The following is a 72,089-nucleotide window of genomic DNA, read 5'->3' as shown; positions in this document are numbered from 1 at the left end:
GATGAAAGGTGAGTCATTTCTCACCTGATGTGCTGGTTCCTGAAGAAGCTGGATAGCCAGAACTCTGGCTGTGAATAGACTGAGACTCAGGGTCTATATGTCTGGTGTGCACATCTCCATTTTCTTGATCCAGATCAGGGTGTTCCTCTACGGCTACTTCCAACCTGTCAGATATAGGCAGGTACTGTAGCACCTGTGGGCAAAACTGAATGTCAAGGGGGAGAATATCCAAAAGTTTCAGAGTGAAGCTTAGAGAACTGACTTTGTTTATAATACACATATACACACATATATGCACCTGACTTTGTTTATAAAAATATATATGCAGATCTGTGTGTATACCTATCTATCTATCTATCTATCCATCCATCCATCCATCCATCCATCCATCCATCCATCCATCTATCTCTCTCTCTCTCTCTCTCTCTCTCTATATATATATATATATATATGAATATATATATATATAATTTCAGTAATCAGACCAAATATAAAGAATTCTTTAGCCTGCTTTTCCTCTCATCATCCAGGCACATTTGAGTGTATATAACATTAAGCTAAATTTATGCCTTATAGCTTTATAAATTCTAAAAAGTCATTATGAGATCGTAGATTTGTAGCTGGAAGGAACCTTAGAGGTAACTTGCTTCAACTTCTGAATTTTGCAGATGAGGAAACTGAGGCCCAGATGAGAAAATAGATCTTTATTGTTTTTGTTTCTGTAAAGGTTTTTACATAAAATTTACATAATTTTTAACATAACATTTGATCATGACTCAGATAGTGATAGCTGATCTAATATATAAAAGAACCTTACTTTTTTGATGCAATTTTTTGCCTTCTTTAAAAAAAATTTGTCTTAAAAAATTTATTGATAACTTTTACTTTTTGTACTAGACCTTTCTGAAATTATCCATTCTTTCTTTCCCCTCTCCAGACTGAATCCTCTACTGGAATAAAATGTAAAAAAAAAAAAAAATCGAACAAAATTTCCAAACAAAATGATCGCGTCCTTTGGTGCACATACAACATTTTATCCTTGTATTACTCCCTTGCCTCAGCCTCAACAATAGGGAGGTACATTTTATCATACTGTGGGTTTTCATTTACTCAGAGTTCTGTTTCCTTCTCCTGATAATTTAATTTATGTTATTGTAGTCATTGTATAGATTACTCTCTTGGTTCTGCTTATTTCATTTTGCATTCATGAATAAAGATCTTCCAATGTTTCTCTGAAATTACTTATGTATTCATCATTTTTTACCTTAAGATAACACTTCATTACCTTCAAATAACACTTTTTTGCTTTTTTTAAGTCATTCCCTGTTTTTTAAAAAACCATAGGGGGCAGCTGGGTAGTTCAGTGGATTGAGTCAGGCCTAGAAACAGGAGGTCCTAGGTTCAAATCTGGCCTCAGACACTTCTTAGCTATGTGACCCTGGGTAAGTCATTTGACCTCCATTGCCCACCCTTACCACTCTTCCACCTAGGAACCAATACACAGAAGTTAAGAGTTTAAAAATAAATAAACAAACAAACAAACAAAGAAACAAATAAATAAATAAATGGCCTTTTTTTTTTTCTCTATCTTAGAATCAATACTGCATGTTGGTTCCAAGGCTGAAAAATAGTAAGGGCTAAGCAATGGAGGTTAACTGACTTGCACAGGGTCACACAGCTAGGAAGTATCTGAAGCCAGATTTTAACCCAGGACCTCCCATCTCTAGGCCTGGCTCTCAATTACCTGAACCATCTAACTACTTTTCAGTCATTCCCTATTAATGGGCACCCACTTTGTTTCTAGTTCTTTGTTACCACAAAAAGTACAGAGATTACTATTTTAGTAGATCTTTGCTTCTGTCTTTTATCTTCTTGGGACCTATGTTCAGTACTGGGATTGGTGGGCCTCAGAGTATAAAAAAACCTAGTCACTTTTGCTGCTTAATTCTATGATGATTAAAAATTCTGAGACTGGGTTCAGAGTAAATATATAAATTGATTTAGTTGTATTGTTAATTTTCTTATATTTGCATGACTCAACCATAAGCACTGATCATACTTCCAATTACTTAAATTTTCCTTTATTTTTGTAAAGAGGATTTGTAGGTGTTTTTATAGGAACATTTGTTGGTTAACTTCCAAATAATTTATACATTTTAATGAAATTTCATTTATTATTTCCCCCTGGTTTTTGTTGGTTCTGATGCCAATAGTTTTTGTGGATTTATTTTGTATCCTGCCACTTTAGTTTCTTAATTAATTCTATGGGAGTGTTTAAGTATACCATCATGTCATGGGCAAATAAGGATAATTTTTATTTCTTTTTTGCTGATATTTATACCTCATATTCTCTAATCTTAATATTGAGTCTTACATCAAATAACAGAGAGGAGAGAGAGCATTCTTGTTTCATCCCCTGCTTATAAAGGCAAAGATTCTAGTGTTTTCTCCATGGCTAATAATGCTAACTCTTAGTTTTTTAGATAAATGTTTTTAATCACAGTAAACAAAAGCTCTATTATGCCTATGCCTTCTAGGCATTTATGTTAAAAATGAGTGTAGTTTTTTTTTTGTCGAAAGCTTTTTATGCATCTAATAATGCCTGTAGGCATCTCAAACTCAGCAGATCCAAAACAGAACTCATCTTCCACCTCCTCCTCCAACCTTCCCTCTTCCTAACTTCCCTATTAGTGTTAATCTTCCCAGTCTGCCACACTTGAAACTTCAAGGTCATCCTCAGCTCCTCTCACATTCATCCCACATCTCAATCCATTTCCAGCTTGTTCTATCTTCATAGCATCTCTCATGAACATCCTCTTCTCTCCACTCACACAACTATCTACCATCTTCATGAAGTCACTCATTTTCTTATACCTGGATTATTCCCATAATCTGCTGGTTAGTCTCTTTGTTTCATTCTGGTCCATCTCAATTGCCAAAGTGATTTTCCTAATGTCCAGGTCTGATAATGTCAAGCCCCTCACTCAATAAACTCCAGGGATTCCCAATTATCTTCAGGATCAACTATTAAACCCTTTGTTTACTTTTTGAAGCCCTTCCTATCATTCTAGTCTTTTTTTTTCTTCTTTTGAAATTTTGCCTCCTGTTTTAGAATTGATACTGAGAATCAGTGCCAAGGCAGAAGAGTGGTAAAGGCTAGGCAATTGGAGTTAAATGACTCGCCCAGGGTCACACAGCTCAAAAGTCTCTGAGGCCAGATTTGAGTCAGTCTTTTTTTTTCTATGTGTTTTTGTTGAGTTGTTTTTTCTGTCATATTCAACTCTTTATGACACTATTTGGAGTTTCTTAGCAAAGATATTGGAATGGATTGCCATTTCCTTCTCCAGTTCATTTTACTGATGAGGAAATTGATATAAATAAGGGGAAATTATTTGCCCAGCATCAAATAATGTCAGAGGACAGATCTGGGGCTCTGCCAATTGTGTTCTTCTCCATTTACTCTATGATCCTGAGACTCTGGCCCACTTGAAATTACTCACACAAGACCTTCACTTCCTCAGCTTCCAACTCACTATCTTTCACCATATCTGGAATGGGTTCCCTCCTACCCTCCATCTCCTAGCTTTCCTAGCTTCCTTCAAGCCTCAATCCAAATCCTATTTTCTGTTGAAGGCTTTTCCTGGTGCCCCTTAGTGCCAGTTTCTTCCTTTGAGATTATCCGTCATTTACACTGTATATACTTTACATATACATACTTATTTGCATGTTGTCTCTCCTATTAGAATGTGAGTCTCTTGAGGGCACAGATCATGTTTTTTACTTTTGTCCTATCCCCAACACTAGGCACAATGCCAAACACTTGTCAGTTGGATTGATGTGAGTTTTGCTTTCTGTTTTGTTCATGTGATTAATTATATTAATTGTTTTCATAGTGTTGAACTCCTTGGTAGGAATCCAGCTTGAGCAAAATAATTTATTTCTGTATATTCTGCTGTAATTTCCTTGCAACAATTTTAATTAAAATTTTTTTCATTAGTAAGTATTAAAGCAAAGTGAAATTAGTTTGTAGTTTTTTCCTCTCGTTAGTCTCAATGGGGTTTTGGTATCAGGACCATATTTGACTCATAAAAGAGTTTTGGCAGATTGCCTTCTTTCTCTATTCCAGAGAAGATATGTACCATAGATATTAATTTTTTTAAATGTAATAAAGAATTCACTTTCTAAAACCACTTGGCCTAGGGGGTTTTTGTTTTTGCCAGTTCATTTATGGCTGACTTGAATTCTTCTTTTGAGTTTGGGTTGTTCAGTATCTCTAATTTTCATTTTATTAAGTTGAGTATTTTATATTTTTTATAGATAAACAAAAACTTTCTCTAAATTTTCAGTTTTGATGTCATATAATTCTTTAACATAGTTTCTTATAATTCTTCCTTCCTTCCCTAGTGAAGAAATAAAAAAGTTAAGTACATAGTAAATTAACTATCACTTTCAGAGAGCTAAAAACATCTGGCTTTTAATGTTGGTCTCATAACACGCCCGCAGTGTCTATGTATCTTCTAATGAATGCAGGGCTACTGCTGTCACAAATAAAAATTAAAGTTTACATAAAATTCTTTCTTTGTATGTTTCAATTAATAGATGCCTAAAGTTCCACTTAGCTGTACTGGAGACAGAAGTTCTATATTTTTAGAACTATAGAATTTTAGAGCACAACATTGTCTGGATACTTTTTATAAATGAGAAAAATGGAGTCCAGAAAGATGAGTGATTTACCTAAGATCACGTGGGAATACTGAAGAAACTAAAACTCAGAGGTTAAGTCCTTTGCTAAGGGTCACAGCTATTTAGGAGTAGACTGGGGTGGAACTTATCCCTCTCAGATCTAAGTCTAGGGACAGCTAGGGGCCTTAGTAGATAGAAATCCAGGCCTGGAGTTGGGAGATCCTGGGTTCAAATTTGGCTTTGGACATTTCCTAGCTGTGTAACCCTGGGAAAGTCACTTAATCCCAATTGCTTAGGCCTTACAGATTTTCTGTTTCAGAATCAATTGATTCTAAGGCAAAAGGTAAGGGTTAAAAAAAAATCTTGGTCTGGTGCTCTGAGATCCCTGCTTCATCTATCAGTCTACTCCTCTACACTTCCCAAGGTTCTAGGATATATGCCATAATCAATTAATTATAAATTAGGGTATTTTGATATTAAAGTAACTCAAGACAGCTTCACAGGACCATAGATTTAGAAACAGAAGGGACCTTAGAGATCATAGAGCTGAAATGTCCCAATTTACAGATGAGAAATCAAGCCCAGGGAAGATAAAGGGTTTGCCCAAAGTCACAGAGGTCAATAAAAAGCAGAACCAAGATTTAAACTTAGATTCCTAAGTCCAGAGCTTTTCCCATTGACTAGAGAAACTTAATTCAAATATTCATGAAGCCCCTTCTACCTCAAAAGTATTATGTGATAGGTCAGTGAGTTTTTGTCTAGTTTAGGGTAGCTAAAAAAGATGATGCAGAAGAGTTGTGCATTGTGGAATAGGGAAGAAGATGAAGCTCAGGGCAGATAGCCTCAATTTTCTCAATAAAGTAAGTAAGGGCCTTTGATAAGAGAAAATTGAAAGAAGTTTGAGTACGGAACTTGATGGGGGAAAAAGGGTTGTAATAGCTTCTCTAGAGTCTGACAGAGGCATTCAATGAAGAAACGAAAGTTTTCTGTGTAGCAAGGAAAGTCCAAGTGAGAATGGATATTGTTCATTTGAAGTGGACTCAAATCAAAATGGTTGGGTTGCATAACTTTCTTCTGTAATATTCAGTATCATGAACTGAAGTAAATAGTGGAGAAAGCAAATAGTAAGAGTAAGCCAAGGATAGAGTTTGAGAAAGCAAAAGGAATTAAAGGACAAAGTAACAAGGGTAATGGGCATAATAATTTGAATCAGTCAACTCATCACTTAGTCAACTAGCATTTAAGTGCCTACTATGTAGAAGTGGAAAGTAGGTGGCATAGTGTATAGAGCCTCAGGCCAGAAGTCAGGGAGACTCATTTTCCTGGATTCAAATCTGACCTTGGATACTAGCTATATGACCCTGGTCAAGTCACTTAACCCTGTTTGTCTCAGTTTCCTCATCTGTCAAATGGGCTAGAGAAAAAAATGGAAAATCACTCTACTATCTTTGCCAAGAAAACCCCAAATGGGATCATGAAGAGTCAGACACAACTGAAATAACTGAACAACAAATATAGAGGTATTATACTTAGCTCTGGAGATACAAAGAAAGACCAAAACAAAAAAACCAACTCCTGATCTCTAGGAGCTCTTAGCTTAAGTGACCACTTAATCAAAACTGAAAGGTGGAAAGTGAGACAGACTGCAGGAAAAGGGAGTAGTGGAGAGATGGATCAGATGTCCCAGTAAGCACTCAGAATAAGTTTAATAGGAATGTAGCAGAAGTTTAGATCCAAGAGAGGAATTGTAACATTTAGCATCATGGAAGTAGGAGGGTTATAGGTGATGGTGATCGGCCAATATGACATAGTATCTCTCATAGTGTAAGTTGAGTTTCAAATCTGAGGTGTTTTGAATTTCTGCTTAGGTATGATTCTCCTAATTGGTGGAGGGAAGGATAGCAATGCTGAGTGCCTGCATGAGGAGCTTTGGAGAGGAAAGACATCTTTCATTCTTGCTTTGAGAGAAAGGCATACTTGCACAAATGATTCCAGACTCTCTTTAAGGAGACTTATGGTGAGAGAGGAAAAAAGACTTTCAGAAGGTGCAGCCATGTAGAGGAGCTAGCACCTCAACATTTCCCTGATTTCTAGTTTGATTCCCTAGAGATTTGAGGGAGATGAGGGCCTCTCTGTTGGTTGAACTGGGATATTTCACTCCTACCTAAAGAGTTAATTCAGGGGACAGCTGGGTAGCTCAGTGGATTGAGAGCCAGGCCTAGAGATGGGAGGTCCTAGGTTCAAATCTGACCTCAGACACTTCCCAGCTGTATGACCCTGGGCAAGTCACTTGACCCCCATTGCCTACCCTTACCACTCTTCTGCCTTGGAGCCAACACACAGTAATGACTCTACGATGGAAGGTAAGGGTTAAAAAAAATAAAGAGTTCAATCATTCTTGTGTGTTTTTCTACTCTTCTTTAAATTGGGTTAGATATACACATGTTTGGAGAGCCCAGAAGAGAAGAAAAAGTGGTTGGAATTGCTAGTGACAAAAGACAGTGAGAATTAGTCCAGAAAGGCTTCCTTGAGGAGGTGAGAGATATAGTCTACATTATCACCTTCCTGGAAAAGAATAAATGGATCAGAGATATATTGTAGAACCAAATCCAAGGGGGCCAGAAGTATAATAATTTCATAACTGTATTAGTCACAATCTGCCTTCGATCTGTATTTCTAGAGGTTGATTTCACATTATCCTCCCTTGCATACTCTGTTTTAGACAAATTTACCTACTTGTTCTTTGTATACAACCTATCAGTTCCCATCTCCATCTTTTTGTACAGCCTCTCCCTTTTGAAATCCCTCATTTCTCTTGGGACTCAGCTCAAGGACCACTTCCTAGAAAAGGTGACTCTCCCAGCCCTGTCTCTGAGATTATTTTATCTTCTTTTACTCATTTATTTATTCATATGCAACTTATTTCCAACAAATGGAATATAAACCCCTTGAGGGCAAGGACCATTTCTTTTCTCTTTGTGTCCCTACTGCCTAGCACAAAGAAGGAGTTTAATAAATGCTTGTTGATTTGCATAAATGGGTATATCAGTCATTTCTCTTACCCTCAGGTAGCTGTGAATGTCTCTAACTGAATGAAGGTGACACACTAGCCATTTGGTATAGATAGCTAGGTCTTCCTGTGTTACCAACTGTCCAGGATTGATCTTTCCCATGAGTAAATTTTCTCGGGCAACTGCCAGCCTCTCAGCTCTCTGAACAGCATCATTGTACTCCTTCATAATGTGCCCAACTTGCTCCTGTTTAAAAGAGAGATAAAGATAAATCTGGAATCTTCATGCTTTGTCTCTAACTTTCTCTTCAATTCCATTTAGCTAATATTTTTTAAATATACAAAAAGAGAACTCTCCTTTATACCGCACTTTAAGATTTATAGGATCTCCTCCCAAATGTCCTGTAAGTCAGGTATAACATGTTTTTATAGGTGAGGAAATTGGCTCAGAAAACCCAACTTGCCCAAAGTCACACTGATAATATCAGCACTGAGATCTGAACTTCAGGCTTCCTTAAGTTCAGCACTCTCCCTACAATAGCATTACTGTGTGTCAGTGGTCAATAAGGGCCTCTTTTCCCCAAGGGTTCTTCCACATTCTAGAAGAGCCTGAGAAAGGGTAAAGGTCACATTCTTAACATCTTGAGGAGAGGGGGCAGTTTCAGGATAGAGTTAATTATTTGGTCTTCCTTCTTCCACTATTGGCTTTGGTACCAGGAATCTGCTGCTGGGCTTACTTTGGTACTGAATGAATTGTGCTCAGCTGAACAGACAGTTTCTTGAGAGGAAAAGCATTTCTCAGCATGCTTCGTGAGTGGCAAATTCCATTCCAAGATGCATTTTTAAAAAGCAAATAGGCAGTCTTGGGACTCCAAGATTTGCTGCCCCAACAACCAACAACAGGCTCACCTAGAAATTTCTAGCCCTGACTTTAAAATAAACAGGACAACCTTCTTTTGAATTTGCCATTTGGATTTTAAAGAGAACTTCATGTCCCAGGGAATGCCCATCTTAGCTTAAGATTTCCTACCTGGTAAAGAGGATAAAGTTGTTCCATGACACTGCTTTGCTGGCAGAACGTCTTCCACCTAAGCATGTGTAAGTATTTGCTCTGGACCAACTGGACCATTCTCTCTGTGTAAAACTTTAAACAACCACATTAACAAAGACCAGCAGCCTATGCTCTTGTTAGGAGTATTGATAAGAATCTTGAGAGCAATGAAAGTGGGAGGAACCACCTTTGTATCTCCAGTGTCTAGCACAATGTCTGACACATTAATAAATATTTATTGAATGCATGGTTGATTGGTAAGTCCCCAGAACAATAATAGCAATGATAGTTAACATTTACATAGCACTTAGCTATGTGCCAGGCACTGTGTTAAGCACTTTACAATTGTTATCTCATTTGATCTTCACAACAACCCTGGGAGTTAGTTGCCATTATTATCCCCATTTTACAGATGAGAGAACTGAGGCACACAGCAGTTAAAGAACTATGCTCAAAGGGCTGTAAAACAGCATACTCTTTGATCCTATAAAACAGCACTCCTGAGTCTGTGTTCCAAAGAGAAAATAAAAAAGGGGAACTTTTTTGTACTTGTACAAAAATATTTATAGCAGCTCTTTTTGTAGTGGCAAAGAATTGGAAATTGAAGGTATGCCCATCATTTGGGGAATGGTGGAACAAATTGTGGTACATGTTGATAATGGAATACTAATGTGCTATAAGCAATGATAAGCAGGATGATTTTAGGAAAAGCAAGAAAGATCTGCAGGAACTGATGCAGAGTGAAATAAGCAGAACCAGGAGAATGTTGTACACAGCAACAGCATTATTGTACAATCATCACCTATGAAAACAAGGCTACTCTCAGCAATGCAATAATCTCTGAGAGAATTATGACGGAAAATGCCATCCACCTCCAACGAAAGAACTGTTGGAATTGGATGGATGCAGATCAAAGCATACTATCTTTCACATCTGTGTATTTAAAACTTTATTTTTGTGTTTTGGTTCCATATGAGTTTGCTCTTACAACAATGGCCAATATGAAAGTGTGTTTTGCATGATTTAAAAAAAAAAAAAGGATTTGTTCAGTCACCCAGCTAAGTAAGTATCTAGGGTTGAACTTGAACTAAGGTGTTTTTGGTTCCCAGGTATAGTGCTCTGTCATGTAAATTTTATACAAATGTGGAGATTATAGTATCATAGATTTTTAAGCTGGAAAGGATCTTAGAGACCATTTAGTCCAATTCCCTCAATTTGTAGACAAGGAAACTGAATCCTGGGGAGGTTAAGTGATTTGCCCAAGGTCGTACAAGAGGCACAGGTAGGATTTGAACTCAGGTCTTCTACCTTCAAATCCAGTGTTTTCCTCTGTACTCTTTTTCTCTTGTAAAACTAAATTCCAGCTCACGCTCACTAAAAAAAAGTTGTTTTTTGCCATCTCAAAGAACTCATGATAAAAAATGACATCTACTTCTAGAAAAAAAGAACTGAGTCTGTATCCAGACCAAAGCAAACTTTTTTCACTTTCTTAATTTTTTTCTATTTGAATTTCCTTCCATAAAAAGATTAACATGGAAAAAAATGTTTCATGTGATTATACATGTAAAATCTAAATAAGATTGATTGCCTTCTCAAGGGGGTGGGGAGTTTGTGGGGAGGGAGGGGTGGAGAGAATTTGAGTCTCAATATTCTTTTTTTTTTATCCTAAATGAGTTCCTCCCTTTATTTTTTTTTAACATTTAATAATATTTATTTTTTAGAAAAGTTAACATGGTTACATGATTCATGCTCCTACTTTCCCCTTCACCCCCCGCATTCCCCCCCCCATAGCTGATGCACATTTCCACTGGTTTTAACATGTGTCATTGATCAAGACCAATTTCCAAATTGTTGATAATTGCATTGGTGTGGTAGTTTTGAGTCTACATCCCCAATCATGTCCACCTCGGCCCATGTGTTCAAGCAGTTATTTTTCTTCTGTTTCCACTCCTGCAGTTCTTCCTCTGAATGTGGGTAGCGTTCTTTTCCATAAATCCTTCAGAATTGTCCAGGGTCATTGCATTGCTGCTAGTACAGAAATCCACCACATTCAATTTTACCACAGTTCTTCTGGCTCTGCTCCTTTCACTCTGCATTAATTCCTGGAGGTCTTTCCAGTTCATATGGAATTCCTCCAGTTTATTATTCCTTTTAGCACAATAGTATTCCATCACCAGCATATACCACAACTTGTTCAGCCATTCCCCAAATGAAGGGTGTACCCTCATTTTCCAGTTTTTTGCCACCACAAAAAGCGTGGTTATATTTTCGTACAAGTCTGTTTATCTATGATCTCTTTGGGGTACAAACCCAACAATGGTATGGCTGGATCAAAGGGCAGGCATTCTTTTACAGCCCTTTGAGCATTGTTCCAAATTGCCATTAGGAATGGTTGGATCAGTTCACAACTCCACCAGCAATGCATTAATGTCCCAATTTTGCCACATCCCCTCCAACATTCATTACTCTCCCCTTCTATCATTTTAGCCAATCTGCTAGGTGTGAGGGGATAGCTCAGAGTTGTTTTGATTTGCATTTCTCTAATTATTAGAGATTTAGAACACTTTCTCATGTGCTTATTGATAGTTTTGATTACTTTATCTGAAAATTGCATATTCATGTCCCTTGCCCATTTACCAATTGGGGAATGGCTTGATTTTTTATACAATTCATTTAACTTCTTATGTATTTGAGTAATTAGACCCCTGTCAGAGTTTTTTGTTATAGATTTTTTTCTCAATTTGTTGTTTCCCTTCTGATTTTGGCTGCATTGTTTTTGTTTGTACAAAAGCTTTTTAGTTTGATATAATCAAAATCATTTATTTTACATTTTGTGATTTTCTCTAACTCCTGCTTGGTTTTAAAATCTTTCCTTTCCCAGAGATCTGACAAATATACTATTCTGTGTTCACTTAACTTATTTATAGTTTCCCTCTTTATATTCAAGTCATTCACCATTCTGAATTTATCTTGGTGTAGGGTGTGAGATGTTGATCTAACCTAATCTCTCCCATATTGTTTTTCAAATTTCCCAGCAGTTTTTGTCAAACAGTGGATTCTTGTCCCAAAAGTTTTACTTTTTAGAAAAGTTAACATGGTGACATGATTTATGCTCTTACTTTCCCCTTCACTCTCCGACCTCCCCCCATCCCATGGCCAATATGCATTTCCACTGGTTTTAATATGTGTCATTGATCAAGGCCTATTTCCAAATTGTTGATAGTTGCATTGGTGTGGTAGTTTCGAGTCTACATCCCCAATCATGTCCACCTCAACCCATATGTTCAAGCAGTTGTTTTTCTTCTGTTTCCACTCCTGTAGTTCTTCCTCTGAATGTGGGTAGCATTCTTTTCCATAAGTGCCTCAGAATCTTTTGCATTTGTTTGCAATGTTTCTATGCCCTATTACATGGTCAATCTTTGTGAATATACCATGTGCAGCTGAAAAGAAGGTGTATTCCTTTTTGTCCCTATTTATTTTTCTCCACATCTATTAAATCTAATTTTTCTAGGACTTCATTCACCTCTCTTACCTCTTTCTTATTTATTTTTTGGTTTGATTTATCTAGATCTAAAAGAGGAATATTTAGATCTCCCACTAGTATGGTTTTACTTTCTATTTCCTTCTTGAGCTCTGCCAGTTTCTCCTTTAAGAATCTGGATGCTATGTCATTTGGTGCATACATATTGAGCACTGTTATTTCCTCATTGTCTATACTGCCTTTTATCAGGATGTAATTACCTTCCCTGTCTTTTTTAATCATATCTATTTTTACTTTGGCTTTGTCAGAAATCATGATCGCCACTCCTGCCTTCTTTTTCTCATTTGAAGCCCAAAAGATTTTGCTCAAGCCCTTTACCTTAAATCTGTGTATGTCCACCCGCCTCATATGTGTTTCTTGTAGACAACATATGGTAGGATTTTGGTTTCTAAACCACTCTGCTATTTGTTTCCATTTTATGGGCGAGTTCATCTCATTCACATTCAGAGTTATAATTATCAGTTGTGTATTCACCAACATTTTGGTATCCTCTCCTAGTTCTACTCCTTCTTCTTACATTATTTCCTTTTATTTTATTTATTTATTTATTTTTTGAACCTTTACCTTCCGTGTATTGGCTCCAAGGCAGAAGACTGGTAAGGGCAGGCAATGGGGGTCAAGTGACTTGCCCAGGGTCACACAGCTAGGAAGTGTCTGAGGCCAGATTTGAACCTAGGGCCTCCCATCTCTAGGCCTGGCTCTCAATCCACTGGGCTACCCAGCTGCCCCCACACTATTTTCTTTTAAACCAGTGGTTTGCTTTAAGCCAGTAACCCTTGTCCCCTCCCTTGATTTACTTCCCTTTCTACCCCCCTCCCTTATTATTCCCCTCTTTTTATTTTTAAGGCCTAATGAATTCCCTCTCCCTTCTTCTCCCCTCCCTTTTTTGACCTCCCCACTCCCCTCCTCCCCTTGGTTTATCCCTTCTGACTTTCTCAATAGGGTTAGATAGAGTTTTATGTTCCAATGGATATAGCTACTCTTTCCTCTCAGGGTTAATTACACTGAGAGTAAGGTTTAAATATTACCTCTTAATGCTCTCTTCCTCTCCTTCTTATAATAGTATTCATCCCTTCCCCTTCCCATTCCCATGCCCTCTTTGTGTGTAATAGAATATCCTATTTTTCTTATTCCTTCAAGTTTCTCTTGGTGTCCTCTACTATTCACTCTCCCCCTCTTTCCCACCCCCCATATTGTCTTAGACCATTTAGTATTCCAAACTCTCCCTATGAATAATTCTTCTAATTACTATAATAGTGAATACTATAATAGTGAATAGAGTTCACTACAGAGAATTATACATAACATTTCTCCACATAGGAATAGAAATAATTCGATCTTATTGAAGCCTTTAAAGAGGCAAATTTAAAAAATATGAGTTTTCTTACTTTCCCTTGTTTCTTATTTACCTTTTCATGTTTCTCTTGATTTTTGTGGTTGGATATCAAACTTTTCATTTAGTCCTGGTCTTTTCTGTGCAAATACTTGGAAATCTTCTATCTTGTTGAATGCCCATACTTTCCCCTGGAAGTATATAGTCAGTTTTGATGGGTAGGTGATCCTTGGTTGTAGACCCAGTTCTCTTGCCTTTCTGAATATCATATTCCCAGCCTTGCAGTCTTTTAGTGTGGAGACTGCCAGATCCTGTGTGATCCTGATTGGTGCTCCTTGATATCTGAATTGTCTCTTTCTGGCTTCTTGTAAAATTTTTTTCTTTTACTTCGAAGCTCTTGAATTTGGCTATTATATTCCTTAGGGTTGTCTTTTCTGGATCTAGTGTAGAGGGTGATCTATGGATCCTTTCAATGTTTATATTGTCCTCTTGTTGTAGAACTTCAGGGCAGTTTTTCTGAATAATTTATTTTAGTATGGAGTCCAAATTTCTATTAATTTCTGCTTTTTCAGGAAGACCAATGATTCTCAAATTGTCTCTTCTAGACCTGTTTTCTTGGTCTTTCACTTTCTCATTGAGATATTTCATGTTTCCTTCTATTTTTTTCAGTCTTTTGCCTTTGTTTTATTTGTTCTTGCTGTCTTGAAAGATACATTGGCTTCTACTTGCCCAATTCTTATCTTTAGAGACTGGTTTTCTGCTATAAACTTTTGATTTTCCTTTTTGATTTGGTCTATCCTATTTTCCAGCTGTTTGATTTTGGCCTCTAATTTGCTTATCAATTCTTTTGATTTGAGGGCATCTTTTTCAAATTGCCCAATTCTAGCCTTTAGAGACTGGTTTTCCTTTTCAATCTGGTCATTTCTGGTCTTTGATTTACTTGCCTCATTTTCCAATTGTGAAATTCTGCCTTTTAAACTGTTATTTTCTTGCCAGATCTCTTCCATCTTTCTCATAATCTCAGATTTGAACTCTTCAAGACCATGTGACCCATTTTCATTTTTTTGGGAAGGTTTGAATATCATTACTTGTTTTTTCTCCTCTGCTGTTTGCTCTGTTGTCTGGATTTTTTTCTGTGTAAAAGTTGTCAAGTGTTAAAGGTTTCTTCTTGATCTTTCTCTTCTGGGGTTCCTGAGTCTGGCTTGCCATTTTTAGCTCAGTGCCCTCTCAGCTTTATCCTCACGCTCAGGGTTTGTCTGTGCTCTTTACACTCCTGAGGTCTCAGGTCTAGTTGTTCTCAGGGTCAAGCCTCCTGATGGTCCCTTGCTTGTTCCTCTGCCCAAGGGTCCTTTAACAGTCTCAGGGCACTGCTTCCACAGTCATGCACCCCTCTGCACTGGGTCCCCACTCAGGATCTGTGCCTGCACTCAGGGTCTGTGTTCAGAGTCTGTGCTTTCTTCAGCCTCTTGGGATCTTAAGTCTTGTTGCTCTCAGGAACAGGCCCTGGTGACCCCAGGTAGCTGCCAATGACTTAATGGGTGCCCCAAACTTGCTCTAACTCTTTTGCGCTGGCTTTGGCACTATAGGTGGTGTGTGTGTGGGAGGAGTTGTTCAGTTCGAGTTTTAGTGAGAGCTGTTTCACCTCCTTATAGCATGGAAATGCCCCAATTCCACATACCTTCAATGCTGCGCCCTATTGTGGGGTCCCTTCATTCATCTGGATTTGTTTTTATGTCTTCTTGAGGAGTCCTATATGTGTGGGTTAGGAGAGGTCAAGCAGCTGCTTTTTACTCTGCTGCCATCTTTGAGACTCAATATTCTTTGAAGAATGTTGGAAACTTTTTATATGTAATGGGGGGAATAAAATTTTAAAAGGATAAAAAATGTTGCTTTTTGAAAAGCTAATTGGCACATCTTGTCTCCACAACTTGCTAAATACGCAACAAAGCCATAACTAAGGCAGGGCAAATAGGGCTTTGGCCCAGGGTATTGAATTTAGAAGATACTGAAAACACTTGTGTTGCTTTAGCAGAAGGAAGATTATCTAGTAAATTTTGTTACCATTGTTCTAGATCTATGATTTTATCAGTTTCTGGAACTACCAGTGTTGAAGCTATTTCTTTTTTTTTTTTTTAACCCTTAACTTCTGTGTATTGGCTCATAGGTGGAAGAGTGGTAAGGGTGGGCAATGAGGGTCAAGTGACTTGCTCAGGGTCACACAGCTGGGAAGTGTCTGAGGCCGGATTTGAACCTAGGACCTCCTGTCTCTAGGCCTGGCTCTCAATCCACTGAGATACCCAGCTGCCCCTGCAGCTATTTCTGATAGAGATATGTGAGAATTATTAGTCTGAACTACTCTTTTCTTTTGAGGTTGCAACAACCCCACTTTTTGATTGGATTAAGAACAAGGACAGAGGCTTATCTGTGCAAGAGGAATGTTATCTGCACTCTGGGAGGACACCAGAAGCCTCAAGGCTCCCTGATACTTGAAAGACTTTTGCCTATTGTCCCAGATGACTGCTTGAATCTGGAAGACCAGCCTCTGACCTGAACTGAAGTCAAATCTGGCCAATCAAAGAGACTGAGAAAAGTGATATCATGGAGGATATAAGTTTGAGGTGTAGGGAAAGCCTCAGACTCTTTGATGTGGGAATTACAGTGAGAATAGAGCTCCAGTTAGCTAGGGAAGGAGACATGCAAAGAGAAAAGCTGACCACATGTGGCTGATGCCTTTTCTTTCTTGGACCTGCTTGTTATTATTTAATAAATCATTATAAATTAAGATATAGTCTCCAGAGAATTTTGATCTTAACAGAAACCACTCTATAACTTGGAATTTTTAAAAGTTGCCTAAGGTAGTGAGAGGTTAAATTTTTTGAACGTAGTCATATAACTGGCATGTATTAGTTATAGGACTTGAACCCAGATATCTCTGACTCCAAGGCTGGTCCTGTATGCACTAGCCACACATCAACCTAGTAAGTTGGCAAGAAAACTTAAAGGAAGAAGCTAGTAGATGGCTTCTTGCTTCATTTGGACAGCTTGGTGGCTCAGTGGATAGAAAGCTGGACCTAGAGTCAGGAAGATGTGAATTCAAATGTGACCTCAAACTAGCTATGAGGCAAGTCAGTTAACTTATTTGCCTCAATTTCCTCAAAGGCAAAAATGGAAATCATAACTCCCTTCCAAGGTGGCTGTGAAGATCAAATAACATTTTTAAAGCACTTAGCACAGTGCCTGGCACATAGTTGTGCTATATTAATGCTTATTCCCTCACTCCCTTCCTCTTACCATCCCAAGTAAGCAATCACTGCCCTGGTTTGGCCTACCTGCCTCATTTGCCCTCACCCTTCTCATCTCCCTTTTTTCAGTATTCTACCCCCTCCACCTCCCCACTTCCAAGATTGTTTCTTCTTATTGCTAGGGATTCTGTTTTGAAGGGGCATTTTATGCTCCTTGTCCCAGGGACAGCTTTGGCTGTTCTAAGTGTCAAAGACCCTGTTGTGGCAAAGAATTTTCTGTTTTCAAAGTTTATCAGTGACTAAAAGTTTGACACACTCTTTAATTAGCTTCTGACCCAAAACTTTCCTTAGAAAATGAAGTTATTGTGGGCATTTCAAAGGTAAGATTAGAGCTATTAACCTGAGATCTGACATTTTCCTTAGACTTAGAAAGTCATAGTAGTCAACTGTGACAGTAAAGGTCACTAAAAGAAAAGGCATATACAAAACGGGTTCTGAAATGAGAAAACTGATCATCGAGGGAAGTTCTTCTCTGGCTTGGAGAGAAGCCAGATGTCTGGCTTTGAGCAGACTAAAAGCAAAAACCAGGATGAGCCCTGCAGTAGTAAGTATACACTTACCTGGTACAGAAGTAAAGGTAAGTTTTCAACTGTGTGCTCTTTTCTCAAACAGCTTTCTAGCTCCCTCTGCAGGACATCTGCTTGAATAACAAGGGGCTTTGATTCAGCCACCTGAGCATCAGAGACAGACAAAAGTAACCCACCTCAAACAGTAACAGAAGGGTAAAAAGCAGAGGAAATAAAATGATCAAGATGTCATAACAGGAAAATGTTCCCAGTTTATTACTTTCCCTCTTTCCTTCCTTCCTTCCTTCCTTCCTTCCTTCCTTCCTTCCTTCCTTCAATAATGTTGGTTTTTCTTGCACCCACAGGCAATAAGAAATGCAATTTCATGGAATATTTTTATCATCTCTTTTTTTAAGGGTTCATGGTGAGAAAAGGAAAAATATAACATTGCAGTTTATAAAAAACTGAACAGAATCCTATAAACCAAGAAAACATATCCTTTGACACTCAGGGACATCAATGCACAGGTAAGCAGATGGGAAGGAAGATGGTGAAAAGGGTTTAGGAAAATAAGATTGATTACTGAAAAATAAATAGGTCGAGGCAGCTAGTTAACACTAGACCTGGACTTGAGAGGACCTGGGTTCAAATGTAGTCTCAGATACTTCCTAGCTATGTGACCCTGGACAAATCACTTAACCCCAATTGCCTAGCCCTTAATGCTCTTCTGTATTAGAACTAATACAAGATAAAAGGTAGTTAAGTGGCAGCTGGGTGGCTCAGTTGTTTGAGAGTCAAGCCTAGAGATGGGAGGTCCTGGATCCAACTTTGGCCTCAGAAACTTCCTTAGCTGTGTGACCCTGGGCAAGCCACTTAATCCCCAATACCTAGCCCTTACAGCTCTTCTGTCTTAGAACCAATATTCATTCTAAGACAACAAGTAAGGGCTTTAAATAAACAAACAAACAAACAAACAAATAAATAAATAAGCTAACCAGCAAATGAATAAATAAATAAATGAATAAGATAAAGGTTAAAAAAAGAAAAAAGAAATAGGTTGAGAACNAACATTTTACTATTCTCCCTCCCTCCCTACTTCCTTTGTTCCTTCATTCCTTCCTTCTTTCCTTGCTCCCTTCGTCTCTTCTTTCCTTCCTTCTACATTTTACTCTCCCTCCTTCCTTCTTCTCCTTCCTTCATTCAACAACACATTTTACTATTCTTCCTTCCTCCCTACTTCCCTTGTTCCTTTGTTCCTTCCTTCTTCCCTTGCTCCACATTTTACTCTACCTCCCTCCTTCCTTCTTTCTTCCTTCCCTCTTTCCTTCTTTTCCTCCCTCCTCCCTTCCTCCCTTCTCTACTCCTTCCCTCCCTCCCTCCTTCCTTCTTTCCTTTCCCAACATATTTTAGTACTATGTAAAAGTTTTCAAATGGCTAACTATAATAAATGAAATCAAGAAACTGCACAAATCTCCCACAAATGTCTTTCCAGGAAAACAACTCAGCAGGAATGGATTAATTGCTTTAGTTTTCCTTCTACTTATTTAAAAATGAAACCAAATCATTTCATTTTCAAGCATTATCTTCTTTCTTTACTTTTGAAATTTTTATTTTAATAAAATTTTGTATAAAAAATAAAAATAATTACAACAAATGACAGAGGACTAAAGCATTATTAGACTAATGAATGAATTGCATTACTTTGGAAAAGATACTCTGAATAATATTCATTTTATATGATATGCAAATATCTTGCATTGCTATTTGTCCCTTTAAATGTCATATCCTGGGTATGATTATGCCTTATCTGGGAAAGGTAGATAATACCTTTTTTTCCATTAGAAACAGGTTAAAAATTTTGCTTCTGTGATCAGCATGGTTGGCTGGAGTGGGGTGTAGATTTAGTGGATAGTGATCTCTTTCTGATCTGAGATACTAATGGATTCAAGTTTGGGAGGGGATGGATGATCTGTGAAGAACTCTCTGGTGAAAGTTTTGGTAGTTCCCTCTTTAGCTCACAATCACTGTCCCTGTTATTGTAACAATCACTGATAAAAAGAACTAAGATATAGTTTTATATACGCATATATCAGTGATTCCCAAAGTGGACACCACCACCCTCTGGTGGGTGCTGCAGCGATCCAGAGAGGCAGTGATGGCCATAGGAGCATTTATCTTTCCTATTAATTACTATTAAAAAAATTTTAAAATTAATTTCCAGGGCACTAAGTAATATTTTTTCTGGAAAGGGGGCGGTAGGCCAAAAAGTTTGGGAACCACTGGCATATATCTTCTTTCAAATGATACCTTCTCTAATGTGAGAGAGGGAGGAAGTTAGTTAACTGGGTATTTTAATATAAAACAGATAAATAACTTTGAAATAAAAGATAAATAAACAAAAACAATCACTGCCCCCTACTGTTCTCTGTATCCCTGCAACCCCAGGCAACAGGGAGATTCTGTCAACGATTTTTAATAAGCAGTTTTCAATAGCAATGTTCTTTACCTGCTCACTTACCTGTAAGCTTTTCCTTAATGCCAGTTCCCTTTCTTTTCTAAAGTAAGAAACATCCTTTGGTAATCGGACAGAACTGTAGAAAGATTTATGTAAAAACCAAAAGTGTTACACATACCGTCATAGGTAGCAAGTAGTCCTGGAATGTGGCCCTTATGTAACAGTATATCCAGACTACAGCAGATAAGCTCTTTGGGAGGATAAATTGTAACTCCTACCATACCAGAGTGGTTATGAGGATCAAATGAGATTATTTCTGTAAAATGCTTGTAAACCTTAAAGTACATTAAATGGTAACTATTACTATTCTGTTTCTTTTTCATAGAAGTTAGAAACAAACTGCCTTGTTGGAATGTATCACTAAAAATTCTTTTATTGTTAACACTTTTCAAACTTATGGAGAATCAAGATCAAATTCATTTGGGGCAGTTGGGTGGCTCAATGGATAGAGAGTCAGGCCTGGAGATGAGAGACCGTGGATTCAAATGTGGTCTCAGACACTTCCTAGTGGTGTGACCCTGGACAAGTCACTTAACTCCAATTATGTAGCCCTTACCACTCTTATGTCTTAGAACTGATACTCAGTATTGATTCTAAGACAGAAGGTAAGGGTTTAAAAAAAAGATCAAATCCAATTTAAATATTTTAGGAGAAAAGAATAACTTTCTTCAATAAGTACAGTCATAGCAGCTCACATTTAGATAACAACCAATAGTTGCAAATCATTATCTCATTTGATCCTCCTAGCAACCCTGTGAGGCACATTAGTAGAAGTATTAATATGCCCATTTTACAAATAAAGACATGGAAGTTCTGAGATGTCACATGACTTCTAGTAGATCATAGACTTAGAACTGGAAAGGATCAGTTGCTGTCTTCATTTGATATATGATGCAACTGAGGACTATTGCAGAGAAATGACTTGCTCAAGATCACACAGGTAGTTAGTAGCAGGGGATCCAGTACTCTTTCTACTATACCACACATACCTAGAATGGGTAGAGCTCCATTTTGGATTTAACCCAAAGCCTGCCATGCTTCATTCCCCTCCCAATTTGGCTTCTGAGTCTCATGACTTTGCCACCATGACATTCTCATCTTAGAATTTCCTTCAACTCCTGGGACCTTCTCACTGTCGACCTTCCTTTGATGTCTCCAGCCCCTTTCCCCCTTGGTGAATTCTTTCTGAGGCCTCCATTTTGGAGACAATGTCCAGGCCAGCCACCCTTTATTCCTGACTTGGCTCTGCCTCTGACTCACAGGATTTTGCTATGGCAGAGGTACCTTGCACTCTGTCTCACCTCCCTTTTCAGCTCCCTTTTGGATATTGTCTTTCCTTTTCAAAATATAAACTCCTTAAAGGGTTGGGAGGTATTCCCAGATCTTAGCAGAGTACAGACACTTAAGGAATGCCTTGATAAATACTCATTGCCTTGTCTCATTTTGCTTTGCTTTGAGCTGGAACTTGAACCTCATGTCTCTTGGCTTCAAATGAAGGGCTCTTGTCCCTATGGCAAGCCACAGACCTCTAATCCTAACGATGGCACAATGATTACACTTAGGAGTCATTTTTCAATGTGTTTCAGTAAGATATTGCCTTTACCTGAACACCCTATGAGGCGATCTCCTAAGAGCTCCATGTTCTTGTATTTCTGTCTTAAGCTCAGCCAGCTGAACCTCCATTTCTTTTTCCAGCTGCTGGATCCTCTCTGTGGAGGCGATCTTATAAATTTCATCCATGTTCTGTGCTTTATCTGTTGTCTCTGTTGGGAATCAGTACAAAGCTGACAGCTAACTCTCTCCCTCATCATTGACTCCTAGCTCACAAGTAGGAGTTTTTGTCCAATATACCCTTTCAAGAAAAGCCTCCAGATAAATGGAAAATGTACATAGTCATTTAATTTTTTAATAATATTTTATTTTTCTAAATGCATATTAAGACAACTTTTAACATTTGTTTTTTAAAATTTGAATTCCAAATTCTCTCCCTCCCCTCCCACCTCTGAAATAAGCAATTTGATATGGATTATACATGTGCAATCAGTGCATGGCAATTTAAGAAAAGAATCAGGTGACAATTATGATTTTTTTTTGGTAGCTTTGTGATTTCATTAAGGCCAGGAGCTCTGGGTGAAGAACTCCCTCTACTAGTGGAGATCACTACTTTCTCTGCAACTTGTAGTCTGATAAGAGTGAGTGATTTGGTTCAATGAGCAGGTAAGGAACTCTGGGCCCTATAGCCTGGATATTGGAGGTGGCACTTGAATCCACGTGTTGCTGATTTCAAAGCCAACTTAAACCGTACCACCAGGCTACTTCTGTGTAATTGAACTAATGCATGTAAAATATTTATAAATGTCAGCTATTATAATACGAGTTAAATATATATGGGGATATATCTGTATATATACATATAATATATATGTAATGTATACATATACATCATAAATGATTATATATGTATAGTCTATATGTAGTACATATATAATAAACTAATATATATGTAAGTATATATATAATATACATATGTATATTAGTAATATATAAGTGTATGTATATTACTAATATACATATGTATATAATATACTTATATATTACTAATATACATATGTATATAACATACATATATATTAGTTTATTATATACTACATATTTGTACAAATACTATATATACATATGTACACATATATATTCGTTGTTGCACACTGAAGAAGAGGTGGGAAAATGTAGTGCTAGGGAACTTTGGGGAAACTAATATTTCTCAACCAATAAACTTTCTTTATAATCAGAAGACATGTACTCCACCATCATTGTTTGCCCATCTCTTTTATCTATATACTCTTGCATGTCACATGACTACTAGAGTTGGGAAAACTCCATGTGGGTCATTTTTGTGAAATCTTCTAAATAAAACCTCAACAGAAAATGCAGACAATACAGTCCTCTCTAATCTTTAAAGATAAGCTAGGGCACTAAGAAGGAATTTCTTGTAAGGTCATAGATTATATAAGACTAAAAGGACTCCAGAGATCATTTGATGTAATTCTCTCTTTTTCGAGATGTATCATGATTCTAAGCTCCAGAATGATTCTCTATGCTTCTCCCTCACAGATATGGGTAGATAATAGTAGTTTGAGAATTGCCTGACATTCCGAGATTTGCAGCACAGAAAGATTAGTGTTCCCATATCTTTCTCAGGGCTAAGGTGGGAATGCTTGTTCCTTTAAATGATAATCTCAAGGTGCCAGGTAGTTTTTTTTTTAATTATTAGACATTTATTAATATTTATTAATATTCATTTTTAACCTGTTTACATACTTTACATACTTTATGCCCTTACTTTCCCCTTCACCCACCCATGGCCAACGCGTATTTCCACTGGTTGTAATGCCAGGTAGTTTTTGAACACTTGTTATGTTTTATTATTGTTGTTATTGAAGGGTTTTGGTTTTAATGAATCATGAAGGTATTAAAGATGTATTCAAAAGCTGACTCTGAGCAAAGTGTTCATGGACAAGACTTATGGATATATTTCTAATATTTCACATGATTGATTTATGAATCCTTAAATTGGATGAGTTTTAAATTTTGTGGAACTTAAAAATCAAGCCTCTCTTATTATCTGCGGTCTGAAAGCTAGCTAACTATTTGTAAAGGCCCTTTGAAATGTCAAAGACATACTCTTAGATCTGAATAAACTTGGGCCAGTGTTTTAGTCAGGAAGGGCTTTCAAATGAGCTTTTTCCTTGGGTGCCCAGCTATACTATTATCTTGCTCTCCATTCCTTTATCTTACAATTGGTTGTCAATAATTTGTTAATACTTCTGTTGTTTCAGTTCTTTTATTGACATCCTGCAAGTCCCACATCCTTGAAGCCTATAATAAACAGTGTAGCTTGCTGAGCCCACTCTCTTGGACACTGACTCCCGAGTGCTGACCTGCTGCCACCACGCAAAATTTCTGTGTTGTTTCTTTGTTTCATCTATGACTCACTTTCTCTAGTTCTTAATCTTATTCCATTAGTTTCCAGCTTTCAGCTTTCCTCCTCAGGTGATTAAACCCACATGAGAATTATACGTAGGGGTTGGATGGCTAGAGTTATGTATGCTCACATATGGGAAAGAAGATGTGATTTTACTAGCATGGAAAACTCCCTATGGGGAAATTTATTTCACTCAAAATATTTACTTTAGTAGATTAAATCTTAGGGAACTTTTGCCTGAGGCACAAAATAGTGAGTGTCCCTTAGCCAGGAAATGTCTGAAATAGATTTAATAGATTTGAACCCAAGTCTTTCCTGACTCCAGACCCAGCCCTATATCAACTATACTACTGCTATTACTGTTATCATAATTGATAAATGTAATTTATAACATGCATGACCTGCCATCATAACAAGGCTGATATGATCACCATTAAGCACACTCTGTGCCATTCATCTTCTGAAATGACAATTTGTTGCAATTTTGTGTTTTAGGGTTTAAATAGAGAAGCTTGATTTTTTTTCCTTCCAATACTTCATTGAAGACTGAGTTGCTCGAGGAGAATGCTCTTTACTTCAGCTGAGTTGACTCACAAGCAAGACCAGTTTGCAACTTCCTCCTCTCCAACTAAACTGCATGCTATAGGGCAGTGATGGCAAACCTTTTAGAGACCTTAGAGACCAAGTGCCCAAACTGCAACCCTTGCATCACATGTGAGTCCCACACCTTACCCTGGACAGGGAGGGAGGAAGCACTCCCATTGGGCTGCTGGGCAGAGGGGCCAGTGATGTGAGAAGTGTCCTCAGGTACATGTGGAGAGGGGTAAGGCAGCAACCCACTCTGGCATGTGTGCGATAGGTTCACCAACATGGTCATAGGGTCTGCCATGACACATATGGGGGATTTCCTTCTAAACTGTTTCCTCTTAGAGAGGTGCTGAAGTGTGGCCAGTCTGGGTATGCCCAATAGGCATAAGCAAAGCTAGAACATAAGCTGGAAGAAAATCATACAGATTCATTTTGATTTGCCTTCTCTAATTCTAAGCTCTTGGATTTGTTACTCATTAAAAACAAAAATGCTTGTGTCATCATATTTGGTTCCTGCCACACTGAGCTTTGTTTCTGGGTAAGCATTTTGAGGGTTAATCTGTAATTTCACTGGTATAGGAAAGTCTCAGTGAGGAAACCCTCTCTCCAACCTAGATTAACAGCTATTACATAATTTAGTTTTATTGAGTATGCTTAGGACATAGAAAGGCTAAGTAAAGTTGACCAAAGTCATACATAACTAGTATGTGTCAGAGGCTGGATTCGAACCTAAGTCTTCTTGATTCTCATGCCAGTGCTCTACCCACTTATACCATACCACTTCCCAACTAATATGCATTTACTAAACATAATGCCAAATTCTTTCCTATGCTCATGTTCTTCAATTTTTTAGAACAAATTTCCTCTAATGATAATCAATGAACTTCAATTGCTTTATACGATTCTCCATGAGCTATAAGCAGACTGTGATCTCCACTGTTAGAGATAATTTCCATAGCAAGGAAATTACATATCCTTGTTGTAGTGATGTTCTGATGTATGAAAAAAGAAGTGAAAATGCCTTTGAATGACTAGAGAAATCTTGTCCCCTCTCCAAGGCCTGGCTCCTGTTATATGATAGCACTGAAGGCTTAACTCTGCTGGTTCTAGTTAGAACTGGCAAAAACTCTCCTACAAGCTTGCTAATTTGGCAGTTAGAAATCTACCTTTCTCATCATAAGTAGGCCATTTTGATTTGATGCTATTGCCTCATGGGGAAATAGAGACTTGACAGCTGCATGTCCAGACCTTAATCTGAAAATCTCATAAAAATCTGCCCCTTCCTTCTTGCTGTCCATTTTTCCCATATCCTGGGTATGTTTGCCCTAAAAAGGATAAGATTAAGAGTGGACATAATAGCTGGCTTCAAATAGTTGAGGGTCTGCCATATGGAAGAGGCAAATTTAGACTATCAGGGAAAAAACAAAAATAAACTCCTTAGCAACTAGAACTTTCCAAAATTGGAATGGTCTGCCTCAAAAGGTGATGGGTCTGGGCAGCTGGGTAGCTCAGTGGAGTGAGAGTCAGGCCTAGAGACAGGAGGTCCTAGGTTCAAACCCGGCCTCAGCCACTTCCCAGCTGTGTGACCCTGGGCAAGTCACTTGACCCCCATTGCCCACCCTTACCAATCTTCCACCTATGAGACAATACACCGAAGTACAAGGGTTAAAAAAAAAATGTAAAAAAAAAAAAAAAAAGGTGATGGGTCCTCCCTTATTGTTGTTTACAAGCAGAGGCTGGAAGACAAATTGTCAAGAATGTTACAGTAGAGGTTCCTATAGATTTCCTTTAGGGCATTGGGTTAGTAGAGATGATTGTTCAGGTTCAAGCTGGCTCTAAAATGAGTAATTATAATATCTCACATTTATGTACATAAAGGTTTACAAAGTGTTATTTATGTGTGTGTGTATATATATATATATACACATTTTATAATATATGCATATTATAAAGTCTCATTTGTTTTTTTCCCCAACAACCCTGTGAGGTGGGTGCTATTATCTCCATTTTTACAAATAAGGAAACAGGCTGAGAGAGATTAAGTGACTTGCCCAGTGTAGATACATAACCAGTAGGTGTCTAAAGTCTTCTTGAGTTCAACTACAGTATTCAAAAAATTCTGTGATGCTATGATGTATGACTCATAAAAGCATATGCCTATCCATGATTCCCCCCAAACTATCAGGAGGTAGAGTCCTTTTTGCCCTCCCCAAAATTAAAAAACCCAAAACCTTACCTTCCAACTTAGAATCAATACTACATAATAATTATGTAATATTATTTGTGGGTAGCATTATAGAAATCCTCAATAAATGTTACATACCAAATCTAAATTCTTTCTTGTTATTCCCCTTTCCAAATAAAGTTAATTTGTCTAGATTCATTTCAAGGAATGTGATTCTCAGATGCTTAAAATGAAAATTAATGTACATAGGCAGCTTATATTAATTCCTGAGTAGACATATGTGCCCAAAAGATGCTTAGGGTACTTCTGGGGCTTAATAAATGCTGATTGTTATTGCTACTATAAGTAAGATACTGTTAAGACCAACAGTTTCCCATTTGTTGCTGCATTCTAAGAGTCAGCCAAAAGGAACTTTGGCAAGATACACTTGGTTAATTCTCTTCCTAGAGAAGAAACTGTCCATCTTGGCTTTTTTGATCAAACTCTCTCCACATGGATTTCTGAACCCAGAGGTGAGAAAATCCAAGCCTAAAGGTTGTTTGCTGTTATTTTGTTTGGAGGATTAACACTTTTAGTTAGATACAGATTTCAGAATACCTAAGGGATTAGACCATGATACCTGTCTTCAGAATGGAATCCATAGAAGGATCAATGCTTGTCTAACCTTGCTTAGAAAGTTAACACATCACCATTCAGAGCATATTCTCAGAAACTGCTCAGGAAGTACTTTCAAATTAGACAAGAATGACACAATCATTTTCTGTTTAAGTGAATGCCAGAACTTCCAATGACCAGTGGAAAGGCTTAACCATTGGAGCTTGATTTTTCTATTCCTGAGGCTCTGCAGGGATGGAGACCCCAAAGCTTCCTCATTAGCCCATCTGATTGTTTTGTAATGCTGACCTATGAGGTCTGCTTTCTGTCCAAAGGAAATCTCTTTACTTTAAACCCATGTCCTTTAGCTTGATCCTCCAAGGATATGGGAAACAACTGGTTGGCATCCCCATCACAGAAACCTTTCACATACTTGGAGACAGTTAATCTTAGCTTTTTCTTTTCTAGACTAAACAAACTCTATTGCTTTGACCTCTCTCCATAGGATTTATTTTTCCATTCTTTTAATCACTGGATGCTTTTCTCAGAACCCTTTGCTGTTTTCTCAAAAATACTTTTTAAAGTACCCCATCCAGATTTCTACCATGCCCCAGAATCCTCTACATACCGAATGTTAACTGCAGCCCTGGAATTCATTGGAAGTAACTCTCCAGCTCTTTAACTTTTCCTTCTTATTGGACGGCTTCTCCCAGAACTTCTATTTAAGTCTCTATACTACTTTAAGCTGCATTCTGAACACTCTCCACCATGTCCCACAAGGCTGGTCCCCTTCCTCCTTTTTTGGTTTCCTTTTGTATTGTTTTCCTCCATTAGAATAAAAGTTCCTTGGGGCAGGGGTTGTCTTTCTTTCTGCTTGTATTTCTAGCCTTTAACACAGAGACTGACTACACAGTAGGCACTTAATAAATTCATGTTGACTGGTTCAAAGGCTTGCTGGATAGTTGGTTTTCCTTTGAGAAACTCACCAACCATTAGGTTTACTCTTTTAGTTCTCCTAAAGAACACTGTTAAATCTTACCTAAGAACTAAAAGCTCAGTAACTGTTTTAAGTAAAAACATCTGTTTTTACCTATAGTAGCTATAACATGTAAGAACATGTAAGAAACAGAATATAGGATTATTAAGTTTTGACAGTAAAAAAAAAAAGAATGTTTCCTCATTGTGCTGTCAGTTCACCATCACTAGAAGAGCTTAAAGCAAATAACAATCTGTTAGAGATCTTAGAAAAGGGATTGCTGAAAATTTTGATTAAATGGTCCTAAATTCCATGGTTAATCTAAGGTCTCCTAATTAGTTTTGGAGAAAGGATAGAAACATCTACAATGCAGGGTGCTCTGGAAGAGAATGTCTGATTGAAACATAAATGAATTGGTTTGGTTAGTTAGTATATGAAGTCTCAAATTCTGGGTGAGAAGCAATAAAGAGACTAAAAATAATGGAGATCAAACAAACTGTTTTGCCATTTTTACTCTATTGTGGGACCCAATAAATGCTGAGCTCCTGGATAAGGAAACCTTGTATAACAATGCTAGTTGGCATCTGCTCTGCCACTTAAGAGCCTTAAAAGACCTGCCATTTTGAGGGTAGATAACTTGGCCAGGTTGTATCTTAGACTCCTTTGTTCCTGGATCTATACAAAGGCCACATTGCCTTTCAGAGTAAGGATCACAGTTTCTTAGGATTTAGTACTGTAAGAGACTGGAGAGATCATCTGGTTCAATCTCTTCTGAAATGAACTAATGTTGGATATAGTATCAGAATTGTACCTACATATATATTTCCATCTAGGGACAGCAGCATTTGGTCAAAGTCCAGGGCAGTTACAGGAATTCTCTCTAATTAGTTGGTGGGAAGAGACAAAGACTCAAGGATACTATTGGCTGGGAAGCTATCTCAGGAGAGGAAATGAGCTGTGAGTTTCTTTGTTCTTTTTTCCTCCTTTTTTCATTGTTTTCTACTTTATTCTTGACAACTAGGTTCTAAGGTTGCTAGTTTCTTCCTTCTTAGGCTTGAAAGTTTGAGGCTGGGATTCCTTCCCCATCTCTAGGTAGAAGCTTAAATCCAAAGGTCTATGAATTTAGAGTTAAAATGGACCTTTGAGGTCATCTATTCCAAACTCTTTATTTTACTTAATAAGTACAATGAGGCCAATAAGAGTTTGAGTGACATGCTCCGCTGCACCAATTATAACACCTGTCCCCTCTCTACCTCTTCCTCAGGAAATTCTACAAGATACAGCTGAAACTAGGGAAAGGTCATAGTCTTTTTACTAGAGCAGAAACTTTGCCCCCAAGTGAAAAAATGAAGAGGCTGTATTGCTTTTATTAATAAGATCAGGTCAGAGTCCATAGATTAAGTGGGAGCTATGGCAAGAAGAGACAAGATGACAGGATGATATGAGCAGGAGCTAAAGCCTCTTATAGAGGAAAAGAAGCTTGACTGACACTCTGTATCTTGTAGAATTGTTTCTTCACCATTCTTCCTGTCTTGCTTGTACAACACCAAAGTCTTGCTTTAAAAAATAAAGAAACACTTAATGGAATACCTTATTTATGGAAGGTCCTTACTTGATGAGAAAAGATATTTTGCTCATCACTCAGACAAACTGTGTAATTCATCTTTTATTCCCGATTTCCTTGGATGTGGAAATTCTTAAATATCCTTTAGTTGAATCTGAGTCAAATCAGCAAGTACTTATTAAGCTTCTACTATGTGTCAGATGCTGTGATAAGTGCTGAGGTCAGGCAAAAGACAGGTCATTTCCCTTCCCTCAAAGAGCTCACAAATGAATGGGGGAGACAACATGCAAACAATTATGTACGAGCAAGATAAATTGGAGATAATTTCAGATGGAAGGCACTGACATTAAAAGGATCAGGAATGGCTTCTTGAAGGTGAGATTTTAACTGAAACTTAAAAAAAGCCAGGAAAGCCAAGGCCAAGATGAGAAGGGAGAGCATTCTAGGCATGAGGGCAGCCAACGAAAATGCCCAGAGTCAAGCAACAGAATGTCTTAGAGGAACCAAGGAGACCAGTGTCACTGGACACTACACATGATGTAGCAGGGAGTAAGGTATAAGAGGATGGAAAGGTAAGAGGGAATCAGGTTATGCAGGTCTTTAAAAGCCAAATATTTTGTATTTGTTGCTGGAGATGAAAGGAGTCACTGGAATTTACTGAATAGGGGGATGCCAAATTCAAATATACACTTTAAAAAGATCATTTAAGTTTCTTTTTTTTTTGTCATGTTATCTGCTGTGTACATATAGAAATAACACTGTAAATTAGACAAATTATAAGCACAAATATTATCCCAAATGAAATGTGAGGGGCCCTCTGTGCCAGAGATCTATTTTTTAAATGGCCAAGAGTCCCTTCTAAAATTGGTTTGGAGATCTAGAATTTAAATTATGCCACTGGAAAGAATTAAAGCCGACCACAACAAATCGTGGTGCTGATTAATCCTAAGCATACAAAGCACAAGACCTACAGACACTTGCAAATTATTACATAGCATATTTTTATAAAGAACAATTTTTTTCCCTGCATAAAGTCAGTAAGCTTTAAACCAAAAAACTTTTAACACTTTTATCAGTTCAGACATTGAATACAAGGTGTAACTTTTGTGATTAAATTTCTTTATGGGAAAAATAGGAATAATAATGTTTCTCTGCAAAACATTCTATTCAAGACATCATACCATAGTACAGCATTCTTTCATATACAGCATGTAGTATATATCTGATTGCCATCTTTGGAAAAGTGGATCTATTTTTTAAAAAGGATATTAGTGACTATTTTGCAATCCTTGTTCCTTTGGCTCCTGAAGTGTCTTTATATTTAATTTTGCATGAATTTCCTCTGTACCAGTGCCTTACATTCACAAACACCATACTTACAAACTGTTAAATACTGGCAGTGAAAAAAACTAAAGTTCTCCACAATTAGGCCAGAAGACTCTGGACAACTGCCTTACAAACATCAATCCTGCCCCTGCCTTGAAGACAAGAAATAATTCACATTCTGTCCTTGTTCAGTAATAGGCTTTTCCTAGAAACAGATTACAAATCAATGCTGGAAGAAGATCACTAAAAATACCTTTGAAGCTTAATAGTCTACTGAAACATCTTCAATCAGGTCAGCTGGAGGAAGATCACAAATGTACACACCACCTCCAGTAATTCAGGGAAGAGTTGGCTATCTTTACAATCCTTCTTTTCATTAAGCCTGACATCTTTTTCTTTATTCGATTTTAGAGTTTAGAGTGACACAGTGGTTTCACAGACCCTTGCCTAGCAACTAGGATAAGAGAACATGAGTAACCCTTTACTACTTTGGGTAAAAGAAATGTAATGAACACCATTATAGCTCTCTAAAACAAGCCTATTTCCATGTTTGGGCCACATCCTGTACTCTTGTTATTATGATGATGTAGATGGAAAGAATGTTATGGAACATGAGAACTTATATGACAGATGGATTCACATATCTCTGTTCATTACATAGTTAATCTCTTTAGTCAAATTTAATTGAATGAGATAGTCATTTCTAAAGGGAAATATGTTCCAGTGCCTAGAATATAGTAGGTGATTAATAAATTCTTGTTCCTTGCCTCTTTAATGAAGATGCCTTTTTTGGGAAGGTATTTATGGATGGCATTTCACATACTAATGTATATTCCCAAAAAGCTCAGACAGAAAAAAAAAAGTCCTCTATATAACCAGAATAGAAACAAAATAACGTTCAATGAAAGGAGAATGAATGAATCAATTATGGTATATGGATATAGTGGAATATTTCACCTTGATAAACAACAGGTATTTGATGAGGTATAGTAGTATGGTGGAAAGACTACTGGATTTGGAGTGAGAACCTAGTTTTAAATCCTGGCTTTGCTACTTACTTCAGGAAATCACTTAGCCTATTTGGGTCCCTTTCTTTACTTTGAAGAATTAGAGGGTTGGATTAAATGACTTTAAAATTTCTTGGGTCTCAGTTCAGAGACAAGGAAATTGTATAAATGGATGCAGAGTGGGTAAAAAAAAACAGAATCAGAAGAAAAAAATACTTGGCTACAAAAAAGGCAAAGGAAAATAACACTAAGATCTAGTCAAACTCATATTGTGATAACCCATCTTGATCCTAGGAAACAGGTTGATGTGCTTTTTGGGAGGGAGGTAGAGATCTTTGGGTAGGTAATGTTGTATGCAAAATTATTCTATAGTGGGGAAGGAATACTGATTAAGTACCTACTATGTATCATATGCTGTGTTTAGTGCTTTACACATATTATCGCATTTGATACAACCACCCTAGGAAATAGGTGCTTTGATTATCCCTTCTTTGCAGTTGAGGAAACTGAGGCAGGGGTAAAATGATTTGCCTAGGGTCACAAAGATCATTATTTTGGTGGGAGGAATGGGGTATGGGAAATTTCTTCATTCTTTAGAACTGTTAAACTATAGTAAAGATAGTTATGGGCAATTATAGGCTGTTTTGGGGCTTGAACTAGTTTGAGTTGTGTCTGATGGGAATTTGGTAATGGGGCAAAGGCCTGGGGTTGGGAAAGGCAAAGTATTGAGGCTCTTCTGGGTGGCAGCAGGTGGTGCTAGTCAATCTTCAGGGTGGTGGAGGGGAAGGTCTTCATTGAACTTCCTGGGTGCTCCATTAGTATACTTTTTAGGTAGATAATCTCTAAATATCCTTCCCATTTGAAATTTCATTATAATCCTTTCAAAAGGGGACAGCTGGGTGGTTCAGCGGATTGAAAGCCAGACATAAAGATGGGAGGTCCTGGATTCAAATCTGGCCTCAGATACTTCCTAGCTGTGTGACCCTGAGCAAGTTACTTAACCCCCATTGCCTAGCCCTTACCGCTCTTCTGCCTTAGAACTAATATACAGCAGTGATTCTAAGACAGAAGGGCAGGGTTTAAAAAAACAAACAAAAAAAAACAAAAACAAAAGGATACAGAAAAGTACCAACTTGTATTCACCTTAAATATCAAGGGGTGTATCTAATATATATATATATATATATATATATATATAGATATATATATAACCAAAACCCAACTAATATTTGGGAGGAATTACATTCCATTTTGATCTTTACATAACAAAAAGAAACTAGAAGAGGAGAATTAAGTGAAAAGTGAGCTAAAAGAGTAGGTGAAGAAAGTAAGTTTCATGTAAGAGGTTCAGAGAAGTAAAATTGCTTTTCTCTCTTTTCTGGTACTTTTGAATGGTAAGAAAGTTAATTTTAATTTTCATTATAGACTAATTACATGCTAAAGGTGTAATGGTACCCTTAAAAGCTTTTTTTATCTCATAGAAACTATTATGTTCCAAAGAAGACATGACACTCATCTGGTATATTATTGTGGATTTGCTACTCAGCTTACCTACTTTTAACTGCCCTTAGATGGTACTTCTTTAGTTACAGCTGAATTGTGTTCCAGGAAGATCCATTAGCAGACTATTTACACTGTATTAACAATGGCAGCTGGTACATATTGGGCCAAGGTGTACACTCCCTAATGTGTCATAGCCACCATGCCTTCTTTCTCCCCTATCCCCACTTTGGATTCTTCCAGTGTATTAAAAAAACAAAAAGCTAACCAAAAAAAAAACATAATAAACATAGCACAGGTACATCTGTTATTTAGCATTTTTAATTTCCCAAGGTTTACTACCAACCACTTCCAGAGAAAACTTCTCCAATTCAAATTATATTCTCAAAGTAGTAAAACAGAACTAAAAGATATCAAAAATAATGTTCAAGTAAACCATCCAAATTCAATGAATTTATAAAATGCTCAACCCCTTCCCCATGATGAATGGAAAGCCAATAGTTGCCTAAGACCCTCCAACTTTAAATTCTAAGCCAATAAAGATGACTGAGATTGAAGACTGACTTTATAGTCCAATTCAAAGAGTACAATTTTTAAAATCCCAATATTTAAAACCCCACTATTACCTGCTGTCTGAAAGACTGGAGTTTTCTCCTGTTAGTAACAAAGATGAGACTTCCTTGGGCTGACAAGTAACTATTTTTTTTCCTGGTCTGCTTTGGGGATAAAAAAAGAAAAGAAAGGCAAAAGGAAAAAGCAAAACCCTAAATTCAATCTAGCATTTTATTCAAGTAAACAGAAATTCTGTGAATCCATTCACTCACCAACCACTTGTGAATTTCCACTGGGCAGACAAGACCAGCTAAAAAGTTGCCATAGCAACACTTGTACACTGAACATTGCTGCTCTTGGGCGGAGAAGGAAATTTGCTCCTAAACCATAAGGGTGGAGCCAGAGGAAGTGATAGGTAAGTCTCAGATACATATGACATTTCCAGATCATCACAGAATATTAAGAGTTGTCAGAGATCTCAAAGCAACAAAACCTAACATTCCATTTTGTGTTGAAGGGAGAGAAGTGCTATAAATTTTTCCGTAAGCAATTATTACTAAAAACCTATATATCCACATTCTAGGACTAGGATTGTTGTACGTTAACCAAATTAATTCTGTTATAAGTAAAAATGGATTCATGGAATGTTATATTTAAGTGGTATAATTAAAAGAGTGCCAGATTCAAACTCAGGTCTTTCTGTCTCACAAACTGATGGGCTGTCAGACACTGGGCAAATCACCTTCTTTCAGTCTTGGTTTTCACCATCTATAAAAATGGGGAGAACTGGGGGCAGCTAGGTGGCTCAGTGGATAGTCAGGCCTAGAGATGAGAGGTCCTGGCTTTAAATCTGGCCTCAGACACTTCCTAATTGTGTGGTCCTGGGAAAGCACCTAATCCCCATTGCCTAGCTCTTAACACTCTTCTGCCTTGGAACTAATACATAGTATTGATTCTAAGATGGAAAGTAAAGAGTTTTAAAAAATTGGGGAGAATAACAGCACCTTCTTCACAGGGTTATTATAAAGATCAATAAAAAAGGGGGAAAACAACAGGGACATCCTCCCAGAATTATTGTGAAAATGAAATGAAATGTTATACAGTGATTTATTGTGGGTTTTTTGGGACATCCAGTCTCATCTTTTCATGTATTTAGAACTTTTATTATTATTTATCTATTTTCAAATTAAATAATAAATGTAAAGCACTTTGAAGACCTTAAAAGTACTATATAAATGTTAGCTGCCGTTATTATTGTGATTGGAACTAACACCTATCTACTTCAATGCCCTCATTAAAAAAATAAGCAACGTCCTATGTCCTTCAACAATATCACACTGCTAGAAAATAAACACTAAAAACCACTCTAAGTACTCGTGAGTTTATGTGGAGAGGCATGGAGAGTCAGAGAGTGGAAAATAACAACTGTATTGGGAGTTAAAAGGATAGGATTCAACTCTTGGCTCCAACATGTATTACATATGAGACCCCTTAGGTACTCGGTCTCTGACCTCACTTATCTATAAAATAAAGAAGCCTAGACTAGGTTGGCCTCCAAAGTCCCTTCCAGTTCTACATCCATGAATTTCTGAGTAAAGTTTAAACAAAGGCCTGGGCCCTTAAAAAAGAAAGGTGAAAGAGAAGAGAGGGCATTCTGGTATGGACAATGTGAATAAAAGCAGGATTCTATAAAGTGCACGCTGTCTGGCCAGGATTAACGTGATAACAGTAGAGTTGAAAAGTTATTAAATCCAACCTCCTCATCCTACAGAGATGAGGAAACTGAGGCTAGTTGCCTGGTTCTTCCAGACTCTTAAGTCCAAAGGTCTATTCACTGCACTGTTACCTCTTAGATCCTCCAGGTCATTACCTGTTTTCAAGTTATTGCCAACCATAGAAAAACTATTTACTTTCCTACTTTACCCTATTTTCCCAAAGGAAAATACTACTTGGAGTAAAATTCTATATAAGTCAGGATAATGAGTTCCTTTTCTCAATTAGCTATCATGACAATGTTTAGCAAATTCTTTTACCACAGCTAGAGTGATTTCAAATTCCTCTTTCCCCTGGATATTACCCATTTTCCCAATTCCTTGGGTATTACTTTTCTCTAGCCCCTTAGTTCTGACCCTCATATAACCCCAGGCAATATACTTGGGAAACATGGACTCACTAAAAATGAAAAATTTGAAAGAATAGAGAGAACAGGAACAATTGAGTAAAAGGGTTTTTTCCATGAAATAATAAAGATAGGGACTAGACTAAGATTTACTGGTATTGGGAACACCTGGATGATTTTCTGCAACTTTTACTCTTAGAGGTTTGCCTAAAGCAGGAGAGGCTAAGCTTTTTGCCCAGAAAAACACAGAATGTTTCAGAGGTAAAGCCTGAATGGAAATCTTTTTGACTATCTCCTACATGATGTTGCCTTTCTGCCTTATGAAATAATGTGAAACAAAAGAAAATCAGAACCAGAAAAAATGGGTGCTTACTAACTATTCCCATGTAAGAGGAAAACTATGTGGGACTAGACAAAAAGTCTTGAGGAAGGCTTTGAGGGAATGACTAAAAAAGTGATACTTGTTATATATGAAATAAATTGCTAAGCAAATCTATTTGGTTATATTGATGTTTCACCTAAAATGTTAAATAAAATATCAAAGTACTAAAAATTGCAGGGGGGTGGAGGGTTAGAGCAAAAATACTTATGAAGTGGAAATAGAAATGGTGGAGGGAAGCTTATGTAGTTGAATCTTAATACTGTCCCAAGGCTGGACAACTAAGGTTTTGGAAACAATTGTTAAATTTTGAAGACATTGTAGACAGTCAAAGAAAGGAGAAATTAGAGCCAGAGGGAACACCTCATAGATTATCTAGTTCAACACCCTAATTTTAGAGATGAAGAAATAGGCTCAAGAACAATAGATGATTTACCTGAGGTACTTAAGACAAAACTGGCAAAAGTGAGAGTCAAATATGACCCAAAATCCAACCTTCTTTTCACTAACCCACTGAAGTAATGGGGAGAGATTTCATGGAAAAGATGTAATTTGGATTGGTTTTTGAAGGCTACTGGACAATCAGAAATGAAAGAGGGACATTCTAAGATCATGGAGTAACATAAGCAAAATTAAGGAGATAGGATGCTCTGAGATGAAGCATAGTAGTTTGTGAAAACAGTGAACAGATTGGTTAAGTGAAGATATGATGGCATATATGCTTGGAGGTTATTACATTTTAATATAAAGTTTCTTCTCCAAAACAGATGAATTCATATATCTGATACAAAGTTGAGGAGAATCACCAATTCCATTTGCCTTAAGATAAAACAATTTTAAATTCCATATCTCAAATTTTGTGGGATCTGCTTAAGAATGAATCTTGTTGATACTGTTTCTAAAATTTAACCTAGACATATCCAAAAATAAATAATTCTTTTTAAAATGTGATGAAATCATGCCATGATATTTCAACGAATGAGAAAAAGAGATCATTTAGTCTGGGGAACTCCTAGCAAGTGACTCAGCATTAATTTTAAAAATACTATGATTTAATATGTTATGGACATGAAACATAATTAGAAAGTTCTTAAAAGTTACATTAAATTAAAATCACTTCAGACAATTAAAAATTCCCAATGATCAGCAAGGTTCATTGAAGTTGAATTTTACATCATTGCTCTACTGTTCCCATTTCACATCATCTTTCCTGAGTGTCATCTGAATCTTCTGGACACACTTATGCGGCATTTGACAACTGAAATTTTTCTGAGGAGGCTTAGTCTTATTTGTGCCCTTTTTGGTGACTACTGTGACTGGCACATTCTTTGTTTCTTTTTGGTCTTCATCTTCTGGCTGGATGCTGGAAGCTTCGCTCTTTTCATTTTGAGATTTTTGTTGTAGTTTATTTACCTTGAAGGAAGAAAAAAACAACTTTTTGTTTATGTTTATGTTATACAATTGAGAAGTAACGAAGATAGATTATATAGTTCTGCCTATTTATTTATTGATTTGTCAAAAACATTTGACTTTTGGTTGTCTACTACATATGACATGAGGGGCCTGGGGATGCCCAAACTGATTTAAATTATCTGTCTGCCCACAAAGTATCTGAAATTCTATATGTCTCTATGGTCATACAATCATAAATCATTAGATACAGAAGGGATCTTAAAGAGATATTATAGTACCTACTCCCTCTTTTTTATAGACAAAGAAACTGAGGTCCAGCAGGTTGAAGTGATACTTCTAAGGGTACAGAATCAGTGAGACATAGGTTGGGACTAGAAATCAAGTCCTCTAGGATTCCCAGTCTAATGTAATTTCCACTATATCACTGGACTCTGGTTTAACTGACATCTCTTTGATTAAGGCATACTAGGCATTTTCTAAAAAAACGAATATACGATGAGGTAAAAATGCATGCAGACTTTATCAGTTACTAAATCCTCAGCATATGTGTGTCAGATTTTTTTCTTAGAAAAGGGTACATAACTGGAATTTTTTTGGTGGTGGTGGATTCCTAAAAGTAGTGTATTAACCAGAGAGGTAAAGCTTGGATTTAGCCTTATGGCAAGAAAATTTAGGTATTCAGAAACTAGAGATATAGGGAAGTAGAAGCACTGGAAATCTAGAGAGGGGATGATGGAAGAATAAAGTGTGAGAAGAATCCTAAAACAGAAAGTAGACTGACCATGAAAATAAATTTTATCTTAATATAACTTTGGCAAAATTGAACACACATTATTATACCTTTCTCATAAAAAGTTTTAAGTATAACATTTATAAAATATAAGTTTTATTTATATCATCTTAAAATTTATAGGGGGCAAATAGTAAGTTGTCATGAAAGAAAGATGAAAAAAAGTTGCTGACTCTTCCACTTTCACTGTTAGTTGTCTCTAAATACTGCAACGAATAGATTCTTATCCAGCAGTTCATAAAGGCAGATATCTCCTTTTGCTCATTTTCTTTAAAGCGTATTATTTGACATAGCTCTTTTACAGTTAGCACTAGAAATATCACTGAATCTACTGACAGACTAGAACCACTGAAGAAAAACTTACATGGTCTTGATATTTCTTCAGTTTGTGTATTTGTTCCCCTTTAATTTCCATTTTTCTAGCTAAACAACTCAGTTCACATTCTAAGTCTTCATTAACTGGAAGTACTGGACTTTCCTGTACTTGCTTTAAAAGTTCTTCGTGTTCACTAGGAGAGAAAAGCAAATATTAGAAATGTTGGTTCTCATGATAACACATTTTGGGTATATTTCACAAAACAATATTTTCATAAAAGTCATTTAACTCCCAAGAGCTACATATTAATATTTTTCTCTTTAGCACTGTCGTCTCTTTAATATTAATGTACAGAGCTTGGCTCTTGAAGTTTCTGAATTTTATTGCCTAATCAATCTCTTGCTCTGCCTTAAAAAAAATCCTTTACATTTTAACATTTCATAAAAATCTCAAATTGGGAATTCCTGATATAGTAACATCTAAACTCCCAACTCTGGAACTGTTTGCCTATAAAAATTCCAGAACATTAACCTATGATTTCAAGTATTGACAAGATATATTGGTTCCAGTTTCTATTTTAAGTACAGAATTAAGCTTATAAATTATTTGCTAGCCTTCAAAAAGTTCTGGTAGACTAGTCCTAGTTGGAGTGTCAACTCTGGACCATGATGTAGATTTGTCAATTACAATACCGTATATTTTCTGGACATTTCTAAGTCTGAAACACTGATAACAGAAAAGCCACAGTCTACTACAAAGATGTTCTTTCTTGAGTGCCTAATGAAATCACAACTCTAAAAGGGAAGCGTTCTTTAGAGAGTCATTCATAGGATAAAAAAAAAAAGATTAATATAAAATTCTAGAACCTGATGTTTATTAAAAAAATTTTTTAGCTATTAGTCCAAATCATGGGAGTAAAGAAACACTTTAGACTAGCTATGGGCATTCATTTAAGAACAAAAGAACATAAAAGTTTAGAGTAGTCCTATTTAATTCGTCATGTTAAAAAAGATTCTATCAGATAATTCCAATAAAACATTCTTAGATTCTGTGATGCATCTTACAATTAATTCTCCAAAAGAAGTAGTTATTTAAAGCCCAAAAAAATTCTATATTAAGGTTAAAGAAGGAATACAAGAAATCTCTAAGGAATATTAACCCAAGGGAAGCAAAATATCTAAATACCTTGACACCTGTCTTTCAGAAAATAAACACTCCAGAACATACTTACGTGCTCATCTGGTCCAATTCATCTTGCATAGCCATCAATAGGTCAGACAAACCATCTCCAACTGAAGAGTAAGAGGATGTGGGTCTGCTTCGGACAGTTCTTTTACCAATAGCCCTGCGTTCAGTTGCTTCGGGGCATCCCTGAAGGGAGGGTGAACTGCCATGTTTCATCAAATTCAGGAGGGTTTGCACACTTGTATTCACAGAATGACTCACATTGGCAGACTTAAAAGAGAAGACAAACAGCTAAAGAGAACTGTAAATGACTGATACTTTAAAATAGCATCTATCTGTTTAAATTTGGACAGTCAAAAAAATAGTATCTTCATTTTTTTTTTCTCACCTTTCCTATGGCACCAAACTTTGAATGAGTCTGCTGAAGTCCTCTCTTTGAGCATTTTATTTTCTGAAGAATGATAATAAATGTAAATAGACATTCTTTAAAAAAATTTTGCTTATGTCTATTCAATTGACAGAATTTTTTTTCAAGGACCCTGAACTTTGAGCAAGAAGCCATTAAAATACTTGTTTCATAGTGAAATGACAGCCAAGTATTTCTGATCCTATTTTGTTACCTAAAATGTTCAGGCATCTCCACAAAACTCTCATCCACAGGTTTTCAAAAGTCACACTAGTAGAGTATAAGTTCTGATAGATCCTATCATTCTGGAAATGCTTCAAGTATGGTCTCCATGATGAAATGGTATTTGCCCCATGAAGGTATGTTTAGAATAGTATAGATGGGCTCATAAACAGTAGGATGGTATAAGGCATAAAGAATGTAAGACTTGGAGGCAGGAGGACTCAAGTGCAAATCTTTTCTCAGATTCTTACTAGCTGGGTGGCCCTGGGCAAGTCGTTTAACTTCTCAGCTTCAGTTTACAAATCTGTAATATGGGGGTAATAAGAACAACTACTTCATTTGTGAGAAACAAATAATGTTGCATATATAAACTACTTTGCAAAACTTAAAGCATTTTATAATGATAGCTATAGCTACAGGTGATTGAGTCTTTGGCCATAATAACTAAGAAAGAAAAACAAAAATGGTCCTCACTCCCTGTAAGACCTCTCATCAGCAGTGGCAGTGAAATGGGAAGAACAAAGGGTAAGAAACATACAGTTTTTAGATGTCTGCAAACATAATCAATTGTGAAATGAAGTCAGCATGCCAATAAAAGAACTGAATTTTATTAATATTAACATTTGGGGGATGAATGAACTCAGAAGATAGGAAGCAGACATGACCAAATGAAATGGAGATTCATGAGTTTTCCTTGGGGAAGAAATAAAGAAATTGGTAGAGCTGGTTTTATTGTATGTCCAAAGGCAATGAGATATCATTTCATGGGACTTTTGATAATGATGCCTTGAAAGGCTCACAAAAAGCCTAAGCAAAAAGTCTACCATGAAGATAATTGTGGCTTGTGGAAAAGGAGAAAGAACCTACTTGTACAAAAATATTTATAGCTGCTCTTTTTGTGATGGCAAGGAATTGGAAACTGAAGGGATGTCCATCAACTGGGGTATGGCTGAATGAATTGTAGAATATGATGGTGATGGAATATTTTATTTGTGTCATAAGAAATGATGAACAGGATGATTTCAGAAAAAGCTGAAAAGTCCTATGTGAAATGATGCAGAGTGAAATAAGCAGAACCAGGAAAACATTGTACATAGAAAACAGCAATATTGTGGAATGATCAACTGTGAAAGGATTAGCTACTCTGAGAAATACAATGATCCAGGACATTTCTGAGGGACTTATGATGAAAATGCTATCTGCCTTCAGTGAAAGAACTTCAGAGAAAGTCGGATTGCAGATAGAAAGCATGCGATTTTTCACTTGTTAAGAGTGATCTACAATGGTAACTGGACCAATGAAATAGGTCCTGAATGGAGCAGTAGGAAAAGTAAGCTGATCTGCATTTGGAAAACTGCCAGCACTTTCATTTTTCCCAAGCTGCTCTTTGAAATAAAACTCAGTCTTTTTAAGAACAATATTTAAACAATATTTAAAAACAATGATGTTATATGGCTAAGACTTGTGGAATACCATAATCTCTGAGGGGTCCAAATTATGTATGGAAAGCTGAATATGGGCACAATCACTACTCCTATCCTTTTTGTCTGTGATATAAGAACTTGAACAAATTACTTTTTTTTTTTTTTTAACCCTTACCTTCCATCTTGGAATCAATACTGTGTATTGGCTCCAAGGCCCAGGGTCACACAGCTGGGAAGTGTCTGAGATCAAATTTGAACCTAGGACCTCCCATCTCTAGGCCTGGCTCTCCAGCCACTGAGCTACCCAGCTGCCCCCAACAAATTACTTTTTACAAACTGATTTTGATACAGTTTATTCTCGTATTCTATTTTGGGGTTTTTTTCCTCATTCCTCTTACCTTCATTCTTTCATTCTTTTAATCAGATTCAACATTTAGAATAGGTTCCTCTTCTAAGTTTAAAGTCCCTAACTATTTAGTGAAAAGAGACTAGTTAAATTCAAACATACAGTGCAAACCCCTCCACCACTTTCATCTTCTAAGCATGTAAAAAACTACTGAGACAAAAAAGGATACTTAACATTTGACTATGTCTACCAGTCCCACCCAAACTGGGGTCAAGCACTTCAAGGTCTAACAGGTGAGTCTGGGAACATTATGTCAGGAGGCAGGGGCAAATTTGAAACTTGCAAAAAACCTAGTTGACACCTTCTTATTCTACTTCAGACTTCTATCATCCTGCTTTCTCTTGGCTCTCTTCCTACCTATTCAACTGCTCCTGAGGCTTCCTTTGCTGGTAAGTTATTCAGATCATGCATGCTAATTGTAGGGGCATTCCAAGGATCTGCCCTAGGCTCCCTACTCTTTTTTTATCCTTTACTCTCCCTTCTGATAATCTTATCAGCTCTTGTGGGATTACCATCATTAGAGGTAAGATTTACAGACTTTCAGTCTCTCTCTTTAAACTTTAATCACCAATGACATATTGGCAATCCTGAAGAAATCTCAAACTCAACATCTAAAAAGCACTAATCTTCTGAACTTTCTTATTTCTGTCAAAAGCACTACCATTCTTCCAATCTTCCAGGCTCATAACTTTGATGCTAAAACTCCTTCCTCTCATGAGTTTCTAAACTTTGCCATTTCTATCTTCAATATCACTCATATTCAATCCCTTCTCTCTACTCACATGGTTATCACCTTACTTCAATCAGTCAAAAAACATTTATTAAACACCTACTTTGTGACAGGATCTGTGCTAAGCTCTGGGGAACATAAAGACAGGTAAATGATAGTCCCTGCTTTGAAGTAATTCCTTTAAGAACAAATAATATATAGGATAAGTTGGAAAGTCAACAGAGAGAAGGCACTGAAATTAAGATGGAGTCAGAAAAGGCTTCCTGTAGAAAGTAGAATTTTAGTTAGGTCTTGAAGGAATCCAGGAAATGAAAAGGAAGAGAATTTAAGACACAAGAAATCTGTTGGAGAAGACAGGATGGAATGAGCTTATTTATGCATGTAGAGGGGTTTGCTGGGGCAAAGAAAAGGACCACCTCTTCATGTGAGACAGGTGAAATGAGAATAGGTCTTGGTTGAATGGCCTCTATTTTTTTTTATCATCTCTTGACTAGATTATTATAATAGCCACCTAATTAATCTCACTGACTCAAATATTTCCCCCACTCCAATCTGTCCTCCATATTGCGCTTAAATAATTTTCATTAAGTACTGATCTAACTACATGACTTGCTCACTCAGCCAAGTCCAGTGTTTTCCTATTGCCTCTGGGATAAAATATAAACTCTTCTGTTTAGCTTTTAAAGCCTTATAAACTACTGCCAATCAATCTTTCTAGGCTTAGTGTATATTATTTCCTCTCCTACATGCTGATAATTAGCCAAAAATGGCCTTCTTGGCATTTCTTAATCTGACATTCCATCTGACTTTGGACCTTCTTTTCCCCTAACCTTTACCTTCTCTTAGAATTGATAGAAATATTAGTTTCAAGGCTCTTCTGAGCAAGAAGGGTTAGGCAACTGGGGTTAACTAACTTGTCTAGGGTCACAAAGCTAGGAAGAATCTGAAGCCAGATTTGAATCCAGATTCTCCTGACTTCAGGCCTTAATAATGGCTGATCCTCATGCCTGAAATGTATTCTCTCTTTACCTACACATCACAGAATTCCCCTTTTCTTTAAATATATTTTTCAAATATTACCTTCTATATGAAGTTTTTCTCATCTCCTCAAACAACAGTGCCATACTTACCTAACTACTTTGTATTCCTTTTACATTTATTCTTCCAATATATACATATGAACTTGTTTCCCTTGTCAGATCGTTGTGAGCACAGACTTTCATTCAGGGTATCTATATCACTTACACACCTACCACAACACCTAAAACATAGTTGATGTTTAATGAGTACTAGTGGACTGATTGCTAACTCCAAGGTTGGCTGCTACTATGATATAGTGTTTTTGCTTTTCACATATTAGGCATATAAAATCTACTGAATGGAAAGCCCACTGAAAGGCAATAAACTTAAGGATGAATACAATAATACTGGCAGCAAATTATTAAAAATTTAGTAGTAAGCTATAAAAAAGAAAAGTGGCATGTACTGTGAATCACATTCACACTATCAGGTACTTTTGTTTAACAGTTTTTTGTCAATATACTTTTCAGGATGTAAAAATTTTATCAATTAAGAAATTCCAAAAAAGGGAAGAAATTCTAATAGGTCACTGAACTATAATTCTTTTTTTAAAAAAGTCTCACATTAAGAATCAAATCAAGTAAAGAATAATTAGTCATAACAGAGATCTATACATGTTAGACCGAATTAAAGTTGTAGAGAGTAATGGAAATATAAAGTGCTACATTTTCATATGATAAAAGGAAACTACTTTTTCTCTTAACTTTACCCAGTCAAAAATAACAATTAAATACCCACCAAGTATTCCTTAATTAAACAAAATATTCCATGACTTGAAAACTATAAAGCTATAAGCATAGAAATAACAGCACATAATCCAATGTTGTCAATTATATACCTATATTTTTAAGGTAAACATACAGTTACCTTTGTAGATTTCTTTCTCTTGATTAGTTGTGAAGGTAGAACTGAAGACATTAAAATTCTATTGATCTCAAGTCCAGTTTGAAGCTGCATCAATAACCATAATAATGATTTGCTACTATTTTCTTAAAAAACATGAGATCAGATCCTCACTTATAGTTATAAAAATGAATATCACTAAAATGCCTTATCACAACTCAAGATGATTAATTTGCTTTTAGAGACAGAAATGAAAAATATATAAGATATTCTTCATTACTTTAACAGACAAATTTCTTGGTAATCTCTATGTTCTGAATTTATAAAGCAATACACAATTTAAAACATTTATATGTCATATGAAATGGAAATCATCTATCCTAAGAGCTGTTTTGGGTAATGTGTTCAATAGAGAATCTGTAGTATATAGAAATTCTTTGTTGATTGGCTATTTTGTTGTTAGACAAAGACTATCATTTTTAAAAGAAGAGGAAGAAATAAGTATCCTTATTTTATCTCAATAAGAAAACAGAAAATATATAATCAAATATATCACACATTAGAATCAAAATGAGTAGCTGTCTATTTTACCTGAGCAGCTCTGTCTTGAACCAGCTTACGCTGATGTTCTTCCTCAATAAGCTTTTCTTCTAAATATTTAATCTTTTCCTATATAAGAAAATGACTGAGTTACACACAAGAATTTCCAATTTAAAAAATTCAAATTAAACTAAATCTATTCCAAGGAATTGGGATTTTTACATTTATTTCAAGTTAATGCAAAAAGAAAAAAAAGGAATGAAAAGAATTGCCAAGATTTCTGTTGGCTTTCTTCTTGTTATTTTTGTGCTTTCTTAATCTGTATTACAAATAATAACAAAAGAGAGGGAGGGAGATGAGGGAGTATGTATTCAAACTATGCGTGATTGATCAAGTCTATCTTTTACCATAATGATGGATCTAGGGACCTTACTATTTCAGACAGGGACTCAACATATCCCAATAGTCAATTTATTAAGCATGTACTATATGACTAGCATTGTGTTAGATACAGTGGAGGATATATGAGGAAAACATATAATCCTTTACTTGGGGAGACAAGAATAAGAGACATGGAAGGGGGCAGCTGGGTAGCTCAGTGGATTGAGAGTCAGGCGTAGAGATGGGAGGTCCTAGACTCAAATCCGGCCTCAGACACTTCCCAGCTGTGTGACCCTGGGCAAGTCACTTGACCCCCATTGCCCACCCTTACCACTCTTCCACCTAAGGAGCCAATACACAGAAGTTAAGGGTTTAAAAAAAAAAAGAAACATGGAAGAATTCAAGAACAATGAAATAATTACGTTTTTAAAAAGCAACCACTTATTAAGTTATTATGTTAAAATAAGAAGTTAGTATTAGAGAAGATAAAAACTTTAAGACAAAACATGATCATTTCCCTCAGAGAGCTTATAATCTGGCAAGAGGAAAATAACATGTGTACAAATTGCATACAAACCAAATAGCATCTCATAAAAATAACAAATGAGAAGTTTTATGAAATCTAAGAAGGAAAGAGATCCCAGGACAAGGTTTTATAGATGAGGTAGTATTCAAGTTGAACTTAAAAGGTGGGTTAATACTCTGATAGAAGACATACTAAGTATTGAGAAAAGTAGGGACAAAGGCAGTAAAATGCAAGATGTTTGTGGGAAAACAGTATATAATGAAGTTCTCCATTAACAAATTATGTATAAATACACATTAAAAAAAGGTAGAGCTCACTGAAAGTTAGAGAAGGTTTTCGTGGAGGAAAAGTAGGGCTTGACCAGGATCTTGACAGATGGGTGGGTTTTGAATAGAAAGGAAGAAGTAAGGATTCTGCTGATTCCAGTGAAAAAGAAATAATGAACACTCTAGAATTCATTAATCACATTCGCTGTGAAATGGAAATGCCTTGCCATCTTTGGAACAAATGCCAAAATTAAAATTTCACACTCATTCAATAACAGAACACATTAGCTTTTTATCTCTGTGGACAGAATTCATATGCGAATTATTAAAAGTTACAAATGGAGTTTGATAAATTTAATATTAATCCTCACTGTACATTTTCTTTCAATACCAATTATACTAAAGAACAATTACATTGACACTTCAAAGAAACAAGAGAAACTTACCTCAGCTGTCTTCTGAGTAGTTGTTAGTCTGAAACATTCCTTTTCTAAGACTTCAAGCTTTTCAAGTTTTGCATTCAGCTTCATCTGATTCTGATCCTTTTCCTGCTGAAAATGGAAAAAATAAAAACAAAAAATGAAATTAGCAACTGAAGGTTATGGTTCAGGAATTATACAATTTTGGAGGAGTCAAAGCATATTGCAAACATATAAAAATCACATGCCTGCTTTTCGCATTATCAAAAAATTAGTAAATCGGTAAGATGCCCAGCTACTAAGGACATGTTGGTGAACCTATAGCACATGAGTGGAAGGCTGGGGTGGGACAGGAGGGGACAGATGACACCCAGAGCTGCCCCACCCCAGAGTTTACCAGAGTTTGTTAAAAGAAAGCTAGAGGGACACAATATGGGGTTGCTCTTCTCCCCTTCTCCATGCAGTTTGCAATTTGGGCACTCAATCCAAAAAGGTTCACCATCACTTTACTAGGGAATGGTTAAATAAATTGTATTACATGAATGTAACAGAATATTACTACAGTGTAAGAAATAATGTGACAAGTACAGAGAAGCACAGAAAGATCTACATAAACTAATAAAGAGTAAAGCAGAGCTTGAAAACAATATACGTGACTACAACAATGTAAATGGAAAGAACTACACACAAAAAAATCAAAAGTAAATGTGGCAAATTAGTTTGAGTCAAGAGACATGAGAAGACGCACCTATCCCACCCCTCTATGAAGCTGGGAGGTCCATAGTTGTACACTGTACATATTTTTGGACTTTTTCAACACCATGATTGTGGGAATCTTTCCTCCTTTTTTGTCTTTAAAAATACTATTTGTTACATGAGATGGCTCTCTGAGAAGAGGAGAGGAAATGTTACTGGGTTTTGAAATTAAAATTGAGAGTCTGGCCATGACTCAATGATTTTATTTAATCATAAAGGAGTAGGGGAGAAGGATGAAACAGAGTGGAGGTAGATTACTTAGAAAAGTTTTACCCTAATCTAGTTTCCCCATTATGCTTGCTGTTCCATAGCAGCCATGTGGCACCCCGCCCTCCCCCATTGGTACCAACATGGAAGTCAAGAGCCTGAAATCTGGTCTCACCTCAGTTTATCAAACTTTCCTTCCACTGACTCTCACATGTCACGCCTCATGAGACAACTGTCTGTCACCCTTTCTTCTTTGCCTGGGCCACCCAGGGGACATTCACCCAGGGAAGATCTTGCCTGCCTTGTTGTCCTCTGCCTTAATTGCTGGCTTTTCCTGCTAACTACAGAGGAAGGGCACAAGAGTTTCAATTCTATCCTCTCGATCAGAGTCCCCTCAATAATTTCCTTCACACATGGGGAAAAACTATGATGAATTTAAAAATAAAAGACATCAAGAAAAACTTATTTTTTAAAAATCATGCATACACTTTAGCAATATAACACAAAAATGTGTCCTATATTATTAGAGGAAACAAATCTGGTTTCTTTTCATAAGAGGTAGATTTGTCATTACAAACATCATTAATATCAAATTAAAAATTTTGTCTTTGGTAGTTTAACACATATTTATTCAGCCAGTCCTTTAAAATGGCCAAATGCTAATAAAATAACAGTGCACTTATTAATGTACTTATTTAGCATCATGTCAGGCTATCTAAGAATTGCCTTATAGAGCAAGAAAAATTAATTTATCTGAAGGAACAAAAGGTCAAACATTTAAAGGAATATGATGAAAAAAAGTGGGAAGTGGCTATAAAATGATAGTACAAAGCATTAATCATAAAAATTATGTGGTATTGATTAAAAAGGTAGAAAAGTTAAATAGATCAGATAAATAAAATTTAGAAGCAATTATATATCATAGAATTAAAGTTCAATATACCCAAATATATCACCTTGATCAAACCTAGGAAAACTGGAAAGTAGTCTGACAGAAATTAGCTTTAGATCAGTAGATCTCACTCTATATTATCAAGATGAGAGCCAAATGGATTCTTGATATAAAAAAGTCAGATAATACATTAGAGAAATAAGGAAGGAAATACCTTTCCCAATTATGAATGAGAGAAGAGTTCACAATCAAGTAAGGAAGAGAGGATTACAGAAGACAAAATGAACAACCCTGATCACTTAAAATTAAAAAGATTACACAAAACAAACCAAGGGAGTTCAAATTAGAAGGGAAACAGTTAACTGGATAAAAATCTTTGCAGCAAGCTTCTCTCTTAAAAGTCTCTATCCAAGAGATGTAGTTTAAGAAAAACTGTAAGAAATACATAATAAAAGCTTTACGTAGTAGATAAATGACCAAGGGATATAAAGAGGCAGTCATCTCAAAAGAAGAAATCTAAGCTGTCAAGAGCCATATGTATAGATTCTCCAAATCATAAACAATTAGAGAACTATACACAGAAAAATTACTAAACAATGAATCCATTTAAGCCAGTATAGGCCTATATCCAAAAGGAATTAAAGAGGAAACAGAACTCATTTATATAAAATATTTATATCAACTCTTTTTTATTGTGGGATAGAATTGGAAATAATGTGGGTGCCTATCAACTAGGGAATGGCTGAAGAAACTGTTTTATATAAATGTAATATAACATTGTGCTATAAGAAATGGTGCAAGGCTGCCAAACATAAAAGAATAGGATCAATGAAGCATTTAAAATAAAATGCACACAAGCATTCAAGAAGGAAGTTCAGAAGAGAACTCAAATCAGACAAACAGAACAATTCTCAAAGCAACATAGTGAACCTATTATAAATCTTTTAGAAAAAACAAGCTATATGTACAGATTCACATACTCTCAAAAAGTCTTCTCTTCTACTGTATATGTAGAAATGCTCTTTATTTTTTCCTTTGGTGTCTGCTATATACAGAATAAAATTGACATAAAAAGTAAGTAGAGGGGGGCAGTGAGGTGGTTCAATGGATTGAGAGCCAGGCCTAAAGATGAGAGGTCCTGGGTTCAAATGTGGTCTCAAGACATTTCCTAGCTATGCGACCCAAGGCAAGTCACTTAACCCCCATTGCCTAGGCCATGGGTCGGCAACCTTTTTGGCCGTGAGAGCCATAAATGCTACATTTTTAAAAATGTAATTTCGTGAGAGCCATACAGTGCTCACAGTGCACTCTCCTGAAACAGCGCCTGAAAAAAAATTGACTTTATGGCTCCTGCAGAAAGAGAAATATCCAGCCCTCAAAAGAGTCAGATATGGCTTGAGAGCCAAACGTTGCCGACCACTGGCCTAGGCTCTTCTACCTTGGAACCAATACAAAGATTGATTCTAAGACAGATGGTAAGAATTTTTTTAAAAAAGCAGAAAAGATAGAAGGAAGTATCAATAACATTGAGGATAAATATAACTATATGTTTTAAGAACATATCAAGAATACTAAAGCCCAGAATGATCTGAGGCTGATAAGGACAAGAAAAGATTAAAAACAAACAAAACCACTTGTACTGAGGAAAAGAAGATCCACAAAGAGACGGAGTTGCTGCTTAGGATGGATGTGACAGGGATACCTGCAAAATGATGAGAACACAGAGCTGCTCAAATCTGGTTTTACTTCTGCTCCCCCCCCCCCACTGGAAACAAAAGAACAGAAGTTGCTAACAGGATGTCTATAGCAAGGATTAACATGAAGTACGTAAGAGCACCTAGTTACTCTTTTAAAATTATTATTATTATTATTTTAAACCCTTACCTTCCATCTTCCTTTAAACCTGTTAATTGGAATTTGGGAAATGCCATCTAAAAGTATATATATTCTCTATGTACACGTGAGAGACTTTGAAACTACATTTCCCATGATTCCTCATGGCATACAGGAAGTATGATGATGTAAGAGAGGGGTTAAATCTCCGGGGGAGGAGGAAGTCGCTCTCTTTAGCTACCTGAGCACATGAAGGTAAGAAAGGTAAAATGGCTAAGGCAGGAGTTTGAATACTTACAGGCACGTGGTCTAATGATTTTATCCCTATCAGCATGGCTTTAATTAAAATACTAATTTATATTATTATATATCACTCTTTATTATTTTTAATCGTAAAAAACCCTTACCTTCCATCTTCCTTTAAACCCTTACCTTCCAATACTGTGTATTGGCTCCAAGGCAGAAGAGTGGTAAGGGCTAGACAAGGGGGTTAAGTGACTTGCCCAAGGTCACACTGGGAAGTGTCTGAGAGCAGATTTGAACTTAGGACCTCCCATCTCTAGGCCTGGTTCTCAATCCATTAAGCTACCCAGCTGCCCCCCACCAAGTTACTCTTAATGAATTCAAGTCATCTGGTTCCAATGAACCACATTCCCAGAAAGAACTGGCAGGTGTGACTGCTAAGACACCATCAGAGTTATCGAAAAGTTTTTAAGTATTGGTGAAGATGTAACGGCAACAAATATGCTGTTAGTTCAAATTGTTATTATTAACCTGGAAAGACTTACATGAAATAATGATGAATAGAATCAGCAGAACACTGGATACAATAACAACAACAATGTTTGATAATCAACAGTGAATGAATTAACTCTTATAAGCAATGCAAGGATCCAGGACAATCCCAAGAGATGAAAAAGGCTATTCACTGTCAGAAGGAACTGACATAGTCTGAAAGTAGATTGAAGCATTCCATTCTTTACTTTCTTTTCTCCATAAATTTTCCTCTGGTGTAAACATGTCTTAATATGACAAGCATGGAAATATGTATCATATGATAATTCATGGACAACCTACATCCTATTACCTGTGATCTTTAGGATGAGAGAGGAGTGGGAGAGAGGGAGAGAACATGAATTGCCAAATGTCAGAAAAAGATTATTAAAATTTTTATTTACATGTAAAAAATAAAAATAAAAACAACAAATGGCTATTATTTAAAAATAAATAAAATAAAGTTTGTGAGTAGTGTTATAAAGAAGGTATCTTTAGCTACTATTCTAGTTATTATAGGGTATATTAATCAGGGAAGCCGTGCTTTGGATTCCCTTTATACCTGGTGCAGGAACACTAGAGTCCTGTCACTCAGCTGGATGTTAAAATAACTGCCCTTCTCAATAACAGAGCCCAGGCAGGATCCCTAAAGGTCAGGGGGATGGGTAACCCTTTCAGGTCCCACCTGGGGTTGGATTGATTGGGCTCTATTAGCCTTGGATAACGTTTTCATCTGACTGCGTTGCTCCCTCCCCAAGGGTTGTGAAGTTCAGGAAGGTACTTAATAAACTTTATCTATAGATGTTAATAAAGGAAAGGAATAATCAGGAACGGTTTGGGGATAGGAGACCCTGTCACTAATGGCTATGATCACTAATCCCTCAGGACTGTAGGCTGTTTTAGTAATGCTGGACCTCTTGTTCTTCACCTTCTCTGGCTCAGTTTGGCCATGGCCAATCCAAAGAAAGCAATCTGCTTGGTTGATACAGATATCGATGATTCCTCTCAGCTTCTTATTGCCAGTTGTTATGTCAGTCCTACAGCTGTCAGGAAATACCTCCCTTACCTCCCTTTGCTTCTTCTCCTTCCCTCTTCCTGGTTCCCACCCTGGCCTGGATACTTAAATATCTAATGATGGTTCAGATGTCTAAATATCTAGGGGGAATTCAGAGAGAACCAGAGGACCCACGGTCAGATCCACAGGTCAATGCTCCAAGATCAGATCAATGTCCAAGACCAAGGGTTCCTGGTCAAGGGGTCCAAAACCAAAAGACCCCCTTGTCAGATGGCTGTCAGGGTATTTATCCTCTGGCCAACTGCCTTTCCTCTTGTCCTTACAGCCTCTGGGAACATTCCGATGTCTCCGACTGTCTTCACCTGTCAATCAAGGTGAGACTCACAACTCCCAGAATTTGAATATGACAGTAGGTACAGTGGGACAGGAAAAAAGGCAAATGCCCTAATTTCTAAAACATGGAAGAAAGCAAAGTCTACAAGGCACAGGCGATGACAGTAAACTTAACTTCCATTTCTAGGAAAATTCTACATTAGCTCATTAAAGGGATGGCTAGTAAACATTTAACAAAGATGGGACTACAAAGAGCCAGTATGACTTTTACCTCTCTGGTAGTAGCAAAGATGTGGAAACAACAAAAATGTAATAGAAGGTCACAAATAAACAAACTGTAATATATCAATATAGTAAAAATGTTTGCAATTTAAGAAATAATGACTAAAGGGAAGCATTGGGAAACAAATTTATAGAGGGAAAGTGAAGTAAGCAGAAATAAAAAAAACAAAATTCACAAAGACCACAATAATGGAAATGAACAATAGTAAAAAATACTGAATCCTGTGAAATTATGATGACCAAGCTTGGTCCCAAAGAAGAGATATTATTGCACCTCCTTTCCTTCTTTGTAGAGGCAGGGTATTAAGGGAGTGAAACATTGTATATAAAATTGAACTTGACTGATTGTGATAATTAATATTTATTCAACCAAAAACCCCTTTCTCCCCTTACATTTGGCTGACCACCAAGGTTGTGCCGACTACCCTCAATCTTCTGTTATTTTCTTGCTTCCTCTTTCACTCTGTATGATATGGCAACTTGCTACAGTCTTGGCTGCCAATGGGTAAGAGTAATATTACTGCATTTTGTCCTACAGATTTATGGGACAGAATTTACTTTACTTTAATTGGGCCCTAATACAAGGGCCTGTTATAAATTTAATGGCCGTGCACAAAGATGTGAGGAAAATAGTGACTCAGTATAGGATTTAAAGACAGAAGTTAAAATGCTAAGAGAAACACTGAAAAGATGGGGAGACACCATAGCTCCTCTCCAAGAATCTAACTATCGATCCCTTACCTGCCACTTCTGTGAGAAGAAGGGCCACACAATGATGAACTATAGGAATTTGTTAAAAAAAAAAAAAAAAAAAAAAAAAAAGGGATTCTTGAATTCAGTCCCTATATCCTATCATATATATTGTATTTGTTGATTGTTTTAAGATCTAATTATCACCTTCCTATAATGAAAAGGAAGTCACTTTACAGATTCAGTTTATCTTAGAAGCAGGCCCAGAGGAGATTTACACATTTCACCATATGAGATGCTTTTTGGACATCCCTCTCTACAGGCTAAGCCTTTTTCTCCTGTGTATACATCACTATTGGGAGGAGATACTTCCATTGCTTCCTATATATAGGAATTACAGCACAAACTGCCAGAACTCCATGAATCCGGAGCTGCAGTACAAGCAGGACCAATAGATTTTTCAATTCAAAAGAAATCATTCCGCATTTTGGCCTGCCTGCACATATTGATTCGGACAGGGGGAGTCACTTTATTCTGGCTCCCCTATCCCTGAGAATGAAGTGAAATCAAACCAGGGAATGACACTTCCCTTTTACATAAAAATCTAGTCCTTTTATCAGAGTCTTTGTCCCACTCTGACTCTGCTCCTCCCACTACTCCACTGGACCCAGGCCTTGCTGCTGACTCAAACCCTCCCCTTACCTTTCCCACTAATCACCAAACAGGGAACCTAGAGGCAGGAACAGAAAATGATGCAGCCCAAAGCAAAAATGGGGAGTTGGTGCCTATAAGACACCATACACATGCTTTGACCCTCAAGATTTAGCTAGATTCAAAGAAAATATGCCTACTTTTGAGAATGAACCAATCTTTCTTTTGATAATTGACTCATACACCTCATAACTCAATGATGTATTATGAGCTGATCTGGGTGTTGGTCAACACCCCCTTCAGGGGGTATTGTATTTTTATAAAAATCCAACTTTTAAAATTTTGTTTGATAAAATTTTTCAGAAAAAGAAGTCTGCTAATGCTTTGAAACCAGAAAATGGACTATTTGCCTACAGAAACCTACACTGACTCAAGATGATCCAGAAAAGATGCCTGCAGAAATCTATACTGAATCAAGATGATCCAAAATGAACTTTGGGGTGCAAATAATTGAACTTGAGGGGATTAAACACAATTATTTTGAATTGTAAACTCTTATGCCAAAGGGGATTGCCCCCTAATTGATTTTGTCAATGCACCTAGCAAAACATTGGTTTTGCTCTCTCTCCTTCTATCTCTTCTACCTACCTCTTATCTCTAACTATTGTAGTTAAGATTTTTAGGGGTATGAGATGATTATATCAAATGATCGATTGGGGAGACAAGTCTCCCAAATGATCACGGTGGGGGGGGGGGAATTGTGATAATTAATATTTGTTCAGCTCCAAACCCATATCCCCCTTACACTGATATAGTTAGTTTTGCTGTATTGGATTAAAAAAAAATTCTTAGTTTTAAGGAAGAGTTCTCTGGAGAAAGAGGAGAATATATTAAGAAATGAAGCTTACTCAAAAGATAGGAATGAAAATGATAGATAAAATGCTAAATTAACCTTATACACTTTTTTTTTTGAAAGGGAAACTAAACTTACAGGTCAGAGGAATGTTACAGCTTATTCAGACAACTGCAAAGCATTTGAGAAAGCATTTCTCACAAATTTTATGGACAAGATGTATTAGATGATATTACAATTAGGTAGATTCAGAACTTGTGCTGGTATAGGTGAACTATTAAAAAAAATGATTCAATGTCAACTAGGCAAGTTGGGTTTTTTCTTTAGTGGAACAAATTGTATCCTTGACCCCATGACATTTAACCCTTATCAATGACTTGGATAAAGATATAGATGACATATTCATCAATATGTTAAGATATCGCAAGTCTGGGAGGGGAAGCTAATATACTGATGACAGTCAGGTACCCCAAAAAATCTTGACAGGCTAGAGAAGTAGGCTGAATTTAGTAATTTGTAATGCAACAGGGATAAATATAAAGGCTAACACTGGTTATTTAAAAAATAAAATAAAAAATAATTTCACAAGTATAAGATAGGAGAAGTATGATTAGTAAGCTGTCTTTGCGAAATAGTAATAGTAGGTTCTTCTTTCATTAGAGGTCTTTATTTAAGACCGGAGATGGATAGGACATACGCTACGAAAACCGGAAGACAACGTAGCCAGACAAGCATTGTGCTGGAACCCTTCAGGGAGGAGGAAAGTCGGAAGACCAAAACAGACCTGGCGAAGATCTGCCAAAAATGAAACAAAAACAGTCGGAATGACATGGGCCCAGCTGGGGGAAGTTGCCCAGAACAAAGTCCGCTGGCGTGAGATGGTTGGGGCCCTATGCTCCTAAGGAGTCAACAGGAATAATAAAATTTAAGACTGGATAGTCCACTTGGAGGGGTATTAAAGTACGGCTTCCTTTCCGGTATGAGTTGGGTTAGATGGCCTTTGGGGTCTTTTATAATTTTTAAATTATGTGACACTCGGAATGTACCAAAATGACTCTGGAATGAGGTGTAGTTCTAAGACTCTGAACTCTTTTCTATGACCTTATATAGAATAGATATACCTGTTGTTCGAGGGCAACATTCTTTTCCTGTTCTGCATTTAAAACCATTTTCTTTGTAAGTGCCAGTTGTTTCTCTAGAATAGAACAACGAGTCTGGGCAGCAAGCAGCTGTGTACTGATATCTATAAAAAAGAAAAAGAAGCAAATTAGTTGGTACCCCATTCTCACAAACTTTCCTTATAATTGGCATTATATGATTTTAATAGTCATTTTAAATGAAAATTATAACAGTGAGGCCAGCACAATGGCTGAAATAAGAAATAAGAAATAGGTTATTTCTCCTTAGGTTTACTATGGAAATCATTAAGCGATATAGATTATTGTAGAAGTATGTGTTGTCCTTGGTATATAATGATGAAAATAAAGCCTATGAACTAGTAATTGGATTTCCCTCCAGTAATGTGACTAATTTGCAATTATTTACAGGTTATTTTGTTCCATACCACTTATGATCTATGTTTACATGCCTGGTATAGTTTATATTTCTAGCCTATGAACATGGAATGCATCAAAACTAACTGGTCTCAATAGGGATAATAATGGTTCTGGTCCAAGAACTGTGCTTTAACCAATTAAGCTAAATATATATAAAAAACAATGATATTATATAACATCTGGTATAATGAAGAGGGCAGCTAAATGGTACAGTGGATAAAGTACTGGGTCTGGAATCAGGAAGATCTGAAATCAAATCTAGACGTACTTAATACTTATTGGGACAAGTTACTTAACTCTATTTGCCTTAGTTTCCTTATCCATAAAATGAGCTAGAGAAGGAAACAGCAAACTACTCTAATATCTTTGCCACAAAAATTCCAAATGGGGTCATAAAGCACAGAACACAACTGTAATGACTAAATAAAAACAAAAAAACATAATGAAGAATATTGGATTCAAAACTCCTAAATGCTAGTTGTTCTACAACTAATTAGCAGTGTGACTTCTGAGCAAGTCATTTACATGCAGTAGGCTATTATTACCGTTGATAATAAGAGGAGGTAAGGTAAAATCAGTAAAACACCAATAACTGTTCTAATTCTGAGAATTATGGGATAATCTCACCTTTTCTCTGCTTTATCAGTTCCTGGTGTGCCAGATCTCGTTCATTATTTTCATCCTGCAAGGCTTTTTTATACTGTTCAGCTTCTCGGGAAAGAGCGCTCAGGTTCTCTTCAGCTTGTGCTCTCTCTATCACTAGCTGTTGAATCTTATCCTGAAGAGTTTTCAGGGCCAACAAAAGAGCTGTGTTGGGGAAAAAAACCCATAAATTTTAATTCAAAAAGTGAGAAAATTTTTAAAATGTCAATATTGTATTTAAAAACAAAAACAAAAAACTGGGTAGCTAGGTGGTTTAGTGGATAAAGTCTGACCTAGAGACAAGAGGTCTTGGATTCAAATTGGACCCCAAATACATCCCAGTAGAGTGATCCTGGGTAAGTGACTTAACTCGAAATGTCTAACCTTACCCCTCTTCTGTCTTGGAAATTATACTTAGTATTGATTCTAAGGCAGAATGTAAAGGTTTTTAAAAAAAAGGTTGGCACATTATTTGAAATTACCAAGTTAACAAAAGATTTCCTACGTAGCACCCCCCAAAAAGTTAAAAATATGAATGTCTGAATAGGAGGAATTGCTTATTTATAATAATGATATTGCTAATTGTAAGGCCTATTACACAATGCATAAATAAGCAAGTATGGAGAATATGTTGTGAAGTCCATCAAGAAAAAAGCAGAAATATACACCTGCTTGGACTCTACAAACTCAGTTTTGAATCATTCAATCAGTAAAAATTTATGATGCACCTACTATTTGCCAGGCATTATGCTAACTGCTGGTGATACAAAATGAGGTGAAAGATAGTTGCTGCCTTCAATGGGATCATATTCTAATGGTAGAGACAACAAATATGTACAAACAAGTTATGTGCTGGATAAATAGGAAATAATTAACAGAGGGACAACATGAGAATTAAGCAGGCTTGGGTGAGGATCCTGTAGAAAATGAGATTTTAGTTGGAAATTTGAGAAAGCCAGGGAGACCAGATGATAGAAATGAGGGGAGCTTTCCAGGCATGGAAAATTTCTTACACTTCACTCCCCAATGCATACTATCTGATCCAGTGAAGCTGGTCTCCTGGATGTTCCGCACACAAGAGACTCCATTTCTTGGTTCCAGACAATTGCTCTGGCTGTCCCCTCATACCTGAAATGCCTTTCCTTCTTAACTTCACTTATTGACTTACCTAACTTCCCATTTTTTACAAGAAGTCTTTCCTCATCCCTCTTCATTCTAGTGTCTTCCCTCTGTTAATTATTTCCTACTTATCTTGTATATAACTTGTTTGAATATTGTCTCCCTCATTAGATTGTGAGCTCCTTGAGGGCAGGGACAGTCTTGCTTCCATCTATATCCCTACTCTTAGCACAATACCTGGCTCACAGAAGTGCTTAATAAACATTTATTAGCTGAAGAAGACCAGTTTCATTGTATAAAAAAGTACATGGCAAGGAGTATGATGTAAGAAAACTGGAAGAATAGAAGGGGTTGTGAAGGGATTATGAAGGACTTTGAATGCCAAATAGGATTTTTGTACTTGATCCGGTGGAAAGGAAAACTGAATCAAGTTTTTGGCATTTTGGTCCACTGAGATGGAGCAGAGAGCATTTGGAATGTGAAGGGAGGGGGAGTGACAGTTGGAGTGAGAAAAGAGGATTGTGGGAGAGACTGCTAACTGAAAGGTCTTTTGCCCCCTGAACTCTGTCCAGTGTGAAACAAAGACTTGGAGCTCTAGATCCCAACCTGTGGAAAAGCCTTGCCTCCATTTCTCTTGCCCAGAAGAGAAAGAAGGTTCCTGTTGTCTGAGAGCCTCTATTAGAGGAAGAACAAACTACAGCCTTGTGGATATTGGGGCCCTGTGCCACATTGACCAGGGTCCCCACTTACCAACCCCCTTAGGACAGGGTTCCCTGTCCCTGGAAGCTGGCTCCTGCCTCCGAACTACCACCATTTCGGAGAACCCCCTTTGTTTGCCACAGCAGTAGAGGAAATTGAGAAGGGAAGCCAAGAGTCATTTAGTCACTGGTGCATCTCTCTGTGTTGTCTCTACCCTCTCCAAAATACCCTTCCTCATCTCCTAAATACCCAAACTTTACAATCCTGGAGGAATAGAAGGCTAATGGAATTTACTGAGTAGAGGGGAGACATGGTAAAACCTGACCTTTCAGAAAAATCATTTAAGTGACTAAAGAGAGTATGCATTGAAATGGGAAAAGACTTAAGGCAGGTAGACCCATCAGCAGGCTTTAGGTGCTTGCACTAGAGTGATGGAACATACAGAGAAGAAATGACTCTGAAAACAGCTGCACAAAAATCTGAAGCTTGGAATAGTTCCCTCTCTATCCTAGAAGCAGAAACCAACTTTAGTATAAAGTAAAAACTTAAGAAATAGGCTGGAAAAATGAGCAGACCACAAAAAAAGAACCCGACTATAGAAATTTATTATGATGGCAGAGAAGCTCAAAATACAAACTCAGAAGACGACAACAAAATCAACACTGCTATGTTAAATCCTCTGAAAAAAATATGAATTGGTATCAGGATTATTGGTACCAATAATTCTAAAAAAAGTATTCCTGGGAGAACTCAAAAAAGATTTTAAAACTTAAATAAGATAGAGGAAAAATTAGTGGGGGGGGGGAGGGGGGAATGAAAGCAATGCAAAAAAATCATGAAAAAAAAGTGAATAGCTTGGTGAAGGAGAAAAATATAATACTGAGGAAATTAACACCTTAAAAAACAGAATAGGCTTTTCATTTGTCAACAAAAATTAACTAAAGAGAAGAACTTTCTAAAAAGTAGAATTGGCCATGTGGAAAAAGATGTACAAAACTTTGTCAAAGGAAAACATTCTTAAAAAACAGAATTAGTCAAATGGAAAAGGAGGCACAAAAGCTCACTGGAGAAAATAATTCTCTAAAAATTAGAAGAGCAGGAAAAAAATCACTAAAGAAAAGAACTCCTTAAAAATATTATTGGGCAAGTGGAAGCTAACAATTTCATGAAACATTAAGAAATAATAAAACAGAATAAAAGAATGAAAAAAATATAAGAAAATGTGAGATATTTTATTAGAAAAACAACTGGCCTGGAAAACAGATCCAGGAGAGATAATGTAAGAACTACTGCACTACCTAAAAGTATAATTAAAACAAAAAGAGAGACTAGACATCATCTTTCAAGAAATAATCAGGGAAAACTACACTGATATTCTAGAACCAGAGGGTAATATGTGAAATTGGAAAGAATCTATTGATCACCTCCTAAAAAGGAGATTTCCAAAATGACTGCTCCCAGGAGTAGGATAGCCAAACCCCAGAGTTCCCAATCAAGAAAATATTGAACTAGTCAGAAAGAAACAATTCAAATAATATGGAAATACAGTCAGAGTATCACAAGATTTAGTAGTTTCTACATTAAAGCATCCGAGGACCAATCAAGAATCACTTTAGCACCCAGAAAAACTAAATATAATCTATCAAGGGGAAAAATAGATATTCAATGAAATAGAAGGCCTTTAAGCATTACTAATGAAAAGACTTTCAAATATAAGACTAAAGAGAAGCATGACAAGGTAAAGGGAAAAGAGAAATAATAAAGAATTCAATAAGGTTAAATCATTTACATTCCTACATGGAAAGATGATACTTGTAACTCCTAAGAACTTGATCATTATTAAGGCAGTTAAAAGTATACACAGATAGAGGGCGTGGATGTGAGTTGAATATGATGGGATAATATATAAAAAATAAAAGGGGGAGAAAGAGGAATGTACTGGGAGAGGGGAAAAAAGGAGAAGGGGAAAGTATGAAGGGCTAAGTTATCTCACATAAAAGAGGCATGAAAAGAGCTTTTGCAATGGATGGGAAGATGGTGGGGCACTTGAAATTTACTCTCACGGGAATTGATTTAAAATGGGAATAAATACAGACCTAGTCGGGTATAGAAATCTATTTTTGCTTGAAAGTAAGAGAAGAAAGGAATAAGAAAAAGACAGGGACTGGTAAAAGTGAAGGTGGATTGGGAAAGGTGGTAGTCAGAAGTTAAACTATTTTGAGGATGGACAGGTTGGAAGGAAAGAGAGTAGGATAAATAGAGAAGAAAATATTATAGAAGAAAATACATAGTAGTCATAATTGTGAAAAAAATTTTTCACAAGTTTGTCTGATAAACACCTTATTTCTCAAATACATAAAATGGAGTCAAATATATAAAGGCATTCTCTAATTGATAAATGGGCAAAAAATATGAGATAGTTTTCAGATGAAGTAATCAAAGCTATCTATAGTCATATGAAAGTGCTCTAAATCACAACTGATTTGAGATTTTTAATTAAAACAACTCTGAAGTACAATACCACACTTATTGTGCTATAAGAAATGATGAGCAGAATGATCTCAGAAAAACCTGGACTTAAATGAACCAAGACAAAGTGAAATGAGTGGACTTAGGAGAATATTGTACATAGTAATGGCAATATTGCATGATGTTCAACTGTGAATAACTATGTTATTCTTAGCAATACAGTGATTCAAGATTATTTCTGAGGATTTGTGATGAAATATGCTATCTCCACAGAGAGAACTGATGGAAGGGAGTCTGAAAACATATCAAGGCATATTTTTTTAAACTTTATTTTCCTAGGGTTTTTTTTGGTTTGTTTTTCTTTCATAACATGACTAAGGAAATTTGTTTTGCCTCACTGTACATGTAAAACCTACAACAAATTGTTTACCATTTTAGAAAGGGGAGAGTGGAAATACAGAGGGAAAGAATTTGAAGCTGAAAGTTAATTATTTTTACATATAATTGGAGAAAATAAATTATTAAATTTTAAAAAGAAAAAATAACAGTAGCTGACATATAGGATAACTTTGGTGTTCACCACTTTATATATGTGACTTTTCTTTTATCCTCATAATGCCACTATGTGTATAAGTATATATGTAGTATATATTATAGATACTATATTGTATATAGACTATATATAGCATACATGAGTATATAGTATATAGCCATGATAGCAAACCTATGGGGTGTGTGCCAGAGATGGCTCACAGAGACCCCTCTCTGGGCACGCATGCCAAGGACCCAGTGCCCCAATCCCTACAGCACAGAGTTCACCAGAATTTCTAACTAGAAAGCCAGAGAGAGGCACAACTGGGCTGCTCCCCATCCCCTCTTCCCAAGCCTGACTACATCGCCCTCCCTCCTGCCCAGCAGTCCAATGGGAGTGCTTCCTCCTTCTCCTGGGTGGAGTAAGGTGGGCATGTCACAATGAAGTGTAGGCACAGACAGCAGAGCCTGTAAGTCTGTGGTAAAGCTGATTCCCGTGGTGGGGTTCCTGTGGAGTGAGAAATTAGTGTTATTCTCAAATATATTAGCAATATGAATATCTCCAAAATGAATATGCCTAGACCTCATGTAAATAAGTGAGTGTCTGAAGACTGTGTAAATACAAAATGTATATATGTCTATAATGTAAATAGTTGTAAGTTCCATAAAGTTTTAATCATATAAGAAGATCAAGCAATTTTCTTGTCTGGTTATCACTGATATGTAAAACTAATGCTTGTACAAATGTATAATAGTGTAAATAATGTAAATTTTATACATATTTGTAACACAGGTTGGAAAAGTAGAGTAGAATTGTAAATAATAGTCCCTAACCATGTAAATACTGTAGCATACTAACAATTTAGCAGACAATTTGGACATCAGACATAGGGAAAGTGCAGAAAGGACTAGGGAAGTTAAAAAAATTTTTTTAACGAGTTACTGCAGGGAAAGCATAAGAATAAAATATATAAGTGTTGTTGGATAGATAACTAAGAATACTAACATACTAAAATAGATTCTCAATATAAAAATTAACATTGCATTTAAAACATAGGTAGCTTAAACATAATTTGATAACAGCTAGAAATAATAAGATAGTTGTATTACATTACTTGATAGACATACATTAAAAGTAAAAACAAGTTAAAATTCTGTTAAAATCATAGATGGGTTAAATAATAACTTAGAAGAGTTTAAGGATAAGAAAACTGTTACACTATAAACTTAGACATTGTGTTCAATGGAAAGCTTTTCTTGTTACAAAATTGTTTTATACCCTGTAAATATTGTTATATAAATTGCAACCCTCATCCCCCTACCAACCTCTCCAAAACCCATCTTAGAAAAGGAATAGATAGATAATTAGTATAGTGATAAGACAAGATAAGGATTTATTACTTTGGGGGGGGGGGAAGCTATTTGAATAATACCCAATAATGTTCATTGATGTTTTCCAATGTCTGAATATTTACTATAGGCCACAGTTCTTTGCAAATACCACTAAACTTAATATTTCTTAATTAAGTTATATTTTGAAATATCCATTACAGTAAGCAGAGTCTGAAGAATATTATAAGCATTTCTTTAAATCCTAATTAATTGATCGTATTTTTCCATGTTTCCATGATTCATGTTCTTTCCCTCCCCTCCTACCTCCCCCTTCCCTGAGCCAATGAGCAATTTCACTGGGTTTTACATGTATCATTGTTCAAAATGATTCCATATTATATTTGCAATAGAGTGATCATTTAAAGTCAACAATCCAAATCATATCTCCATTGAATCATGTGGTCAATCATATGTTTTTCTTCTGTGTTTCTATTCCCACAGTTCTTCCTCTGAATGTGGATAGCATTCTTTCTCATAAGTTCCTCAGAATTATCCTGGATCATTGCATTGCTGGTAGTAGAGAAGTTCTTTACGTTTGATTGTGCCACAGTGTACAATGTTCTCCTGGTTCAGCTCCTTTCGCTCTGCATCAATTTCTGGAGGTTTTTCCAGTTCACATGAATTCTTCCAGTTCATTATTCCTTTCAGCACAACAGTATTCCATAATTTGTTCAGCCATTCCCCAATCGAGGGAAATCTTCTCATTTTCTAATTTTTTGCCACCACAAAGAGTGAGGCTATGAATATTTTTGTACAAGTATTTTTCCATATTATCTCTTTGGGGTACAAATGGGGTACAAAAATTGTTGGGTACAAAACCCAACAATGGTATGGTTGTATTATAAGTATTTTAAGAAAGATAAAGGAAATCAGTTAGCTTACTGACAGATTTTTAAATCACTGTCAAAATCTATTGATTTTGATCTAGGACAATTCTGAGGGACTTATGACAAAAAATGCTATAAACCTCCAGAGAAAGAATCATTAGAGTAGGAATGCAGATGAAAGTATATCTGACAGAAGCATATCATTTGTTTACTGGGGTATATGTTTTGGGGTTTTGGTTTTATGGAAATGTTTTGCATGATAACAGATGCATAACCCAGATTGAAATGCTGGCTAGCTCTGGGAGTGGGGAGGGAGACAGACAATTTGGATCATATAACTTTGGAAAACTTGTGTGGATATTTGTTATTAAAATAAAAAATAAAATAGAAAAAAATTGATTTATAACAATAATAAACCATGCATTTCTAATGTTGTTTTTACATTAAGTTTCTAAAAACTTTTAGTATAATCCTGCCATAGAAAAAATGATTACTTATTATTATAGTTATAGTATATATAGTCATTACTATTTAAGAACACATAAATAAAAGGAATGAAAAACACAGAATAGCCTGATTTGGGGAAATGCAACTTCTTGCTCCTGAATTTTAAAATTAAATATGTCAGAAGTCTGGAAACACTAATTTATCACAAGTATATATAAAGCTTACAAGTATAAATTTCACTTAAGACATTATAATAATATAAAATAAGTATTTAACATTAGCCTTACCAGGAGTATTTGGAGTAGAAAAAGGTAATTTCTTGGATAGATGTTTCCAAGGTGCTTCTCCAGAGTATATAAATGAAGGGTCAGTTATTTTATCTGGAGGCTTACGATAGCTTCCTATCATACTGTGCTTCATATCAGCAAACATTATCTAAAAAAAGAATAGAGAAAAATATTATATAGGATCATTTTTTAAAAAATGGATAATATCTGGGGATTCAGGTAAGACTTTATATTGGTTTTCATTATTACAATTATTCTAGAATCATCTACTTTAAAGGATTAAAAAAAATCTAAATTTGAAATATTTCATTAAAAATACTATTGACAACCTTTTTCTGGATATTCTCTCTTCTCTGGGTTTTTGTGACAGTACTTTCTTGGATGTCCTGTCTTTTTTAGTCTCCTCTTTTACTGAATCTTCAACCAAGCCATACATACTATCTGTGCATATCCCTCAAAGGCTCTGTCCTAGATTTTCTTCTCTTTTTTTCTCTAAAATCTGTCTTAGTCATCTCATAGTCTACTACAGGTTCAATCATCTCTATTGCTGATTTCCAGATCAACATCCAGATTAGTCTCTCTCTTAAGCTCCAATTTCATATCATCAACTGCATATTGGACATTCAAACCAGATGTCTAATAGGTCAACATATCCAAAAGAGAACTAATTATATTTATCCACAAACCTGTCCTTTTGTCAAGAGTCATCCTTCTGGCCACCAACTTGGCCAACTTGGTCAATCTTGGTGACATCTTCCATTCCTTACATTCACTAGCCTTGCATATTCAATCAATTGGAAAATCTTGTTTCTTTTCCCACAATGTAACTTGGATATGTATGTCCCCCTTTTCATTAAGACAGTTACCACCTTAGTTTGGGCCTTCATTATCTTTTACCTGGACTATGACAATGGCCACCTAGTCAGTCTCCTTGTTTCAGTTCTTTCCTCAATTTTCCACACAGCTGTCAAAGTAATTTCTCTAAAGCATAGGTCTGACTATGTTACCACTACTAAGTAAATGCCAGTGGTTCCATATTACCTCTAAGATAAAATACAATAAAAATCTTACATATTCTTAACATGTTATGCTAATTCTAATTTCTCAAAACAGTTTCTTAAATTTTCCTTTCCACAACTGTAATTTTTATAAGGTACATACAAATTTAATAGACTAGTTATATTAACTAATTCATAGTCAATTTAAGGGAAATAAAGTAATCAATCTTTGTGATAGGATGGAAAAATCATGATGTAGACTACCAATGTATTCTTTAGCTTGTATAGCATCAGTTAAGGGCAACAGTAATTAGGTCTGAATTGCTAAAAATCAAGATTTCCATTAAACTATTTAAACTGTTAAAATTTTGAGTTATAATGATTTGATCTCTCTACCCAACCTGAAAGACAAGATAAGTAGTTCCTCGAGGATATAATTCTCAACATAGAGGAAGCATGTTATATTGTAGTGCTACAGCAATGATGAGAAATCTTCCCTGTTCCTCCCTTTTTAACTGTTTTCAGAAGACATGTTTAGAGCTTTTAGAAGTAGTCTCAGCAGCTATTGTAGAGCCCTCGATAGCTTTTCAGACTGTGTACAAGTATTGCCAATTATGATCAGTGAGTCCCTTAGATATCAGGGGATTTTGTCATTGCCCAAGCACAGTATCTAACACTACCCAGAAATTTTACTTCTATTATTACTGATTAAAGTAGCAATGTTGGCAAGGTGGTAGTGGAAGGGGCAAAAATTATTATGCCAGTTATAGAAGGAAGGCCCTATATCTAGTTAATGGTTCTCTGATGATTAGCAGCAGGTGGAGATGGTGGTGGCCAAATCCAAAGACTAAGATGGTGATGACTCTGGCAGCAATTCCTGAAACTAATTCTACAGTCTAAAAGCATAATATGAACCACCAAGGCATAGCCTATTATGTCTGGAGGAAACTAAAATGAAAGCAATGATGAAGCCTCAGGTGGTGGTAGCATCTTTAGCTGCAGAATAAAAGCCCAATAAGAACATGTTCCTTTCTTACATTTGAATTTTATTTTGTAATTTTTATGTTTTAAAAAAATTCAGTTGATTATTTAAAAAATTCTTTCTATATACATGTCTTTATTTAGAAATAATACTACAAGATCAAAATGGATGAATGTCCCAAAACAATAAGATTAAAAACTGAGGACTGTCACATGGTGGATTGTTAAAAAGCTTTGGTCCAAATTCTACCTCTGACTCATAATAGCTCCATGATGCTGAACAAGTCACTTAAACTCTGTGTCCCAGGCAATTTCCAAAGACAAAGCTATAGGGTAGTACAGATCTACATTGGTAGAGGGAGTTTGCAGTAGGAATTTTTTATACTGGCCCTGGATTTAAATACTACCTCTGATTATGTATTATCTATTTGAACTTAATCTCTTTGGATCCACGTTTCCTTACCTGTAAAACTGATGGGGTTGGACTAGGTGGCTTCTTAAGGTCCCTTTCTGTTTGAAATCAGAGGTCTGGATAAAAAGGTGATTAAATTTTTAAAAACTGATCAAAAACAAGAAAGTCTTTGAATCTTGGTTTCTAACATCCTCATTTTTTTTCTATTTTTCCTTTTCTTTGTTTACTTTCTCTTTTTATTTTACCAACTGTGAAATAGTTTTGGGGTTACTTTTAAACTTATTTATAGTTTCTAGATGAGTAATTAACTTAGAGTTGGTGAATTTAAAATATATTTCACTGTAATTGGTTTTCTCTGTAATCTATTTTATTTTATGCATTTAAAACATATTGTTCTGAGGAGTTCTTTGGCATTACAAACGAAGAGGCTACTGATATACAAAAAGATAAAGAACCTCTAATCTAGATCTCTAATTCCAGTATATATCCTCGGGTCATCCTGGAACTATTTCATAAATCATATGGCTGGAATTACTTCACAGTTTATATTTGGGAAGGGATGTCAGAAGCCATCTATTCCAACTTGTACCTCAATAAGAATCCCTAAAAAATAAAGCTGACAAGTGACTAAACAGACTGCTAGAAGATACCTAGTGAAAAGGGGAGCCACTATTTCTAGGAAGCTCATTTCCCTTTTGTATCATTCTAAATTAACAAATTTCCACTTAGATCAAGTCTGAATTTGCCTCTGCAACTTCCACAAATTGCTAATAGTTCTGCCTGAGGCCAAATAGAACATACTTTCCATAAGAGTTATTATTACTAAGTCTTCTCTTATCTGGGGTAAATATTGCCAGTTCCCACAACTAAGACTCATGGCATTATTTCAAGACCCAAATCTGGTCACCCTCCTTCGTATTTTTACAGTTTATTAATGTTTTACCTAAAAGTTGCTCCCCTAAACAGAACACAATACTCAAATTGAGGCTTACCCAGACACAGAGTAAAATGGGACTTTCATTTTTCTATTCCTGGATATGATCTACAGATACCTATGTGGATACAATATCTCTTTTAATACAGCTAAATACGGCATTAGTTGTTTCCTTTTGAGCTTGCAGTCCACTATAACCTTCATATCTTTTTCAGACCCTTTGCAAAGGGTTCATCTCTTTTTCCTCATTGTGGTAGTATTATGCCAGATGGTAAAGTCAAAAGCATGACCATGCTGGGAATGAGAAAAGGGTTAATAGAACTGAGGTTGGAAAATTATGTGGTCATGATATTAGAGAAATTATTATCATGATTACTGAAAAGATGATGGTAGGATGTAACTTATGTTTCTCCTAAAATCAGTTCCTCTACTTGTTTAAACTATTTCTGTCAGTGGCATTGCATGATAAAGCAAGTCCTAGACTTGGAGGAGGGTTCTAGTTTCAAATTCTGGTTCTAAAGCTTATTAGCTGTTTGATCCCAAGCAAGCAAATTAGCTTTCCCTCTATAAAATACTTCATCTATAAAATCAGCTGGTACCTTCTAAAACTATATATGCTATATGCATGTCAGTTATGCTTTAAAGCCAAGTAGCAACGTAATTGAAAAAGCTGGTCTCTGAGTCAGGAAGAACTTTGTTAATCTTTCTGTAATCCAAGAATTGTGTATTACTTTAAGTTATAAGAAGTTGGCATTCTGTCTCAGCAAGAGCACTACATTGTGTTTATCACCCTGATGAAATCAGAGGACTACATTAAAAAATTAACATATGTACCTATGTCTATGAGTATTTATCTAGATATACACACATACATAGACATACACACATTTGAGTCTTCCTTCTTCCTCACCTCCTTCAAATTCCTAGCAATTTTATCTCTGAGATAGCTGTAGTATAGGTATTTTTCTTTATTCTCTCTACCACCACACTAATCCAAGTCTTATCACCCAAAAGAGCTACCTGAACTAGCTTCCCAACACAGTCTTCCAGCCTCCACCCTCTCCCCATAAAAAATAATTGATTAACATTAATAGTAAGAACCACTCCATTTATTTCCTATTCACCTTTCCAAGTAACTAACTAGAACTATTTTAAGTCCTGACTAAATGTTTTAAGTCCCATCTTATTCTAAAATTATACTAAATATTTTTGAGTATTAAATGAACATTTGCTGTTCTATATTATTTGATTTTTAAACTATTTTACTTATCCATATTAGTTCCTTTTCTTTTAAAGTTCTTGCCTTTTCAGATTTAGTTTTTAAAAGTTATTTCACTAGATCCATATCTCTATGGATGAAGGCACAGTCAGCTAATGTTGAATTAAGAGAGATAGTTTTAGCTTAATATAAAAGATCAATAATGCATTGTGTTTTACTACAAATATCTTCTTCTAGGTAACTGTTTCCAATCAAATCATCTTAGATTCTACATAACACACAGTCTTGAAGGCCAACCTGCCATATGGAATAATACCAACACTATAAAAATCATCTCAGCAGAAAAGTCTCCTCTCCTTGAAAGAAAGATGGTTGTTTGTTCCAGGAAAGAAAACTATACAATTTCAATACCTGATTAGCTGCAATGTATGTACCCATTTCTTTAATGGTGAGTGAAGTTTACAGTAACAAGGAAATAACTATGAATACTTTGGGCTTATGCTAACTTCTTAAGCACAGAGGAAAAACAGAATTTTTTAGTTTTAATAATTTTTTTTTTAAAACAAGAAATGAGTCAAGTTCACAACTCTAGCTTTGGATTTGTTTTTCTCTAACAACTGACACTCAAAATTTCTTAATGATATATGATAAATGACCACATGAAATGTCTTGTATAAATAAATATTTTGGTGGATCCAAATATTAAACATAACTGGGCAACAAAATTTTTAAGTGACTAGTTATTTTTAAATAGCAAAATTAAAATGTATACCCAAATGAGCATCAATTGCTTAGAAAATGCATAGGAACAAAGGATTTGGGATTAGGTGGGACCTATTAAAGAATTAATACAAAATTCTTAATCTGGAGTACATGAAATTAAAAATATATATTTGATAACCATATTACAACATAATTAAGTTTACTTTTTAAGCTTATGTATTTTATTATATGCATTTAAAAACATTATTCTGATAAGGAACCCATAGGCTTCATCAGACTGACCAAAGGGGTAATGACATAAAAAAATTAATGACCCATGATAAAGTCTGGTCTCTGTTTTAAACAGAACATAAAGTCCCAAATTATCTATGAAATACCTTCTTTTGGTAACAGTAAAATATCTTTCATTACTTAAAATATTTATTAAATATTTGGTAAGGGGCTTTTTTTTTTCTTTTGGTGTAAAAGTGAAATTTGGGAATGCCATCTAAAAGTGTATATATTTCTATGGACAAGGGAAATGTATCAAAAGTACATTTCCTGTGATCCAACATGGTCTAACTGGTTTCCGTTTCCGGGTCTTTGGGCTTGGGAAGGCCTACGACTTGACCCAGGGAAGAGCTTAAATCTCCTGGGTCAGGAGGGAGTGATATCTTTGCCAGTAGGCTCTCTTGGGCAGCAGACTGGAGACAGTAATGGAGGCGGCAGTTTTGAGTGCTTGCAAGCGCGTGGTCTGATGACTTTATCTATCAGCATGGCTTTAATTAAAATACTAATATATATATTTATACCAGCCTTTATCATTTTTCATATTAATATTGGGAAAGTATGACATTAACGGATAGAAAACCTGCCTTGCAATCGAGAAGCCCTTATTTTGTGACCCACTGGCAAGTGATTTTACCTC

The 72,089-nt window shown here is 36.2% G+C and overlaps 2 protein-coding genes across 3 annotated transcripts in view; both read right to left on the bottom strand.

Moving 5' to 3' along the window:
• LOC123246558 overlaps positions 1-21,681 on the bottom strand; it is a 228,958-nt gene extending 207,277 nt beyond the window's left edge. Inside the window, exons 1-6 of the mRNA XM_044675405.1 lie at positions 21,545-21,681; positions 19,945-20,017; positions 17,481-17,591; positions 8,724-8,837; positions 7,746-7,940; positions 25-193 (exon numbers count right to left, since the gene is read on the bottom strand). Coding sequence (XP_044531340.1) covers positions 25-193; positions 7,746-7,940; positions 8,724-8,837; positions 17,481-17,591; positions 19,945-20,017; positions 21,545-21,681 — 799 coding nt within the window. The remainder of the gene's footprint in view (positions 1-24; positions 194-7,745; positions 7,941-8,723; positions 8,838-17,480; positions 17,592-19,944; positions 20,018-21,544) is intronic.
• A 15,754-nt stretch (positions 21,682-37,435) lies between these two features.
• CEP57L1 (centrosomal protein 57 like 1) lies at positions 37,436-66,060 on the bottom strand. Of its 2 annotated transcripts, none has more exons than XM_044674335.1 (10): positions 65,916-66,060; positions 58,130-58,309; positions 57,068-57,189; positions 47,688-47,792; positions 46,120-46,197; positions 45,553-45,636; positions 40,806-40,868; positions 40,464-40,687; positions 39,281-39,425; positions 37,436-38,126 (listed from the first exon to the last, which is right to left on the bottom strand). In XM_044674335.1, exons 1-10 carry the CDS (start codon positions 66,058-66,060, stop codon positions 37,896-37,898), a joined length of 1,377 nt encoding a protein of 458 aa, XP_044530270.1. In that variant the 3' UTR covers positions 37,436-37,895. The 2 variants fall into 2 exon arrangements, with proteins under 2 accessions (XP_044530270.1, XP_044530271.1); XM_044674336.1 differs by having other exon boundaries at positions 47,688-47,789.
• Positions 66,061-72,089: the final 6,029 nt, after the last annotated feature.

The sequence above is a fragment of the Gracilinanus agilis genome, chromosome 4 (genome assembly GCF_016433145.1).
Source record: "Gracilinanus agilis isolate LMUSP501 chromosome 4, AgileGrace, whole genome shotgun sequence".
NCBI lineage: Eukaryota > Metazoa > Chordata > Mammalia > Didelphimorphia > Didelphidae > Gracilinanus > Gracilinanus agilis.
This window is presented reverse-complemented; position numbering and strand designations above follow the sequence as displayed.

Excerpts from the sequence above, each read along its gene's own strand:
- CEP57L1 (XM_044674335.1), bottom strand. The coding sequence starts at position 66,060 with ATGTTTGCTGATATGAAGCACAGTATGATAGGAAGCTATCGTAAGCCT. Across the intron at positions 47,793-57,067 it reads ATGTTGCCCTCGAACAACAG|CAGGAAAAGGATCAGAATCA; the intron begins GTATATCTATTC and ends TTCCATTTTCAG. Across the intron at positions 45,637-46,119 it reads TTCAAGACAGAGCTGCTCAG|CTTCAAACTGGACTTGAGAT; the intron begins GTAAAATAGACA and ends TTATTGATGCAG.